At 34.2% G+C, this 52,430-nt stretch overlaps 1 protein-coding gene across 1 annotated transcript; it reads right to left on the minus strand.

The window, feature by feature from the left end:
* Positions 1 to 24,641: 24,641 nt before the first annotated feature.
* On the minus strand, positions 24,642 to 51,922 carry LOC134530855 (uncharacterized). Its single transcript, XM_063366113.1, has 2 exons — positions 51,782 to 51,922; positions 24,642 to 28,712 (listed from the first exon to the last, which is right to left on the minus strand). The coding sequence occupies exons 1-2, from the start codon at positions 51,806 to 51,808 to the stop codon at positions 28,392 to 28,394; spliced, it is 348 nt and encodes a 115-aa protein (XP_063222183.1). The 5' UTR covers positions 51,809 to 51,922; the 3' UTR covers positions 24,642 to 28,391.
* Positions 51,923 to 52,430: the final 508 nt, after the last annotated feature.

Genomic DNA, 52,430 nt, shown 5'->3' on the forward strand with positions numbered 1-52,430 from the left:
CCAAAAATTCTAATTTTTTGGAAAAAAAACATTCCTCCAAAAAAATATAAAAAAAATTAAAAATTTGGTTTTAGAAGGAAAAACTTTGCAAAAAATTCAAAAATGTGAAATTCGAAATGCCTCAAAATACATTTTCTTTTGAAAGAACCAAAACCCCTACAAATGGCTTAAGACTCCTTAAAGCAAGCCAACATAAGACAAAAAAGTTCCTGATCTTGACAAAAAGGATGCCATGGGAACCATTTTGAATTTTTATAAAATCTTTGCAATTTTCGTTATGGCCGCCATCTTGAAAATCCAAATTTTTATGTTATATAATAGGAAACAAAATTAAAATTAATAAAATATTAGTTAATAACATTTCAATAAAAAAACATTCTGATACCTTGGATTATGAAATCACGTCTGCCATATTAAAAAAAAGCGTAATTTTCACGATATAAAATCGGGAAAAATTTAAATATTACTTAAACAATAACTAGATAATAAAATTTTGATAAAAAACATTCCACCATCTTGGATTATGAAGTCCCATCCGCCATTTTAAATTTATTAATTTTCAACCAAAAAATAAAAAAAAATAAAAAAAAAATTAATACAAGTTTTGATAAAATGTTACACCATTTTGAGATTATGACATCACTTCCACCATTGTAAAAATTCCGTAATTTTAACTAGTAATGGGGGGAGGGGAAATTAAATAAAAATTATTTAAATACAATTAGAAAAAAATTTTATTTAAAAAGACTTAATCATGGAGTCTTCGTTTCAAAGCTGGCGAGGTCATTCGATTAAAAAATTGCAACGTATCCATCCTTCACAAACAACCGGCAGACTGACCTGCCACCACTAATGCCAAGGTATATGTATAACCAGCTAGTATGATGTAATGTCCGCCATCATATTTTTGTCTGCTGGAGGCCACCATCTTGGACCCGACATATTGTTTTCGTCAGCCATCATGTTAGTTTTATTTTTACTCTCTAGTGTGCAGTAATTATTTACTGCCAGGACGCCCTGCTCTCTTGAAATTTGTTCGCCATATTGAATATCTGTCAGTGTTTTAACTAGAAATTTGGAAAAAAATTCCAAAATTCGTCAATAATATTATTTGTTAAAATAATAATTGAATCGATCACCTTATTTCGATACTTTATCAGTGCAAAATGTTTATTTTAGTAAAAAATCACATTTAATAAAATATGGTGAAAAATCTGAAAAGAGGTAGAAATTCCTCATTTCCCAAATTACAGTTGATTCTATTTGTTCGATTCTATCCCATGCTTCGGTTTTTTGCCGAATTAAAAAAAAATATTATAAATAACATAAAAAGAGCTTTAAAGAAAATGGCCTCACCCGATTTTTAAACTTTCTATTTTTTTGTGTGAAAATTTTGAAAATGTATCCTCAAAAGGTAAATTGCGAAGAAAAGTGCTATGGGACACTTTAAAGAATTAAGAGCAATTTCTGGGTCAAGATAATCCAATATGGCAGCCATGACGCCGTCAAAGATGGCGACAGCGACGCTACAAATTCAATATGACGGTTGTCACCAAGCATCTCACCCAGAACCCAGGTGCAGACTGTATCAGAAAATGAAATAACTGTAAACCTGTGAAACACAGCTCTGATCCAAACTACTGAGCTTTACTTTATTTAAGAATACATTTTAACTCCAATTAATCAGCTTTATATCTGCGTAATTTTTTAAACAAATATTAGGATACTATAAACTGATTATGAGAATGATTACTTACCATCGGCAAATTAATTACTAGCGTACGTAAAAATAAGATTCTTAAAATTTGTATTAATTAAATTTACTTAATTATTGTAGACATAAGTATGTAAAACTTTATTTAAAAAAAGGACATAATTAGAACATAATATTTTTTTTGCTATTGAATGTGTTAAAAAAAAAAAATAAGAGTCGTTTTTAAGGTTTGGTGCAAGTAGTATGACAATGAGTGACATATCATGCTCTTATATCTCGGTTACAGTACTTCAAATTATAATGACAACACGTGTCATATTACAAATTTGTTTACAATGGTTCATTAAATCAATAAATTATAGTATTTTCATATAATAATAATAATTTAATATAAATATATTTACTATGTATTTTTGTCACATTAACATAGGACATATTGCATGAATTCATAATTGCTGGAATAAAAAAAATATATTTATCTCATTATTTTAGATACAGTGTAAAATTATTATACAGATAGTTAAATATAGAGTATTTAATAAATGCACATTTTTCTGTCATTATTCACACTAAACAGCTTAACTAAAACCAATATAAATACCTATTAACATATATATACAAGTTAATATAGAAAAATCTACAAGTCACGGGTCATCATGTAAAAAAGTGAACGACGAAGTTTAGCCACGCTTTAATGCTGAGGGTCATTCAACAAGTTATGACAGGGTCGATATGTTCGAATCTCATAGGTGTATATTTTAGTTCTTCAAATACCTCACATTTATTATAATCATTAAGGTCTAAGACTATCGATATTCTCGGTAGTGATATGTGAGTAGTTTTTTCCTTAATTTATTCATTCAAAATTGATTTTTTTTAGAATTTCACGGATGTCTACCGTTTACGCTGTCCATGGTGAGCCATTCCTCAGAATCCTGGTGAGCTATAAGTTATAATGCAATATGCACATCATATACATCCAGTTGAGAGAGATTGTGGTCATTAAAATGAAATAAACTAATTCCCTAGTAGCTAATAGAAAACAAATGTAAAGGGAATAATGTTATAACAATATTGTACACTGTGCGCTATCGCTGATACTGTTATTGAATATCTGTTGATTTCTTCAAATGCTCTTAATCTGAACCTAATATATACACTTCGTATCGATTTAAGGATCGGTTGATGGCACACAGACTTAAGAAGTTTCGCTTGTGGCGTAAGTTGTGATTGTTGACATTAACTAGGGATGATATAGATTGATATTAATCTGCTGTGCATTGCTCCATCATTGATTTACTATTTACCAATATAAATATAAAAATCAACTGAAAGCAACAACAACACAAGCAATAGTTTTTATTATTTTTTAAACAGAACCATGCTTCAGCTCAAATCATAAATTTTTTAGTTACAATTTATTCAATATATAAATGTATTATACTTATAAACTTAAAAATATGTCATGCATTAATATTCGGACATACAAAGATAATTCTATTTAATAACCCTTAGATATACCAAAGGCATCTGCAATGAAATTTAGTTTTAAAAGATTTCTTGACAACCAACTTTAAAATTTTGGGACCGCAGTTTTTTCATTGTGAAATTTATGACTGTGCTCCACCCTAATTTTAAATGTAAACTCGATCTCAAGTGCACAGGAGTGTTTAGAACTGCGTTTAAATAGTGTCGATATGGGGTTTGTTAGAGAAAGATTATACTCAAGAATGAGGCTGAGGATAATGCACTATTTTATCTGCAACAAAATAAATATACTTTATATGTGCTAGCAATTAAAGCTGTTGAACGTTACCAATCAAAACCCAAAACAGTGTCTAGACTCTTCACTGACATTTTTCCTACTATTAGTATGAATCTTATTATACCTGAAAACCATAGCTATCCTTTAATTTAAAATTAATACATAAAAATTAATCTTCCAAGAAAAATTCAAGAAATATATTTCTTAAACTCCATCCACAATTCTCAGTTAGAAAGTAATAAAGAGGTGATAGAAATCTTCAATAAATTTATTAGAGCGGTGCCATAACATAGATGAAAAAATTTCTGTTAATTCCTATAACGTAAATAAATTCACTCAGCATACGTACACTTTTTGGTTTACCTTTAGTTGCAAACAAATATAGTTTTCATATCAAATGTTATGTGCAAACAGCCAGAAAATCAAGTGGCCTGTAATAGATTCGTACCACAATAAAATTGCGTTTGTGTAACAACATATTAAATGGAAACTGCAAGAGATTCTAGCACATGAGCTAGCAGGACACGATATGCCCTGTTTATAATCTGCATCGCTTGATTCCATTTTTATTCGTACAGTGAAAATATTTTAGCAGTGTCTTGTGTATCTTCTATTGCAGTGATTTGCGACATGTCGTCAAACTATGCTAGCAATCGTTTGTAAAAAAAAAACACTTGTGACTTCGCAAAGTGTTTGGTTAGGATTACATTAAGCGGTCTGAAACACAAGCATTTAGTCACAGGATCCATAAATAGCGTGTTATTTTGTCGCCATTGCTTTCAGTGTCATTTGGTGCTACCTGCAGGTAAGGAGCTGTCCGCACAAATAACGCGCGGCTGCAGTATAAGAACTCACTGCGACACGTCGAAACCTGTCACAGTCAGATGTGCCTGCTGCTGCGTGTCTTGACCTGTCGCTGAGAGGGGCAGACAGGTCACAGCGGGTCGCGACCCGCCTGGGCGGGCGTGAGCTACCGCCGCCGGATGTTGTTGGATACGTCCGGCGAGGACTCCGCGGGCTCCATCATTTCGTACATGTCCCATACGAAGTTCAAGAAGGAGCAGATCTTGTCCATCATTCGCACGCAGCACTTGATGAACTTATCTGGCGTCATGCACGACATCTTGTTCTGCGACACGGCCTTCCTCAGGCGCGCTAGCATCGTGGTGATACTGGAGCCGTACTTGAGCTTGGACACGAAGATGTCGTCCTGTTGGGTGGCGCTAGCGATCGTGTCCTGGGAACTGGACAGGCTGCTGGCGAAGCAGCAGGCCAGTGAACTCGCCGCCGCCACCTTTGAACACAACGCACCCATGCGTCAAGAGTAGTCGTTCGTAACATCTACATGGCCAAAGGCTGGTTTACAGTGAGGCGAAAGGTGTAAGACGTGTACGTGATAAGACAGAGGTGTGTGCTATGATTCTGATTTCATTTACTTGTAGAGTAAGTGTGGTAGATCGGATCCTCTTTCAGTGTATTGCAAGCCACTGTTGTGTTATATGGAAGTCATTTCGCATGCTTCTAAAAGAGCATCATTCTTATGAGTATGTTTTCATGTGAAAACGTCTATTCGCTCGTTACAGTGATAGACTGTCGATCCTTTTTCGTGTGACAAAATACTGTCAGATTTGAATAGTTGATACCTTCGAGACTAAAAATGCGCCAACAATGGTTGAGCCCACAACAGATAGATCATATCAGTAAGTGTTTGTCACGCAGTATTTGTTTTGCCTGTGACGTCATCGTGACAGTGTGAGAACATGAGTGATTGTAGTTACGATTGGTAATTAAAATACGTATTAATACAAAACACTTGTTTTATCCCAACGGTTTCACGAAAAATCTACGGCACCTATTCTAACTGCGCATTTCTTCATTTTTTTTAATGTTTGGTATTACACGGAGTAGAGCAGATTTTAGTTTCAGTATGTTTATTTTTCAAAACAAAATATCTTAACACCAGTTTAAATATTTTCAGAGATATAATCATAATATCATTAAACCAAACGCACTTTTTTTTCACCCCTTATCGAGTATATATTTACATTGAAAAAGTTTACATTTCATTGTCTATTATGAATGTTATTTTTATCAGTTGCTTAACATCAGATTGATTTCTTTAGGAGACATTAGTTTTTTCACAACACTAACCCAATTCTCATCCCCTGAGTTGCCGAAATTAAAATTTGTTTGCTACTTCCCAGTTGATTTTCTACTGAAGTATAATTTTTTATTATAAAACTAATAAATGTCGATTTTCCACAAGATAACAGTTAAAAATGTGCAAAAATTGAAAAATCGCAATACGTAACTCTTCATGAACATTAAGCCTATTATAGCTTAGTTTACTATCTCCCATAAATATAAACAATTCACATAACCTTCTTGGGACGTGATTCCGTAAAATAATATAAAATAGTTTGGGTTTTATTTTTTATTCACACAAAATATCTTCCTATTCATTAACATCAAGATATCAACATTTTTATTTGAAAACATAAATACCTCTTTTCAACACCTTAGGTGTTAAGTAAGCCAACGACTTTAATAACAATAAAGTTTTCATCCAAATACATTCAGTAGTTTTTGAGTGTTGCCTATGAAAAAAACAGGGGGGAAAAAAAAATACTCTCTTTTTGAGTTTCACATAATGTAAATATTGGCTTCCTAAATTTTTATAAATTAATGCAATTTAGATACGAGTTTTTTTCTTGAAATATTTTCACATTTGTAGAGACAGCGATCGGATGGACACGACAGATGTATCGCCCATGTGTTTGCACGAACCCAATCAATCTGCATATTTAAAATGATTTTTAACCCACAATTTATTCTTATTTTCAGAAATCAATGATATTCTGTTAAAAATTTTATACCTTTGACATTCACTAGCTAGAAATTTAAATTAAAAATTGGCATTATATTAAATTGTTTTGCTGATATTCAAATTTTCCACGGCCTTGTCTCAATTGATATCCTAATTATAATATTTTAATGACATCAGAGATTTTTAATTTTTCAATCAATTAGTTAGGTTAATCTTGAAGTCTATATTGAAATTATTAAAAAATTATATTCTTTTGAGAAGTTATAAAAGATTTTTCAATGTGTATGTTTGCGAAAAATATTTCTGATACAGGTATATTCTTTGTTTTAAATAAGATTCAAGTCACGTGATTGAGTGCAACCTATAGATTTAGTTTTATTTTACTGTGTGGCAGGAATATCCGGGTGATATTTGAGCTTAGGTTGGGTCCATTGTGTACACTTTCCTGCTCTCCCGCTCTTGCAGTCCATTGCCCGCGGGGCGCCGATCTGGGGGATGTCTGCACGTCGTGCCGGTGAGAGATGCTGCGACGATGCTGGAGCATCGACGGAATGAATAGGTGCGCGAAACGGGAGTGCCCCGAGAAAACTCACCCGCTCACGGCGACGTCCGACACGTTTACCAGTTCCGAAAATTCCGGTCATGTCTCCTCCGGTAATCGAACCAGAGTCAACTTGGTGGAAGGCGAGTGATCTCGTGGATCCATAGTCAAGAAGAATACTATACATAAACACAATCGTTATAGATACTGCCGGGGAATTCAAGCAAACTCTCTAGTCATGTGTACGCAGATAAGTTAAGAATATTGGTACGTTTATGGTTAGGCAGTTGAGTTTACGGAACTGACTTTGGCTACAATCCTGAATATCAGTGCACTTTAACTTTGAATCTGACCTTCAACAAGTCCATGTGTACCTAAAAGCAATTTTTTAAATCAAGTTTTAGTTAGTTTTTATTTTTTTTTTAAGCATTTTACACCACATTTGTCAATTTATCTCTCCTCATAACGATAATCAAATCACGGTCGCAGTATTCACGACGTGATTAGTAAAATAAAACTTGTTTATTATTTATACACTAATTCGCCTTTTTAAGGCGAATTTTAAAATTACTTTTTTTTAAATATTCTTCAATCACGGTTTTTTTTGTATTAAAGAGGATAAGGTAATCTCACATTCAGAAGATCATAACGTATGGAAACTTTCACAGGATATAAAATTAAAGCCTGAATTTAATTTTAAATGAGAATGGTAAAACAAGTTATTATTTTATTATAAAAATTTTTCAATGATAAACTAAGTTAATTCAACGCAGTGTAAATACACGCAGTTTTATTTCGATTAATAATTTGTTTCGTATTTCACAGAAAAAAAGGAAAAATATTTTACCACTTATTTCAAGATCAAAAAGGCGCAAGCAGTTTAAATTTTGTGAGAAGGATCTGTCTTAGACTGTATTACCACACTTGTTGGTTTTAAATCATCTCTGAAAAATTGTTTAAACAGAGTTAAGGCCAAAACACTGTAATATTTGGGAAAACTGATTAACATAATATAATAAATACTTTTAGAAGTACGGTTTGACATTATGCTAACCTATTCCTAACGATAATATGGCCACAGGTATAATTAGTCGTATATTTTAATCCAACCATATCAAATTCTAAATTCACTCACTCACTGACTGATCACTGTATATGTAATACAAGGGGCTTAGATCGTAACATAGGACCATAGGTACATCTTAAGTCAGGGCTCTGCACTAAGAAAGGATATTTCGTGACCTTCATGTATAATGAGCAGTGCGAAAGTTTTCTGTATGTAGGCTTTCGTAGCATACACGAAAGCATAAGCTAGTATTAATGATATTTATAGCGTTACATAATTGCCACTGGACAAACATTACATTTTAGAAATTTTCTAAAAGTATGTAAAAATATTTTTTTTGGAAAAAATTCTTGTTCGTTATTGTAATTTCTATTTTCATCGAACCATTTGAAGGGTATTTTATTATGCTTTTTTCAACTCGTATAATGTCTAGTGAAGTCGACGATTTAATTTAATAATTTCTATGTAATTAGTCTGGAGTATCAATGACTCTATGTTTTAAACAGGCTACAAATTTTCGTGTCACTATACTGGTTTAGAAATATTTGAGTAAACATTTTATTCAAAACCAATTACAAAAGGAACATGGGCATATGTTTCGCGGACCGGTTCCAGTGGAGGCCGTAGTATTCGTCATCTGTGCGTGAAAGCAGTCTCTCTGAGGAGAACTGCACGGAAATATCCGGGTATTCTCAGCCCTGAGAAAGAGCAGGGCAGGTTGAGCCTCTATTGTATGGTTTGGCGGAGTCTAGCTTGTGTATATGGTGGGATAAGGACTTTTAATTTTAGGTTGTGGGACCTAACGTGGACATTTTAGGATCCAGCTACAATTTCTTTCCGGTAAATTTGACTGTATAATTTATTGCGATCAAAGTAATCCACAGTTTAATTTCGTCACCACTATAATAAAATCTTTTTTTATGTTAATATAAGTGATTGCAAGTGGCCCATTCAGGCTTGCATGTTTCCTAAACCTTGAAGAAACGTTTTTTTTAGTACATTGTAAGTATATAGCTGTCACTCAGTTAGTTCATTCGTATTTTTTTTATGATTCTCTATACTACATTAAAAACAGAAATTTATGCGGTAGACATCATCACAAACATCACATTTAAAGTATAAAATTATTTAATGTCTCTGTTGAAAAAGGCAAACGTTTTAGTTCTACAAGTATGCGTGAACTTTTATATGAGTGTATATTCGTTTTTTTTTGGTGTACTTTAAAGCGGAAAGAGGTATTCTAGTGAATAGATGCTTTTTTTTTTCTTTGTGGTCGTTTACAATGATTTTGTAGAATGTGTCAGGTTGCTTCTATTCTCCTACTAGAATAACCAACTTTCGTGCCTCTCACTATGTTATAAATTGTTCTCGGGTGCGGTGACATTTCCTGAATAATGCAGATAACATTATTTTCTTAACCATATATGTATACACACACAAAGCTGCTAAAAGGGAAACACAAGAAAATCTTAAACAACATTGAAATTTTTATAAGATAGTTTTTATTTATTTCGTTAAATGTAAGAGTTTTACTTCTCTGTAAGACACTTACTTTTAATCTGTACATTTAGCCTGTCAGGTCACCTGGAGTGTGCATTTGCTGTTCTTGTTGCCCTCTTAACGTCTCTCAATCCTTCGCCACTTTTCATCACAGGCTCAATAGAGAAGCCCACTTCAAAATTTTATCAAAATCTTTATCTCAAGAAACCAACATCTTCAAGTAGCATGTATATAGATAGTGAAGTTAATTTATTAAAACTCACTGTTCTTCAATGATGAAATCTTGTCTTTAAACACAAATAGTTTTTAATTGTCGTGACTTGTAATCGAATGACCGTAGCTTTTCGAAATAAAATATAAACAACGTATGTCCATAAAATAATATCTAAGTTATAATTCTTAACAGTATAAACTATAAGCGTTGTAGAAAGTTAGTTAAAAAGTAACTAAAACAGTTTTAGAAAAGAGCATGCGCAAGTAGGCTACTGCTTTGTTGTTTTCTCGCTTGCAGTACCACCTATGCAAAATGGTGACTTCTGAGCGTAAAGCGTTTTGTGTTCTGCAATTTGCTAAGAGTGAATCTGCAATTTCAGATCAACGTACGTTTCGTTTAAAGTTAAATTGTGATCCTTCATGAGGCAAAAACATCAGCAGACGGTACAGGCAATTCGAAATGACCGGTTGTGTTTGTAAAAGGGAAAGCACGTGTCTGACATAACGCCAAGCGATTTTTTTCTTTTGGGGCTTTATAAAAGATCGTGTCTACGTTCCGTCGCTACCTAATGGTTTGCTGGAGTTGAGACACACAATTGAAGAGGCTATTTCTTCCATTACTCGGGAATTGTTAGTCAAAATATGGGAAGAATTGGACTTTAGGTTGGATGTGTGCCACTTAACTAAAGGTGCACAGAAGTGTAAGAAGTGTAAGAAACACTAGGTTAGTTTGCCTTGATTTTGATGTATATTTTTTTTTGAAAATAGTCTAAATTAAACTCTTACAATATACCATTGAAAATGGGACATTATTTTATGATCATTCTGTAGATAGTTTTGTTCTCGATTAAATAGTATCCCCAATCTCATCCCATTTAACGTCACCGAGTTCTTGTCAGCTATGCCCAGATATGATCCCAGGGGCGGTTCCAGGTTTGACTGCTGGGTAGGGCACTGGTAGTCTGGACCAAGTATAATACATGTTGATTACTCCAGAAGTCGTATTATCCAGTGCATATTTTACCCTTCTGGAGGGGGGGGGACACATGTCCCCAGCCCCCCTCTTAATCCGCCACGGCACTATCCTGAGAACTGACCACTCCAATTATTAACGCCAAACCATCAAAGCATTTCAAAGGATAGTACAAATAAAGCGAAAAGTTTTTATTATTCGCTTTGACTTTACATTTTAGGTCTTTCACAATTTGGTTTACTTTGAAAAAATGCATAAAATATATCCTGTTCGTTTTCGAATCATTATTTGGTGCTAAATGTTAAGGGAAAGGGCTTATAAAAAATATTGTTTAGTTGTAATGAAAATGTAATTTAACTTAATAATAAGAATAAACCTGATTTATTTAATATATTAAATAATTGTAGAAAATATAATTAATGGGCAGACATACTATGTTAGAAAGTATATCGGAGGCATAGAGCCGAAATTGGTAATCACCTTCTCAAGTTAATAAAATCTAAAACAAATTCGCACATTACTTCAATAAATACTGGGTTAAGTAAATGTGCACTTAGTGAGTGATAAGGGAGGGAAGGAAAGTCACGAAAGAGAGAGATGAGCAATATGTTGTGGTACTGGGTAGAATATATTTCTCATTATATATATTTATTTATAACTAGTGCAATACCCGGCGTTGCCCACACTGAACACAGGGTGATATATTGTCCACAAGTTAATAACAAATGGATAGTAACACATGACAGTGTGGTTGATGCGCTGCTGCGCCATCTAGTGGCGAATTATATCAAAATGGATATCGCCAAAACATTCTCCGTGTTCAAATATCTATGTATACCAATTTTCATGGCGATTGGTTGAACGGTTTAGAAGTTGATGCGCTGCAGCGCCATCCAGCGGCGAGTTACCAAAAAAAAAAAAGATAGCATAAAAACCTCTATAAAAAACGTTTCGATGCGCCAACTTTCATCTTCATGGCACTCGGCCAAACCGTGTCGGAGTTTATCGACGTCATACATGCATACGTACGTACCACCAAAATCCTATTATATATATACGTATATGTGTCTAGATAAAAAAAAAAGATTTGAAGCTTACTAAAATCTATTGCCAAGCACACTTTGGCAGGAGTCAGGGTTTTCGCAAGCGACAGAAACAGCCCGAGATAACACGGAGGGCCTGTGTGTGTGTGTGTGTGTGTGTGCAGATACGAGCAGAGGCGGAGCTGTGAGCTCAGCGGAATGCGGCCGTGGTGACACCGCAACTGACGACCTCTCTCAGTGCCTGGCGGCCGCTGCTGACGCGGGCGGCTTCATCACAACAGCGCCGATGTCAGCTGTAACAGGACCCTGTCAGCGGCTCGGTGAGGAAGGTCAGGAGGCTAACACCAGCTTCTCTCTCGGAACGTCCTCTTCGACTTCGGTGAAGCGCAGGAGGTCCCACTTTATTTGCGTTTTTTTTTTTTAAGATTCAAAGTTGGTTATTTCATTTTCTCGTTATTGTTAATGATGGAAGGGACTTTCCTGTACATTTATTCCGATATCTCTCTTCTTTTGTTGTGGGTCACAACATGTTTTAACTGGATACTAAACGTTATACTTCAGCTGTTAAAGGTCACACGATATTGATGAACACTGGCATGAATGTTTATACCTAATACGTGATATCTACACTTAATAAAACTCTAAGACTGACTGACTGACAGAAAACGCACAGCTTAAACCAGTGGGTCTAGAAAAATGACTTTTTGCACAGCAGTTTCTTATATAACGTAGGTTTGCACTATGAAAACATTTTTGAAAATTCATCCCTAAAGGCGGTTAAATAGGGGATGAATTTTGTATGGAAGTTAGAAATATTGAAATTGGTGTTTAGACTTTTGTTTATAAATAAAGGTCAGTTGTGTAAGAGGATACAATTTTTGATCATCGGGTACACTGGTAGTTTTTAATAATTACCTATCTGTTGAAACCATAAAAAACCCTCAATATATATAAATGAAGAAAAAATGTTACAACTTACATGACACGTCAGACCAACCCTTAATTAACAGGAAATCAAAACAAATCAACCAATATATTTGCCATTTTATCTGTGTACATGCATTTTAAATCACATATTTAAACCAGTATCGAGACGTACGGGTTTAATTGTTGACACGATTGACTTAAAATGTTTGTGTACACTTTAATAACGAGAATGGTACGAAGGTACGAACTCAGTAATTATTCAGTACAGGTATCGGCAGACGTCTGTGCATGGCTGAGCGGGGGGCAGCGGGGGTAACAGCATGAGCTGTCAAATATAACAACGTTAGCGAAAGAGCCTTGTATAATATTCATTACGTATGCAGAGAACGGCCAAACAAGCCTCACAAAACCCCAGGAAAAAAAGCATGATATACTGAACAAAACGTTTAAGAAACGCAAAACCATTTTGTATTGAGAAAAAAAAATTGGGTCGATGTCAGTGCACATTTTTTAGATTTTAAAAATTAAAATGCATTAATGTCCAGTGTTTGATGTTGTTACTCAAGAATAAATACTAAATGTTTTTAGGTCCGCGCGTATGCCGCCGGGCCGTACCGTTGTCGCCCGCCCACAGACCGGGCCGTGATGAACTTCAGTCTAGCAAGTAGGAGGGGACTGCCGTACCCAGACGTCTGCCGGTAACAGTAAATGGTACCATGAATGTCTGCCACCCGACTGTTGGCGAAGGGGTATCGAATGGAACTGAATGTTTTTAGTGTAAAGCCTTGTCGACATCAGGGAGCATATGAAGCTGCGAGAGTTGATGAGACACTTATGGAGCAATGAGGGAATGAATAGTGGGCAGGAACCGGAATCCCCCAAGGAACCCAACGGCACAAGACAACGTCAACCACGTTGCTACTGCCGGGAATCGAACCCTGATCGTCTTAGTGGATGGCGAGTGATCTGATCTCTTAACCACAGACGAAAGGGAGTAGGTTTTTAAATAATAAATTATATTTAACTACCCAATTACTTGTCAGCAAAGTAACCGTATTACAAGATAAGTTATTTGATATTCATTTATTTGATAAAGAAAATCATGGATGGAACATGCGGTAATAAGTCAGTTATCACTGTCACTGTATTCAGAGGTGATGTTTTAAAAGATTTTTTTAAAACACTTTAGTCTGTTCGTCCACTGAAGTGGACTGTATGTCAATGATAAATATTTATTAAAAAATCCAGAATGTGTGGGGTTCAGGTGCACATTCATGTCGACATCACACTCTAAGTCTGTAAATGAAATTAATTTTATTATAAGTTTATACAATGTAATAATTCTAGCGTAGTATTATAATCGTAGCCTAAGATTAGTACTTCAATCATTTTACAACAAATAAAAATCAAATCAAATTATATCTTAGGAATTGACACAGTGTAACTTAAAGGGTCACGAAAATTTAGTTATTACATTGTTATATGAAATATTATTAACAACAATTATGACTTAATATAGGTGGTTTGATGAATTACGATCAACACAAACATACATTTCAGATTGAATACGCTGCATCAACGCTTTTACCGGTATTCGAAACTTGCGCCAAATTCATCTGGCGCGATGACAAACTGTTTAATTGAGGCCAACGTTCTGACTCGATTACGAGCAACTAGCTTGCGAAAGAACCTGTAATTGCCAAGGCTATTTCCTAGCCGTAAGGCCAAACTACATCTAGTTTAAGCTTATCTTTACTAAGTTAAATCTGACTAACTTTAAGTCTTACAATCCTAATTAAGTAATTACTGCTAAAAATAATTTGCATATCCACAGAGTATAACATAATTCTGCCAGACCTTTACATATTTTGTGCATTCATTCATAAAATAAATAATTAATCGTATTAGTAAATGTTATGAACCTAACACTATACGTAGAGTAAGATATTTTTGGAGCTGTACGTCCTAGTTTGAAATCATATCATCGCAAGTTTTTACTCAGATTATGGTTCTCAGAAAATATTTTCTCGTAAAATACAAGACAAAAACGAAATTTTAGTTGAAATATGACATGTAATCTCAGTGGTTATAGATTCTCTTTGGTTAACTACTTAAGATCCCAGGTTCGATTCCCAGCCGGGTAAGAGATATTTCACTTGTAGCAAATATACTATAATTATGTTGTGTTGTACCTTCCCTTGCATGTTATGAAAGGCAATGCGAACAACAGCAATAATAATGATATCACTTTTAGTAAGCCCCAATTACCAAATTGAAATGGTTGAGGATACCCAATCAGTCTCCAGGCCTATCAAACTATTATTGTTGCAAGAAAATTAGTATATCATTAAACCTTCAAACACCATCTACAAAGTCATACGAAATTGTGCTGGGTAATAATACAACATCCTACCCCATCAGCTACAATTTGTGAGTTTACCTTATACAGTAAATATATTTAAATAAATCACGATCTAATCACTTTGATTTTAATGTCCAATGTTTTTAAATTAAGATGTATTTTTTTTAATTGACAAAGCTGTTCTCAGTAATTGGCATTCTAAACATAAATTTGGTTTCATTGCCATTTTAAAAGAATATCAGTTAATGTTTTGCTACCTGAAAAAGATTTATATTTTTTAAAAAGTGTATATTGCTTGCGGATGATGTAGAGCTTGTTTTTATTAAAAAGGAAATAAAAATAAATATAATTAAATTGCTTTCCTCCCTGACATTCTTCATTGAAGTAAAAATAAACTATTTTGTGAATACTCTTTGTAGAACATTCTTAATTGAATTTCACAGAATCATTACAAATTAAATTGTATGTGTTTTAACGTAGCTTTGAAAGGGGAGAAGTAATAATTTCTAAATTTATATTTCATTTTATTTTTACTATGGTAATTAGTTCATAACTTTTATCAAATTCTGGTTACATACACATAGCCTAAGTTAACCATCTACACTTCTCCATTAATACTTTATACATTATTATACTTTATACATTATTAATACTTAATACATTAATAGTTATAATATGTTATTTATGATAATTTTAATTCATAGGGAAAAAAAAACGCTGTTTATAATGCCAAGACTTAAAAAATATATATACTTTTGAAATTGTATATGTGTATATATACACACACAAAGGCGTGCCCAGACATTTCCATTAGGGGGGGCCCTGCTAAATTTTTAAATCAGAAGCTGAATTTAGAATGTTAAATAGCCTAAATACATTCACTCATTGCCGTGTTTACATTTTTGTGCAGTATCAACGAGATATGTTTACTAGTTAATATTTATATCCGAATAATTTTAACAATCTTAAAAATATCTTTTTTTTTTCATAGACAATGTTTAAAGGGTACTTACACATTATCCATTAGCTTGGTCCAGATCTACCTTGAAATGAACATATTTTTAGTGAATGAAAAAACAGCAATTCAGACCACAGAACTTTAACAAACCTCTTAAAATATTTTTTTTTGCTTGGCCATCACCTCGTGTTTTAAATAAACTAAGGCGGCAGCATTTCTAGAACGATAAAATGTTTAAAAATATTGTTAATTAGCATGCTGCAACACTGAAAAACAGTCTGAGTGTCACAGTGCCAAGAATATACGAAATTAACGAACGCATGAGAGAAAATGCTGATCTGAGTGATTACATTAGGTGGGGCCATGGCCCACCTGGCCCCCACTGTAGGCACGTCTATGCACACACACAAAGTACGTGGCAAAAAATACCATCACTTACAACAGGGTGACATTGCCCCCCTTCTCCCAAACATAACATACAATCGACTAAAAATCTACGATATTGTCAAGTAAACATATGTTTTGTTTGCCTCTGATATAATACAGAAACTTGGCCATCTTTTACATTGATTCTGCCACGCATGAAGCATAAGCGACACATTATTTTCAAAGGCAATCGCGTTTGTTCATCGGATCTTCCTTCCGCCCACTCCAATACGAACCAGCTGCAAGCTAAGTCTATTAACTTCGGAGGAATTAGTTTCGCGAATGTAACCTGAATTAATGTGTATGTATAACTGACTTCTTGACAAACGACATACACAAAACGTCTAGACACACACAAATAATTACATATACAACTCGAAAATTCTTTTCGACCGCCTGATTTCTGTGAAAGTATGTTGTCTTCACTTTCTTGGAAACATTGAACAACATTAAACATTTTATGACGCCAGAACTTGCACTTTTCTGTACAAATCTACCCAAAAAAAGGGTACATGTCGTAATATGATACTTGCAAGATAACTTAGGTGGGCGAAAATATTTTTGTTTATTAAATATATTACTGTTTAATTAATCATTTTAAGAACTGTTTTAAGAGTAATTTTGAAACGTGGCACTGTGTGTGACACTGGGGAATGATATGACGGGCTTAGTTTCAATAACGACAGTAAAATGCCAAATAATTTTACAGACCATGAATACTTCAAGAAACAGTACGATGACTTCCTAACAAATGACAATGCATTTTGCGTAAGATTTCGTCTTGAAAAAAAATATCAACTCTGCTGACATAATTATTTATACATTCAAGACTACCCACAAAGGCCTCATCAATGGGTTAATTTTATGCTATTTTATTACACGGGAATATATTAAGAAAATCACAAACGATTTTTGAGTTAAAGTTATTCTATTAATATCCAGTGGCGATTATAATCTACGTGTTATCAACGAAGAGGGTAATGGTTTTTTCATGACTGAATAAATATAAAATCTACATAAAAATTACACGGAGTTAAAGAAGAGCAAGTTAAAAAAAACACTAATATTAGTTTTGAAAATGAGAACAGTCTTTGTTATTGTCTCTTTTGAAAGTGAAGCTCAGCTGATTAACTTAATAAAAACAAAATTTATTTATATGTGTAGAGGAAAAAAAACTTTATCTATGTACGAAAAAAAAACAACGTCCATACTTATCGCTGTTACTGTCTGTTTCATGGGCTCAGTCCTGGTCTGTTAGCAAATCAGTAACACAATCGTCTATCTCACTTGTATGTATTTTTTTGTGGTAACACACCACCCGTTGTTTATTATCCATTGTTTTCCACCGAACATAAAATATTCATATTCGACCTACAGTTCTTAGGCACACACCATAAAGAGAATTTTAAATGGACAGTCGTAATTTTTTTTTGTGTTGAGGAAATAACTTTGAAATATTTTTAGTAAAAAAAAATAGCTCACAAAACGTGACCAATTGCCATAGGTTCATAAATTTCCCAGTAAAATATTTCTTTAATACATCGTGATATAAACAACATTTTGAAATTTTTGTTTGAAATCATCAGGTAACCACGTAAACAAGATTTTGAGCGCACATTTCAATACGGTTTTTAATGCTAAACGAAAATATGCACGTTAGATTTTAACTATCCACTCGTCGATATCCAGCACATTATCTCATTGAACAGAAAATTTAGAATCATGCCGTGACTTTCAAAATTAAAACAGACACGCATTATGTAACGGTATTTCGTTGTATTGGGTGAATTAAAAACGTTATATGGCTCACGGTTAGGAAGCATCCCCAACACTCACCTGGAATTCGAACGCAGTTCTTCCAGAATGCAAGTTGAGTGTGTTACCACTGCGCAACCTCGCCAGGTATGGGGGATCTTTTTGGCATAGGGTGATTTGTATTATTCTGTGTTGTTATAAACTTCTGTTTAGAAGTTTTGGGGCAATAATGTTTCGTCTTTAGTTGCCACGTTGTCGAAAGACGTAAAATATACTGTTCGTGTGAACAACCATAAGAATTATGACAGAATACGATAAAATGTGTTTCCTGCAGTCTGTTTAGTACCAAAGCTGTGAGCTGCTAGTTATTTTGGACGATGACTCATTTCTTTATTTAATTTATCATCGTTACTTTGATAACGTTACTTACAACCTGCCAATTAGAGTTTTCTGTAACCTGAAAACAACTGAGTCTTGTTCCACCTGAATTCTGATGGTTATACGCTAGAAGGTGGACTAACCTCCCCACAGAATCCTTTCCAAAATACGTACCATCACAGTCATCCACTTATAAGCAAACAGAAAAATCGGTTGGTGAATAACGTTGGTTTGGAATTGCGGATCCGTTTTACTGAGTGTAGGGTTACTTCGCGCGGGCTATTTATTATGCGCTGGAGCTTGCTGATTTCCAAGTCTTGTTCTAGGGAAAATATTCATATAATGGAATCAGGTGCTCAAAATTCCGCGTTCGTGCATCTTCGGAATTTTTAAAAATTGTTTTTGGTTTTATAAAACTAAAAGTTTGCTCAGTTATTTAAGACCACTTATATAAATAACTTTAAATCGTTAAGTATTAAAATTTACGCAACAATATATTTTTTCAACAGGGTAGTTTTCACAGTTTTAGGTTAGCGACATTTAAATTCCTCCTTAATCGTATAAACGTACAAATTCTCGCAAAATGGTGTTTTTATGAAATGTTATTTTGATCACGAAACTGCTAGAGCAGCGAACTACAGGTATGTTGGGAACCTTTAGGGGAGAATGGATGTGTGTGTCTGAATCCGTGTCAATGAATCCTTGGCTTCCCATTGTTCAGTTGTCAACGTAAACGCGCTCAGTGTTACCAATCCAACCGGTCATTGGTGGAAGGCTGGCGTTTCTAAGGAGCTCACTGCTCGTCCAAGATACGAATGATTTTTCATTTGACATCAACCCTTGTACACGAAACTATCTTGCGTCGGTGAAATTAAATTAACCACTAAATGCAGTTAAGTCTGTTACAAATTCTGAAAGGAAGTATCATGTCTAAACAAATTAAATAAAAATAAAATGATATCTTATGTAAATAAAAATGTAAAATTAATTATTTAGTTTTTTCATTTTGCAGTTATGAGTGATTTTTAGGCAATTGCCATTCAACCTATTCCAATGCTTATCCTGACATCCGCGGAATAACACAAAATGAGCTGAAAATAGATGGTGCTTATGGTTCAGAACACCCATCGTCTAAAGTACACAGCGACGATTTAGCTACTTGGGTGACTGTGTATCAATGGGTGAAAATGGAGGGGGAGATAGTGTTCCGATATCCGATACCAAGACCAGCATCAAGTGATAGTGGTACCGCTCGGTGCTCAGCGCAATAACCTTATTATTACAAATCCCTCCCCTGCCACCCCCACCCAAAAAATTATATATATATTTTCAATTTATTGCTGTCGCGTTTTGGTTTTAGAAAATTTTACTGTCGTATATGTTTCAAGGGTTTTTGTACGAACTTTTCTGTACATTAAACTTGATTAGTAGCTTTCTGTTACTATTGTTTATCTCCCTGGTTTTTAGTCCACTCATGTAATTTACTCAATTGGAAATAAAAGCTTAGTGTAATCATTATACTGAGTAATTTAACTATTTAAAATGCAAATTAATATGCAATTGTAGAAAATGAGCCTCATAAATGTAATCTTAATGGTTTTGTTGCAATTATTGAATATGTTTTAGACCACAAAGATTTTTTTTTCTCACAGAACACTCTGAAGAAAATTTTGGGAAGAGACAATGGCATACGTGTAATTGTTGTGTTAATGAAAGGAGAGCAGTACATTTTCCTCCAATAACACTTGCATTCATCGGAATGTTGGTTTCATTCGAAGGGAAAATCTTGGGCGAACAATCTGTGTGATGTAACTTGTCTCAAATTTGACATTTATTGTCAAAAGTAGAAACTTTAGAATACATATTTTCCAAATACCATTTACAAAGTAACTCATAATATAGGTATGTTGAGCACTGACACTGACATAAAGTTGTTAAAAAACAACAGAAAAACGTCGGCAGAATGTTATTTTGATAATTATTATTAAATTCGACAGCTATTTCGTTTGGGACTTTTGGCACAATAAAGGTTTCACAGTTGTTAACTAAACAGTCGTTATGTTAAAGGCGCATGTCCCTTTCCCGGTCATTATTTTATTTTCACGTTTAACACTGTTAAACTTGTAGAATTTTTGAGTGATCAAACTTCAACAAAAATAAATAAATACATAGTGCATAATTTTCGCAAAATTAGCTGGCGAAATTAAATTTTTAACATTTATTAACATTTTTGTGCAGTTTGGATAAAGAGAATCAGATTTATTAAGTAACGTAACATTTTTCGGTTTAAAGCTTATACCAGGTACTGCGTGGTGTGGTTTAAATTTATTTTACAAAAAAATTAATTTTATTTAGTATTTTAAAACTATACTTTTTCTGATGAAATTAAAAGATCAGGAAAAAAAAAATATTCTGAAAGAAAATAAACCATATAATGTAGCAGCCAGTAAAATTGACTTTAAACCTATAAAGATCCAGTTTTATATTCCATTTAAGACGGCACCAGTTACAAAAACCAGACTCTCAGTCAGCACTCGCCGCTTGCTATTGACGTTACTTCTTGCAGTCCCCGACTGTTCCATCCCTTTTTTTTTCGTCTTCTCTCTCCTCGTGCTATCTACCTCCTTCGAATCCGCGGTGAGCAATGGGAAGCTTATGCAAATGACCGAACAAGCGAGCAGGAAGGCTGTCAGCCGCTGCACCGGCGATGTTGGAAATGTTCACTCGGTTTATTCACGAAACGAAAAGATTATTCCAGCATAAAAACACACATAATTTCAGAAAGACTGTAATGACGATCTTTCCAAACTATTTGACCCACATTCCCAGTTAGCAGGACGCAAAAAAAAAGTTAAATTATATTTATTGATATAAAGATTTTGTGTATCAATCATTGTTTGATTAAATGTATGTATCCAGGATTTCAGAACACAACTTACTTTGCCTACTTTTCAAATAAATTCTATCTGTTTGTGAAAAATATTTTAGTGGTCACTGAATTAGTTATTTTTACTTGGTAAAGAATATATTTACCAAAATTTTGTAATATCAGTGCCAAATTTTGAGTATCTTTATGTACCACATTTGTAGGTACTATTATACTTAAAAAATAAGTATATTTTATCATTTCAGTTTGGTGACTGGAAGGATATGGGTTTATTCTCTACTCGAAAATAGTATTTTCATTACTTACTTATGTTCTGGTTATCTGAACTTGCTAATTCAACTTCCACCAATATTTAGATTGGATCCAAAAAAAAAGTTACATTCAGTTTAGTGAATGAGTTATCATTCAAGACATATTCCACCGGCATTCAAGACTCAGACGTGTGTAATCGCAATAAAATACTTGCAAAATATTTACAAGAACGTGGATTTAGTAAAATATACTGTGATTTTTAAAATGTTCACACAATAGAACATTTTTAAAGGTTATAAAATAAAATACTCAAAGTTCTATGTGCAAAAGATCTTTTAGTTCTTAAAAAAAAAAAACAATTTATATTCTCTATGACACTGCTGTGAACTTTACAAAATGTATGCTGGAATTCCTTATTTATCGTCATTTGGGAGACTTTCTTGATCAAATAAACAAATAGCTTTATAAATTTCTCAAGCATATATTGTGGAGTTCAAGTTCTAATATTTTTAGGTTAAAAAAGGAATTATTTAGAGCAAATTGTTTTCAAAGAAAAATTACAAATCTACAAAACATTTAACAGTGAACTTGGCAAGAACAAGGACGGTGTTATAAGTCAACTTTTTAAAATTACATTAAGGCAAGTCCACGTGAATATTAGCAAAACATTCTCTATACGGCTTCGTGGTCTTTGCTAAATGCAACCTATTATTTTGGAAACGTAACTGTCTACCCATCTGTCCGCCAGAGAAGCTCATGAGTTCACTTGCTAATGGGATGTAATGAAAAGTTAAAATTCACACAGGTAATGGACCTTTTGACCAAAAACTGAACATACTATCTTAAGTGTTATTTTTTTAAATGAGACTATGCATGTAACATATTTTTAGAATAGTTTTCAATAAAGAAATGTGGGGGATTACTTAATACCGCGTGGGGTAAACAAATATTTTTTTTAAACTCAGACTATTAGAAGGTAGATAAAATTTATGTATAGAAAGAAAATGTTTTATATTTGAACAACAAGTACAAATGCTCTGTTTAAAACAGTTGGCAATTATTGAGTAAATATTCGTACATAGAATGTAACTTTATATGTGCGAGTATGATTTGTAGAACTTTCTTGATTTATGTCATTCTTTGTTGTGTTAAAAAAATAATATTTAAGCGTAATATTTGCTTTTGACTTAAAAATTTATCTACATACACCCAATTTAATCCGTTATGAATATTAAAATTATTCATTAGCAACTAAACTTTGAGGTCAGAAAATGACTGAAACGATAATTTAATCCACGGATAAGGAAGGACTGACATTACACAAAGACTTTTCATTCTAAACGCAAGTTAATGTGATAACTTCTGTCCCATTAGAGTCCAAAATGTACTGATACAGGACTGCAAATTTACCAATCTTTATTTTGCTAAACCTTTACCCTATCTTACCTAAATACTTTTTCATTTCGATACTATCATCACGTGCTGGAAAATGTTTTAAACAGTTATGCTGTTTTGTTTCATAAATTGCTTGTTTTTTATTCAATTCATATTTAATCTTTGTCCACGACTTGTCTACATGGATATGCGTGAAAGATTGTATTTCATATTAGCTTAACCCTGCTACTGTGTTTACATGTTACACACACTCATTGTGTTCGGGTCCAAATATACCCAAGATAATTTTTTTTGTTAATTAACCAGAAAATTACTACTTACATCTAAATCTGAATTAGTGAATGTTCACAGATTGTTCAGTGATTCATGAAGCAGTTTCAACTAATTTAATCAGAAAATAGGCCTATTTACAGATTTCAAAAGTGAATTACTTAATATTCACATATTTTCCAGTGGTTTTCACAAATTCACTAGTGAAAAGAGAAGGCCTCAACGATAGGGGAATCCCCATCGAAATGGGAAGGTCTTAACGATAGGGGAAACCCCATATAAAAGGGAAGGTCTCAACGATAGGGGAAACCCCATAAAAATGGGAAGGCCTCAACGATAGGGGAAACCCCATCGAAAAGGGAAGTCCTGCCAATGCCCCTGTGGAAAGAGAATTACCACCGAAAGGGAGAATATTTTTCAAGCCCCTTCGAAAGGAGAATGCCTGTGAATTTCAATGCGGGATAGTCCCAACAAGTAATAAGTATCACTTACTGGAACTTTAGGGCTACCTAGGATATGCTTGTACCTTCATCATTGTTGTTTGTATACGTAGGATATAACAACATTGAAAAATTAGGGTAGTTTGAAAAAATAAAAATGATATATTTTTAAATACATAGATCGATAAAATTTTCGCTTTTCTTCTTTTATAAAAAATAGCATTGATGATAGCGATTCTGCATTTTCGAAATTTTTTTATAGGAATGGTCTAAAAGGACCTGAACATAGTATTTATAAAAAATATTTTCATTCCGAACAACATTTATGTCAAAAAGTTATAATACAAACTTATATGTACAGAAACAAGTAAAATAAACAATGCTACTAAGCTGTAAACGTATATCAACATTCGTTTTAGAGGGGGAGGGGGGAAATAATAATTTTGGTCACAAATGTACCCAAACACAGTAGCAGAAAGTACGAAAATTTACGAAAATCAGAGTAGGTTGAAAAAAAAAAAATTCTTGATGGTTGCATTCAATTAATTATTCTTTCGCTTTTTAGGAAAAATTAGCATCAATGATTCTTCTGATAATTGCATTTTTTTATAATTTTTTACTATAGGGTCCAAAATGACCCGAACACAGTATTTATGAAATTTTTCATTCCTAACCATTTTTTTATAAAAGAAAGGTATAATTACGTGAAATCAATAAAATACAACGAAATAAACAAAGTCACTGAGCTACAGTGTGATCCCATCATTATTTTAAATTTTGTAAAGGAATTAAATTTGTTTTGGTTTTAAATTGACCCGAACACAGTAGTAGGGTTAAGAACCAATCACTTACGAGTTTAATTTTGATTTTGACTCAAATTTGTCACTTTAATACATGAAGATTTATAAACTTATAGTTGAATTAAAGTCTCATAATTGAAACTCAAAAACAATGTTAGTAAAAATTTAATTTTTTTTAAGCAATGCAAGTAATACAATGTTAGAAATAAAATACAATGAAGTGCCTTAAGTCTCACGCTAATGCTTGAAGTAAACAGCGAGCTATATGGTTGGAGTATGGGAAATCTAGGTAGCACATCATCAGTAGCAACGCCGGATACCGCGTCTCTTAGCTTTTCTCATGCGTTTACCCGAGGTTAAAAATTGTTGATTTCATACACACAGTACTGAATTCGGCATAATTTAAAGTTTCCTTAAAATAACGAATAGGAATTATTTTAACACATAATATTTTAATCTGTGTGTTTTTTTTCGGAAGAAACGGTTGTTACAAAAATAGTGTTTAAATAATATAACTGTAACTTGAAAGCGTAACACACTGTCACATATCCCATATATTTCATGAGAGCAGTTAAAATAATTTGAATAGTACCTCACTAATTTACTCAACTATTTTTTAAGCAAAATATGTGATTTTTGACATATCGTAGATCTTAGTGTTGTATGCCACTATAAAGAACGCCAAACTATGGTCAAGTTTATGGTTTAAAGTGCATTTTGCCCAAAAGTGGACATAGTGTGCTATGCCTCCGAGGTACAGATGGAACAACCTGGCTGACGCAAAGATTTTCTTGTGGGTAAGACAGAGTAGTGAAGCTACAAACACTCCAAGGCCTTTGATTACGCAAACAACACTACGTTGCATGGGAGTGGGGTTAAACTGGAAGGGTCGCAGAGACCGTGATAGAGAAGGCGTCACGCTCGTGAGGTGAGGGTCCTGGGATCGATTCCAATACTCCGGAACGACTCGAATTTTAAACGCAGGTTCGACCATCACTTGGCTCGGAGTCATCTATGATTTGTAGGTACCGTCGTCTTAATGTTTCTGTGCGTAACCGGGCGACTTATGGGACTCGACAATTCAGGGGAGTAATTGTGATAGCAAACAGCTGCCAATCTCAAAGCAGAAATTACTCACCAGAAATACTGTATTGCATTCTAGTAAGCGAACCAACTGTCATGAGAAAAATCACTGCCTATATCTTCCTGCCGCACTTGACATGTTGAATAAAATGACGCATGTGGAACACTATGTAACATTTGCACGGTGGACTGAATGTCAAGTTAAGTAGTCATTGTACTTTAAGTGTTGGAAGGAATAATCCATTCGTTTTTAATTATTCTATTATACAATGCTCAATTTATAAAGTCTGTCAGTAACTTTGTCTTCAGCAAAATACAATTCTATTCTTTGGGCTATATTTTGTCTTAATTTATGTGTCATTATAATATCACAGTTTTTAGGTCAGGAACAAATTACTTTCAGAAACATACAAAGTTAAATAAAAGAGGAACAGTAAAGTAAATATACACTTTAAGGCCTGGTTACGAATTTAAGAATATTATGGTGTGTAAGTTTTGTGTCAGTATAGTGATAAGTTTACTATACAATAACAAAACCTTCCAGAACTGTCCCAAACAACTCAAAAATTTGGATACTGCGAAGAAAGTCATGTAAATATTTTTTGCAAGCTTACTTATTTTGTTATTCACATGTCAAGCTCAGAATAAAAGTAAAACTTTGATTTAACATCTAGATAATTTACTTTTCAAACGCTTTATGCAAATCACTGGCTATACATTTTACGTCTAGGAAGTTGTGAAGATGAAAATATATAAATAAATGGGACAGCATTAACTAAAATTAGTGGAAGACCAGCAGAAAAATATAATTGAAATTCTTTTAGCTGCGTCAAGCTTAACACACGATCTCACAAATGCATACCAATGATGACACCGCACAAAATGCAAGTTATTTCACAAAATTTTTTTTTAAAATATTATTCAAAACAATTGTAGTTTTAGAGAATTCACAAGAACTTGTGTGTTTAACTACAATGTTCATTTTTATATCTACCAGAAGTGTTTTATCAAATTTTACAACAGCTATTTTAGCGTTAGAAAATTTCGATTACTATAGACGTAAATGTTTATGATAAGCATAAAAAATTAGACACACAAATGTAGAATATTTGAGTGAGTCAAAGTATTTACATTAAAGCCAAATGGGTGAAGAAGACAACGATAAATCATTAAAAATTACATCACAGTTTCTGAGACTCGATGTTCTCTTAAGATTTTATTAAGTTTAATTCAATAATAATATATTTCTTAATATTTCATAGTAATATAGTTGAAAAAAAAAGTAATTGTTTTCACAGTAAATTGATTTTGTAGACCGTAATTATATAAAATCACTTTCAACACTCCAAACTATAAATTAAAGCATACATACGTGTATTAAATTAAAAATATTATTTATTTGTTTTCAAAGATATAGCATTTAAATAATTTTCTGAAATGCTCTCACGGATGAAAATATTTTTATTATTTTTAGGTTTATATCTAAGTTTATAAGAATGTATTTTTGCATTTAATTTTGCGTTGAAAAACCTTATTTCCACTTCTTTGTAAAAACAAACAACATTTTAGAACAAGCCACTTTAGTAATCTAACTGCTACCAAGATAAATTTTTGATCGTGAAATATGAAGAATGGCATGAATTATGATTTAGTGAGGCGAATTACATTTGCTGTTTTACCTGCTAATCACCCAAACGTTAGAAGTACAAATAATACATTAACTAAAACTTTTAGTAAATTATTGCATGTTTTTTATTTCCAAAAATATTGATACATTGTCCCTGTTAAGACTAAAATACCGACTTTCCCCTCAGACAAACCACTACAATAATTACATTAATATAACCTTTTTACTAGATAAGATTGATAGAAACTCCCTTTTCTTAAAAATAAATAATAATACATTAAAAAAAACTAAAATATGTACATCATTTAGTTGTCAATGGATTTTTCTCACATAATATTATATTGTAAAATATCTCAAAAGAGAATTTATTACAATTCGTTACCGTTTTTTCAAAGTAAATATTAGCGATTATTAAAAGTATATGATAAGTTTAATATGATGTTAAACTTAAAAACAAACTTTAGCGTAAAATGTTTCAAAATTACTCTTCAGTATTAGTGATTAAATTTAGTATGAAAACAAGAAATAAAGGGAGCTACTCCAACAAAACCTTTAAATCAACGATGGTGTCTAAATTAATTGAATCTTAATGATTCTATCATGAAGAAAAAGAAGCTAAGCTGTCTTTAACTGGAAGCTGGACATGAATGCATCCATCAGTCAAGATAGCCTACCCAGGCCATCCCGTCAGGCACAAACACAGTCCAGCGTTTGTTTTGGTAACAACTACAGCGCAGAAATTAATGAAGGTTTTTGTCCTTTATTTGTATACAAAGAATGCTTTTCTGAATAAGTATAAGATTCTCTTGAATTATTATTTCTGTTCATAAACAAAAACTGCTAGAAGCATTTATAAACTTCAACTAAATAGAAAAATAACACAGACAATTTTTTAAATCTTTAATAAGTACGGACTGGAAAAAATTCGCGGTTTCAACGATCTCTAGGATAGACGTCACGATCCTACACGTACTTGGACAAATTTCACCTGCTCATTGGCTACTCACTCATGACACGTGTTAACCGGGATGATTGTGATTCGATATTTCTTTTGGTAAGTATTTTTTTTTTTTTAAATTGGCTCGTGCGAACGAGTTTGGATTCCAGCCCATCGCGAGGTGAATCCGCGAATTTTCCCGGTCTCCGGTCAGAATATTCTCGTCCACTGGGTGCACGGCACGGAAGAAAATCACGACGGCGATCCGCTGGTTCCAAGGCCGATCAGATAAGGTCGAAAGTCGTTGCTCGTCTCGGAGCCGAGGTCGTGCGACACGCCGCCGCTCTTGGATTCGGCCACCCGCTCGCTAACCATCTTCAGCACGCTCTGGATGACGTCGGCCAGCCCGCCGTACATGACCTTGGCGAACATGTTAGTGCCCGTGATGTGCGCCTCCTGGGCCTGTTTCAGATAGTCCGTGTCGTCTGCGGAGGAGGCGGCGGCAAGGGTCCCGGCCGGCGACCCCAGCTCGAGCACGGGGAACCCCCGCGTCGCGGCGCACACCGCCAGCACCTGCGCCACAAGCAGAACAACCACCCTCACTCGCCTCGCTGTCCGCCTGCAGCCTGCAGCCCCCCGTCCCGGACCCACGACCACACTGACTGAACTGCACTATGTGCTTTGCCCGAAATACTGACTATCATCTTCGTGTAGTGTCTTAGGTTTATATTAGCAGATTTAAGGACACATTTTTGTGTTTAATACAAGTTAAAAAACATTACACGTATAACGGGTGGATGCATATGGCCAGGTTCAAATCAGAGTAAATAGTTATCGCGTCACATATTATAATAATTTCCAACTGTTACGATTTGAAGGACAATTGCAATTTGTTTTAAGAATTACATAGCGAACAAAAGAGGTACTAACTACACATAATGAGACATAAGAAGAAAACTTGAATAAACCCTTTAAAATTAAAAGTTTTATAAGGTTAAAATTTTTTTGAATAATCAGGGAATTGCGTCACGAATAAAACCGAAGAGACGTCTGACCTAAATAGATTTTTATAAAATAAACCCTGCTTAAATGAGCTGAAAAGAGTTATATTTGATGAAAATACCTAAAAATTAAAAAAAAAAGAACACTATCAATAATTTTTTAAGAAAAATATTTTTAAGAAGTCTTTGTTTGATAAAAGAATGCATAAAGGCTTTTAAACATCCTAACATAGAAAATCCACAAAAGGAAACTTTTTTAACACAAGGAGCAAATCAAATTTTTGTTTCTATTTTTGAATCTTAGTAATTGGCTTTACTGAACAACTTGGTGCCTGTATCTCTGCTACGAGCATTTGCGTTTGAGGGTATTCTGATTTTAAAAACTTTCTGTAAACGAAAAAAAGGTTGGGGAAAAGGGGGGGGGGGGGGCATGCTTTACTTTTCTTTCCGAAACCTCTCTTAATTCAAACTCTTACCTCTTCCTGCTCAGACTGCTACTCCTCTTATTTTTAATTATCCTACACCATTTCCTCTCCAGATTTTTTTAAAACTTGCTTTGTGACACAGACCACCCGTCTGTGCTGTAGTTTGGGTTGGCGCATGTTTAGTGGCTTGCTGAGTCAGCCTGACTTGGCGTGTTTGCCGGACGTAGGTGAGTACGTCTTGGGCAGCATTCGTCTGCAACCAGCGAGTGGCATTTTTTTTCGGCTTTGGCTTGTTGGTGCCATCCAATACTTATTTCTGCTAAGTTGGCATTTTTTCCCCGCACGAGTAGGCACATAGTCCAGCCTCGCGTGTTTCTTCTGTATTCACGGGCAGTTCGCAGCTTTAGTTCGTGTGGCGCGGTGGTTCTGTGATGCCTCGAATATCGAGTTTGCTATTGAAAGATACTGATCGAAATCGGATTGTTCTTGCCTCTTGCTTTGTTTGGCACAATGCCTGTTTTGGGTTGACGACGTTTCGGTCCCGTAATCATTTGACGGGAAAGATTGTGCAGGCTTAAGTTTTATTATCTTTATTATCACAGTTTAACTTTTGTATTTTGTTTACAAGGCGCGCCGGAGTGTAGTGGGATGGGCCTCACTCTTGTGAATGGATGGCAGAGTCTTTAAGGTTTTGGGCGCGGTTTGTTTATTTAGATTAAGAAAATGTGTTTGTGGTTTCGTGTAAACATAGTTTATATTAAACATAATGTATTATCACCAATTAGATTAGTAGCACAAGTTGTTCGCCTCGATGGTCATGGGTATACGGTGGTAGGTCTTTATTATTAAATTATATGGTTTATCCATTCTGTAATCTGGCATACATCGAGCCGTTCGTGTTGAGATTTTTTTTGGTGTATTCTGACTGTTGAACTTGATTGTCAGTACGTATTTTTGCACTGATGGCATTTTTAGTTCGCTTAGAGTTCGCTATTGTCGGTTTTCATTTCAATTCAGTGTTTCCATGTTTCCTAGCGGGTTGCATTTTACATCTCCACATTTGGTGTTCCCGTTGAAACTATATAACTTACGAGAATTCAGCAATCGCTCATCTGTAGGGACCTGGACAATCCGCGGATTTATTTCGTGATGAGCAAGGATCCAAATACAACTGCATTTTTGCTGCTTCAGTGATTGGGCCACAGTTTCTGAAAGACTCTGGGCTAATGAAGAACTTTCAACAAAGGAAGTATCGAATCATGAGCATCCCAGTTAGCAAGTGTCACGAGTCAGTAGCCAATGAGCAGATATAATTTGCCCGAGTGAATAAAGGATCATGAAATCTATCCTGTAGGTCACTGAAATGGCGAATTTTTCCGGTCTCAACTTATCTGGCATGGCAGCTGTACGCAACGTGCTGAATATAGGCCATTAGTTTCTTCACGTTAAGAGACTGCATGATATTTACGTATGCTTAAAGCAGTGGTTCCCAAATATTTTCAGCTGGCGACCCACCTGTTCTTATAGGAATACCTCCACGGTCTATCGGTCCATGGTGGAGTAAAAAACCTTATTTGTATCGTATGACTTCCTTATAAATATACCTGTATAATTTACCATCAAATATTGCATATAAACATGCTTTTTTAAGATACCGATTGATTATTGATAAACAATTTGTGTTCTTATTAGAAAATGGTTGACAAAATATAAGCACTTAGTAGCAAAACAGTTATTTATTAAACAATAGATATGTGTTTGCACAAAATTCGATTTGTTTCGATTTTTCTTATCTTTTCTGATGGTTTATTAGATTGTTTCTGATAGTTTTATGGATCGAGTCGCGACCCACCTGTAACCCTTTCGCGACCCACTAGTGGGTCGCGACCCACCGTTTGGGAACCGCTGGCTTAAAGGATTCCTTATGAATTAAGTTCAGACTTTATCTGACAATATGTGCACAGCACTTATTCTAAAGATTCTTTTCCTTGTTAGAATTCTGTATTCTCTAGGACACAGATTAATAAGCTGAGGTTATATATTATTATTTGGTATATTGGTCATTTGGCTTCCCCTATTCGCATGTTCTGCATTCAAATGTAAAGAAAGATATAATTATGCATGCGAATTGCGAAAGAATTTTGCGACAGTCGTTTACAGGCTGGTGTTAGAAGGTAAGCATGTTTAATGAATCAAAATATATGTTTGAAGCCTGATGTTACCGTGTATCCTCATTATCTTCAATATTATAATGAAATACTGTAACAAGTTATCATTTGGTTGTTCTGGATTTACTAATTATAGTACTCATTTCTTGGTTTGGAATCAGGAGAAACATAGACAATATTCGAGCTTACCCATGTAAATACTTTCGTTTCGTCACATCTTTAAGGAGCTATGAATTTATGTGAAGTAAAGTTTTTCAGTTTATAACAGTTTTTTCGACATTAATGTTTACATTTTATATTAAGTAGTAGACCTACCTTGCATCCATACTTAAATGTTTTAGCTGACTGCTCTTTCAAGTTTGTGCACGTTCAAGGTGAAATTAGTATCAAGCGCTTTCTACTTTTAAATCTAAAAAAAAAAAAAAAAAACTATCTGAGGATAAAACCAAACAATGTTACTATTTAAAACGACAGTATTTTAATTTTAAAATTTCCACATATTTCAAGTTCACAATACTAAATTGTTTGGTTTCGGAATGTATTTATTGTCCGCTATGAATTGGTACAGTAAAAGCCTGCCGAGAAAACGCAATGGAAACCGGCATTAAAATAATTTATGCCCATCTCAATAATTGGAAACATTAGATACCTATGTTTCTTTGTAACTATTTTTCAACTTTATTAATTTCCGTGTTACAAAAAGAATTAAATATTTTCATAAAATTATTTCAATGATTAATTCTGTTACAAAACGTCACATTTTAACTACTAATTCTAATAATTACGTATAACTAAAAAAAAGTTACCTTATTGCAATCACGTTAAAAAAATAAAGAGCTCTAAAACTGTTACACTGATTAGCAACTTAACACATTGTAGCAACAGGGGAAATAAAACTAAGCAGATTTTTGTATTCCTTTTATTTCTTAACCAGCCTATCTTACATAAGTGAACGAGATATATTTCAATAATTTTCTTTTGCAATTGCATAATAGGATGTTTTAAAGCCTGCCGAGAAAACGCAATGGAAACCGGCATTAAAATAAATTATGCCCATCTCAATAATTGGAAACAGAAACCTATGTTTCTTTGTAACCATTTTTCAACTTTTATAAATTTCCGTGTTACAAAAAGAATTAAATGTTTTCATAAAATTATTTCAATGATTAATTCTGTTACAAAACGTCACATTTTAAATGCTAATTCTAATAATTACGTATAACTAAAAAAAGTTACCTATTGCAATCACGTTAAAAAAAATAAAGAGCTCTAAAACTGTTACACTGATTAGCAACTTAACACATTGTAGCAACAGGGGAAATAAAACTAAGCAGATTTTTGTATTAACGAGATATATTTCAATAATTTTCTTTTGCAATTGCATAATAGGATGTTTTAATAAGTTAAAACAGCTTGAAAATGCAATATATTTTTCTTTCTAAGATTTGATTGCTATAGAGGTTTTCATAAGTGATTTTAATTATTTTATAGCCAAACGTTGTTAATTAATTTTATTTATTGGTCCAGGCCCTCATGTCATGTATTGATTATTTCTGTGCTTTCAGGTCTTCGTAATGAACAGATCTAGCCGACAAAATAAACCCCATCAAATTCTGTCAAAATCGTTCAGATTATATTATTGTTTTTATATTTATATTCATGCACTGCAACCTTTACAAACCTCTTAATATAATTAATTATTAAAAACCAATAGCCATGCTACAAAAAACAAATTAAAGCCTACAATCATTAAAATACCCTGAAATATTTTTAGAAAAATATTACACATTTAAGAGCACAAATAAATGTTTTTAAATGCTTTGCCCAGCACTTGTGGTAAAAAACAAGGCTAGTAGTATCCATATATATTAGCAGCATTTGTTCATTATTACATATATTACATGCTAAATTATGAATAAAGAAAAACTATTTTTAGAGGTTATGTTAAGAATCATCTAAACAAAAAAGCTTTTTGGTTTTTAGAGACTTATTTATGTGACACTTTACCATAAATTTTTACTTAATTTTAAGTACTCATTACAAATACTTTTGTACTTTCTCTTCGTCGTTTAAAATTTTAATTTTTTGGGTGCATCCCTCAACTGTACACCTGGAACCTTTATTTATTCATGTTATTTTACATGAAAATCCTGCTTTGATACTTTCATAGCAACTGACTTTAAACTAATAATTTTAAATAACGCAATCGTTTGCTACGTAAGGTTTCATTTACTAGGTAAATGCTGATTAGTAGATATAAAAAATATAGTCTGCAGCCAGTCACGACGTGAAACGCCACTGTAGTATTGCGACATTTGTTTTAATGATTAGAGGTTGTGTTTAACTTTATCAAGAGTTAAGAAAACTCAGGTATAAATTGCACATTGTGAAACCTGTCCTAAGTCTTGTGACATATTTATGTTATTAATTTAACGTGGCTTAATGTGTATTGTGTTAATCTAAAACTAGCACCAGAACTAAACTAAAAGCTGAAGTGGTCTGTGTAGCAACAGAATGGTGCCACACCGTGAAATTCATCAGCTGCCAAGTATCTGAGATCTTTGTCACGATACATGGTGATGAGATACTAGAGCTGCTTCTACTTCTGTCATAAGACTAACAATATATTCAAGTCTTAATTTATGTATTTGAATTACACTTAGGGAAAATCCACAATTGTGAAACATTTAAATGATTACTCTTCACATTAATCCTATTTACAAAGATTCGTACTAGTTGAAACATCAAGAATAGCAATATATTCCTTATACACTTAAGAGATAAGGAAATTTCGTTGCTTGCTGCAATTCCAAAGAGAGTTAATAGTTCATGAAAACCGTACTATGCTAAGAAGAAGCTAATATATCAACATGGCAAGGAAACATAAGTCTCTCAAATATTCACATACTTTGGTAGCAGTACATATAGTTCTATAAGATGAAGGCAACAGTCCTTTGAATACAGAGTTTAGACACTGGGATATTTCTCTTCGACAAAAATTCTTGATCTTAGTGGACGCTACTTGAGCTGATACTTGAAAAGATCACAGGGTACTTCATACTTATCCTCTTGAAAATACAATAATTTTAAAATTAAGATGATACAGTAGATTTGTAATTTATGGATAGCACAGGGCACAGGTTGAAGTGAAGAATTCTTAACTATTAAAAAAGAATATTTTCCCTACAAGCGTGGAGGAGAATATTGAGTACTGTGTACAATGTCAAATGAAAAGTAGGTGAATTCTTCGTGTTCGACTCAGCTAGAAACTAAAAGTCAAGCAATTTCGAAAAATGGTCGAAAAATCCTGCAATATTTTTTTAAGTAGATAACTATCTTTTTTCTTTTCTCCTAATTTTTAAACTGTATGTATTTCATGTCAAACTAAAGGGAATAAACTGGAGCCTGATACATTAATGACTTTATTTTCTCAGAACACCAACAGTGGCTTGTTTTCTTTTCATCCTTAAGTATCATTATCCACCAGATGGCTGAGTATTGAAAATTGTTTCTTGAAATTTTTATTGTGTCAGTATGTTACATTTTAAAACTTGAAATATCAATCTCCGCCGGGGAAGAAAAACTCTCATATAAGCAGCAAGTTGAGTGAAATGAATACTTCCTTTTTCTGAGGGATAGCTTATGTACATTCTTGTTTCAGTGACAATGACTTTGCTATCACAAAAATTCATAGGTTTTCTTATTCAAATGACGGTAAACACGCCAAAGATTCTGCTTGGCCAATCAAGATTGGTGAGTGGCTGATAACGATAAAATACTATTAAATAAGTAAAATTGTTGATATTATAACCGAGAAGTGTCACATATTTTGTTGAAAATGTTAAAGCTTTTATTAAACCCTATTTTAATACAATTTTTTTTAACAATCATTGAGAAAGTTAGGGTACAATCGTATTTGTTTGGCTCCTTACACATATAGTTGCATTATCACGGAGCAGAGAACAAAAATGTTCTAGCTCACCTTCTTAAATATTTTATCTTAATAGTGTACTAAATTTATCGTTTCAGCTATCATAAATTCGTCTAGGCTTTGTATTTATTTTATACGCTTTATTCTAGTATAGACATACTGAAAAATTAAAAAAATAATATTTGAGAGTTAAGGGCTTACATTTACTAAAGGAACACATACTCATAAAAATTGAACATACACTGGGATAACTGATAACAAACCAAATCAAATATGCACGACAGTAGACTACTTCAGATAGGCACAAAACTATGACAAAATTAAATAAAACTTCAGTTTAACTGGCTTTTTCAAACAGGGAAATATTTGTTGTAAAATGTAAATATAAATGTTTATGATAATTTAACAGCTTTAACCTGAATTACACACACATACAAATATCTAAATCCGAGGCTACGTTGAATGTGCCGTCTGCTTTGGCGGATACTGAAAGTTGATTTTAACCCTTTCGGTAATTTCGTTCACTAAAATGGACACTTTAGAAATCAATGAAAAAATTAAGTTTATATGAATATTTTAAATCTATGAAATAACTAAATTTTAATAGAAATATTGTACGTAATATAAATTATTATATAAGAATATTATGGATGTTTAGCATCTCACGTCTTGGTACACGGTATTTGGTTGGAGCAATATCGAGAATGGATAAGAAAACTCATGGAACGGAAATGTGTAACCACGGTGCTGCCATCTGTGGCGGATGGCGTGAACCAAAGTTCACAGAACCAAAAGGAAACTTTATAGTATTAACTATTTAATGAAATTAAACAAAATGAGCAGTATTTTAATAAAATTCCTTATCAGAAATCAGATCTAAAGGCGGGGTTACTATTTTTTCCAAGCCTTACTTTTATTGGAGCCGTTTCATTATATAGTTAAAAATTTCGCTCTGCAAACAAGATGATACGATAGTCGACGTAACTGTTCCAGAAACGAATTCCGTAGCAGCGGGTGCAGAAACTACGTATGAAATGCGTTACAAATGTAGTTAAAAACACAATTTGCATATGTATTTATTACTCTCGGCATTATTTTGCGTCCGAATTTCTTGTTATAAGTGTATCTGCAACATGAAAACAAATGAATTTGCTCGTTGCCAAGTTTAGATTTTACACATCTATGATCTTAAATACTCGTTTATGTGTTCTTTATAATTATAGTTTTTTTTTTAATTTTGAACTCACTATTGTTTTATTGGACATAGGGGGTCTCAATAAGTACTATAAGTTATACAAGTACTACGGGAATCATCTAGCAAAACAACGCATGTCTACATCGAGCACACGATGCTGGAACCACAATGGCAGGTGAGTTTTTTCCCTCGAGGCAAATAAAAGTTAACAATTACACACACACACATATATATACATAGGCCTATATATACAGCCATCAATTTTCAGAGCTTTCAGAGATTTTTAATATGTTTCAGAGATATCACGGGAAAATAATCACTTTTTCAAAATAAAAAGTTCGCAGGAAAATTTAGTAATAAACGGATAGGTATGTAGTAATATTACCAACGCACCAACAAAACCATCGTTCGCAAAAAAAAAATTTCCGACGCGCGTTTCAGTAAGGTCGCGCCCGCGACAAGATGGCATGGGAAAATATCTTCAGTTAGCTATCTCGTCGCGCCGGCGCGGCGTCCAAGCGGAGTCGAATGTGGTTGGCTGGGAAACTGTTTTATTCGCGTTGCGCCCTTTGCGCTGCTGCGATCCCAGCGCGACTCGGAAGTCGCAAAGAGGATCCGCATCCTTGCTGAATGCTAGGAAAGCCTTGAGCGTTACTTGGGGTTCCACGTCCGCACACGGCGATGCGAGTTTCAGAACCCCTGTTTTCGACTTTTGTAGTCACAACTATGTGAAAGATTTAGTTAATATAATCGCAACTAGACTACACAGGTTAGGATTCACGTATAGCTAAAAGTTCGACAGTCGTGTTTTCAGAGACTTCGAGAGCGGTTACGGCACAGCCTCTTTACTATAAAAAAAGTACTAGGCCTACGTTATTGCGCCAGGAATAAAGTACGTTATAAAAATCTCCGAGGGTAAAAATCATAGGAAGCTTTACTCGTAGATGCATGGCGTTGATAACATGAGTTGTGTGTGTGCTTTGAATGAATAATTGAGAAATCCCGTGTTAGGCATGGATGTACCCAATGATTTATAAAGAAAGAAAAAGTAAACGGTTGCAATACATCACTTACATTCGGTTTGGTTTTAATCGCACGTTTATGAACATCAAGACAAAAAGTAACGAGACTTAACTTTGTCGTGAGCTTCAAAACACTTACGCACTGGCTTTTTATTTCTTGGCTTCACTCGTACAATCATTGCGTGCCGCCAATCCATAAGGATTTATTTTACAATCATTCGCAATATTTAATATGTTTATTTATAAATATATTATATTATATATTTAATTAATATGCCTGTATTTACTGTATATTGTACTTATATAATATATTTATTTAAATAATAATTTTCACGGATAAGGCTGTGAATTAGAATATTTAGTTTAAAAAAAGATTTTAAATGAAGTTAGGAGTAATGAACTGTCTACTACTGGTGAAACTCACATTTTGTTAACTAAAACATATTTATACTTCTATTATATTGTCGTTTATTGTGGTTTTAAGGTAAGCTTTATTCGATTTCTATTTTTTTTGCTCTTTATGAGTAGTAAGATTTGGGGGCAAAAATACTTGAGCCAGAAGTTTAGTCACTCTCAAATAACTCGAAATGAACTCGAATTTTTTTTTAAAAAGTGAAACTCTTTAACAACCGGTAGGGTAAGACAAAACCGATGACATGTCTGTTTTTGCTTATTTTCATACGCAAACTTGCACACTTGCGTACCTGTTTCCTCGCTTACTCGTTCACTCGAACACTAGCTCACTCGCATACTTGTTCACTTGCAAACTTGCATACATTAATTATTCTACATTCTTATATCTCTAACTTGTGACGATCACGTAGCGGCCACGCACCAGGGATTTTTATTTTATTTTAAAACACACTAAAAAACAGACTTAACTGCTTTGGATATCACATATAAAGCTCGGTGACATTTGCATTACAGCTTGTTTTGCACTATTAAACAAGCACCGATGATTCACTTGAGACTAAATTTCTATTACGGACGAAGTTCGAAAAGTACTTCAAGCAAACATTTTCGCTGCTAAAATACTATTTTCCTTCAAAACGTTATTGTCGTTTAAGTTCAAATTTTTTTTATTTTCCTCGTTAAATTCAATCCTTCCGGTGGTCATGAACGTGAACAACTTGGAATAAATATTATTGTGGGTGAAAGTAATTTTCTAAAGAGTTAGATTGCTTTAGTGATGCCTAACATCATGCCCGACTCTAGGCTCGTTTCGTACATGAGGAGTACCACCTCCGCAAACACACAGGAAAAAAAGTATGTACTTTTACAAAAGATTACTTTGGAAACCAGTTGCCAAGATATAGTTTGTAACACTACAAAAAAGTTATTGTACAATACATGGCTATGGTTAATTTGTATTTATAAAACACGTCTTTTTCGAGATAAAACTGAGCATTTCTTAAGAAAATTGGCACATGATTTTATATTTTAATTTTTGTTTCACTCAAGCTTAATTTTTTTTAAACCATTTAAAAGATAATCAAAATTCAATACTTTTACTTAATTTCGTTTTAGATGCTTATTAATGTGCGCAGTTAGTACCGGAATGCTATTCAGGGAACGTTTCACAAAAAAGATTTAACTATTGAAAGTGCTGGCACAACACAAATCATGAATTCCCGGGTAGGAATCCAAAGCCATTATTACTGTGGACGATATTTTGATGTGATGCAGTTGTTTTCGTGTAAACTTACAAAGCATCTGTGGTTCTACGTGGATATTTCTGCTCCAATGACAACAACAAAAGAGGTGAGAATGCAGTGTTCCCGAGCGCTCGCAGCGACCTTGGAGGCGGACACACTTGACACCCGGCCGCCGGCGGGCGTGAGGCCGCGTGCAAACCGCGGCGGCCGCGGCGGGGATGTTTGTTGTCGCCCGTCGCACGTGTCGCGCTTGTTGTGCGGCGGAGCGCCGGGCGTTGTCTTACCGCGGCTCGTGGCGCGGGGGACTGCCACTGTCGGATACGGGTTTTTGACGTGAACACGTCTTGAAAATTGCTTCCATAGTGAGAGGCAATGAAAAAAAAAAAAAAAAAAAAAAAAAAAAACGAATAATAACAAAATCGGGGGATACAGTTTGGTGTTGCAGCTACATGTTTATCATCTCTATCCAAAATTTTAATTACAACACTGTATAGCTAAAGAATTCGTTACTCTAAGTGAGAACTGTGACGCATCGCGCGCGGTGGAGGGGGAAGCGCCGCCATTTTGAGGTCATTTTGCTGCGTTTCGAGATTTCCATTTAGTATAACTTTTGACTCGAAGAAGCTACGACGTTCGTTTGAGTTTCAATCGTCAGATCTCCTCAAATTCTATACATTGGTGTTAAATAGTTACAGTGAATATATGGTGTTAAAATAAAAAAAAATAGCGTATTTCATATTTTGTATAGAAAATATTACCTGTTACGTACACGTATTCACATACAACACACGGCCGTGCCCATTACACCCCAAGTTTAACATGGAAAACTTTTAATATTTTATTTTATTTCACTGTTGGTTAGGGATTAATTTCGAAACTAACGAACAAATGACAGCTTGCTGTAGTCAACGGAGATTTGCAAAAGTCCAGCCCATGCGTGCCTCTCTCTTTTATTCCCCCCACCCCTCGTCGATTACAATAATATTGTATGCAATGTCGCACGGACAATACAACGTTACAGAAAAGAAAAAAATGACTCAATTCTGAAAGTCATTGAAACACTGTGTGATGCACGAGATGTAGTTATGCTGTCGGTTTATAATTTTGCAATTTTGTAAATAGTGTTTTAATCAATGTAATCCCACATAAGTAAAGGCAGGTGAGAATAATCTGATACTTAAAAATTATGCTCGAAATTATATTAACTATAATTTTATGTAGATAAATTTATGTTGACTCTGAACTACATTACCGAATAAAATTATGGTTTAACATTATCAATGCACATGGGAATATATATTTTATATATTTTGTGGCTTTAGCTTGGAATGATATAAGAGCATGAATAAAAATCGTCTGTGAGTTTAAAATTCTTGACTATTATCAAACGTAATCGTAAGGAAACAACAGACTTTAAATTTCTAATCACTGATATTACTAATATGTGCTACATTTACGATAAGCTGTACAGATTACACAGGCGAAGTAAAAGTAGCAAAAAAAATATTATTTTTTTTTTACAATCTATAATGTATTTATTTCCAACAACACAGATCTGCATAACAACTAAGTATACAGAAACGGAACATATCACTCAGAATGTAAACATATCAGAACGTAGCGTATAATAATTTAAATATACGGGTTAGAACGATGATATGAGTAATCCTTATGTACGTCCTCTATACATACGGCTCAGAAAGACGGTTCAAGAGGCCCATATAGATGACCTCTAACAATACGGCCCAAGACAGCTTGAGTGGTTGGTATAAGAAACCTTTAAATATAACACCCAGCCAGATAGCTTGAATGGGCCGTAGCTATAGATAACCTCTAAAAACACGACCCAGCTAGATAGCTTGAGTGATTCTTATAGATGACCTTTTAGATATTGAACACAGCAAGTTGACTTGAGTGGTCCGTATGGACGGCCCGTAAACACACTGAGTAGCAATATGGTAAGAAACCATCTTGTATTTTCATATAACAGCTGTTTAGTTCCTATAAATTGGTTTATACATCAATGATTTATACTCACTATTGTTTTATTAAACGTGTCTCAATAAGATTGTTTATATTTGTTTGAGTTATTTTCTTCAGATTATCTATTACTTTTATAAGTAAACAATTTTTTGGTCTGTGTAGGCAACCTCTACAAATACGGCCCAGCAAGATGGGATAAGTGATCTGTGTAGGTGACCTCTAATTAAATGGCACAGAAATATGGAGTAAGTGGTCTGTGTAGGCAACCACTACAAATACGGTCCAGCAAGATGGGTTGAGTGGTCTGTGTAAAGAACTTCTAGAAATACGGCTCAGCAAGATGGGATGAGAGTCCTTTGTAGGCGACCTCTAAAATAAGGCCGAAAAAGATTTGGTGAGTTGTCTGCGAAGGCGACCTCTAAAGTTCACGCAGAGTTTTCCAACCAACAACGTTTTGAATAACATTAATTAAACCCCCTTATATCTTCATATTATGATTGAATTTTTTTAAATGCAACAATTAGTTTCCCATGCTTAAACAAAACTGCATTTTGGAAGCATAAGAAAAGTGTGAAATGTAGTGTTTCATAAATGGTATTAATCAGGTGCAAACGATAAAAGATTATTGCAGATGTTTGATTGATGTGGCATGTTAAGGTCTGGGATTTTGAGTCTTAAGAAATATTAAGTGCATGTGATAAGCCAGAGGGTGTTGACTTTTTATGCCTCACCCAAAGTACCTGCTCCCTGGATAGGTCTGAAACTTTAATAAAAAAAGTGTTTTAATACAAATGTGGATTCTGACTGAAGGCGCGAAAAGTCTCAGGGTTGGGTATGTTCTCCCAGCAGAACTTCGGCTAACATACAACCGTTTGATACATGGCGTTGTTGTGGCAACTGTAACGTGCGTCCTAGATGTATAGAATAAAAGAAAACACAAACAAAGCCTTTTACGCGGGAGGCACGAATTCACTTTCAGAACCAAGCTTGTCAATCTTTTCCTCTTTTTTTTTTCTATAGATACACATCTGGTCTGGGAATTCACTTGCCCAGAAAACGTGCCTACGATAGGGGCGATTTCGCCTATCATATCGAGCGAGATGGAAGATATCGACGTCTTTGTTTTTCAACTTCGCGTCAAGCTCGATACGAATGATAAGACGAATAGATAATTACGAAAACAACATACTCTAACACTGACATGGTTATCATCACACGCTACTTGCTCAAAGAGTTCCCATGGTTCCGAACCAGGCAAACAGCAGGCAATTGTGAAGGAGGAGAAGAGGAGGACGGGGGTACTTGGCCAGGCCCCCTTCTCCTTCAAGCTTTGATGGCGAGATGTTCATGTTTCGTTCCTCCAAACATTGGGACATTCATTCGTTGGCCGTAGTCAAGTTCTTCAACAAAGACGTAATAGACACATGGAAAGGAAAATTTGATAAATTTGTGTAGATGCGCATGTAAAATACCCGCCCTCCTCACCGTTACAAGTGGCTGGATCAATTCAAGCCAGTCGGTGAAAGTTCGAACCAAAAAAAAAGGGGTCCTCCCCCTCTTCGAAAATATTTGGTTAGATTATCGCCAGTCGGTTCGGAAATACTATCCCTCAATCATAAACATAAAACTCAAAAGACAACATTTTACTTCTTCTGTTGAAAATAAACAGTTCTGTCAAATTGAATGCGACGCCACTATGCTACATCTAACATATAAATAAATAAATACCTGGTATAAATATAAAAGCACGTGTAGTAAAAATTTCTGTTTTGAACAATGCAAGATTGGTAAAAAATCGCCAAAATGTGATAAAGCCACAAGTAATTTTTTTTAACAAGAGATTCGTTAAAACACTGTTATCTATTGTTAACTATTGGTTTTTGATAATGGAAATGACATAGCTATTTTCTAGTAAATCACGAAATTTGTAATAAACAACTGCGTCACTCGATAGAGAGCGGGATGAGATTCACTTGCCAATCAGAGCCAGAAGGAAAAAAAAAGTTACAACATTCCAGTCAATCTAAACGCATCGGCAGTTGCTTTCTCGTGATTGGCAGTCGTCTGTACGATGAGATATTAACTGTCTTATTTGGCCATGCCATCCGGGTCACGCTTTCTTGAGCAATAATGTGCTGTGATTAGTGAGCTGATAGTAGACATGTACCAGAAATAAACTCAGATGATGATGCAGTATTTTAACCTGCAGCTTGTAACGAAATCTTTTTATAAAAAAAAAACACATGAAACTAAATATCACAATACATTATATTTATCGGTGTCGATGAAAAGACTACAAAATATCACATCTAAGTTTACCTTTCGTGATTGGACCAAAAATTCTTTGCAACATTCTGAACAATTCTTAAAACATTATGAACAGAAAAATGCAAATAAAAAATGACAAAATCTTGTGCAATCAATTCAAAATTATGCTGGATTTTCAAGAAGTAAATAACCAATATTAAAACAGCATCATTTAGGATGTGAAGATGATTTTGCAGGTAAGTTAGTAGGTAATTAATTGAACGCGTGAATATTTGCAGTTCATAGCTAGGTATATGGGTTATGCTTTAGTTGTTAGAACATTAGATCAGAAGAGCCTGTGTCATTAAACTTGCCTCAAATTTGATAGTTCTTAAAAGTAGTATATGTAGTACAACTGTCACAAATCAACACATGTCCGTTTGCAAAAACTGACAACTACATTGAGCTGTTTACAAACACTTTTGACTGAACAACAGTGGCATAAGAATGCGCAGACCATTCGTATGTCTTTTGAGACCTGTTTAATTTTCAGATGAGCTACATGACACAGACTATAGAAAACGGTTGGCCTCTGAATGGTAAAAACAATTATATGGCGCCGGCCAAAAGCCGATGAAACAATTACCTTTTCTTTTTCCAACGTAGGCCCCACAGCACACACTAAAGTTTTACTAGCATTCTTTCCGGATGATTTTCTTTTAAAAAGTCATTAAAAATTATGCACGATTTCGTTAAGTTTTTGAGTAACAAGTTGTCTGAAACATTCAAGCACTTTAAATCTTCCTGTACAATTTCCGAGCTCTTTTATTGAGAGCATATCACATACATATTTATTTATTTACACGTAGTTTATTTTTAACCCACCTACTCGCCGCTCATGCTTCCTTATTTCACTTGAGCCTTGTTTATTTCACTAAACAATTTAAAACTGTTTGAATGAATTTTATTTCGGTATAACATTACATATTTTAATTTACGAAGTGGAGTGTGAACTATTAAATACGAGGTTTATTCTAAAAAAAAGAACGTTTTGATCTGACGAGCCGCGTATTTCTCAGACATCCACCCCCCTTTCCGGAATTTCATGTACTTGTCTATTCTTTCGACAATCTGACTCTAACAGAGAGCCGCAATAGTCATATATTGTTTATAGCGTGACTTTGAAATGAGTGACAAAACTAAAGATCACGCCATGTGTGAGGTTCGTAGTGAAATACGCTTTTTGAATACAAAAAAAAGTCAGCCCGAACGAAATTTAATTGATGGTCTCCAATTCACCAAAAGTCCTCAAGATTAACGGTGAACCAATTGCAGAATCAATACCAAAATATAGTTATTTGCATTTAAGCATATCACGGAATGAATCCGCGAATTTTTCCAGTCTCTACTTATTAACCTTAATCATGCGTTGCCAACAAAATCTCCGCTTTGTTTCCCTGTTGCTAAATGACCTTGGTGAAGTAAAAATATGAAGTCAACTACGTCACAGCATGCCTTCTGCCAACGTCTCTTATCTTCTTACCTGGAGCACCATATTTAAATGTGGAATTTTTTTAATGATAACATAAAATAATTATATCTTATCCTAGCGAGTTAAATACAAAATTTATTACATATCAAATATAATACTCTACCACAATAAAAGTTGTTTTCCCGGGTATTGACATAGTGTAGACTACAGAATTTACATGTTCTAAAGAAATTGCAATAAATTAATTTTTACAAACAACTTTGAGAGAAAAAGTTGTATCACGGAACTTACTTCGGTACATGTTTCTTATCTGAATCAGTTTTACTCAGTTTTCAACTAGCTAGGTTTTAATTGTTCCAGTTTACTTTTATATTTTCACTGATGCATCACCGTTTTTTTAACGTTTAATTGTTTCTAGTTTAGCAACAGCCTGGATATTCCACGATTTAATAATATGCAACATAGATTGAAGATAAATATAGACTAAACATGTTTTAAGTGGCAGCTAATTAAGGTACATTCCTGCTGAACACAGAGCTTTATAAAACACGTGCTATTCCAAAACTAATAAAGTTGTTTTTAGTGTCATTTATTTATAAAAGCTTTATAAAAAATATTTGTGTTAGAATATTTGAACTGTATGTTCTCACATTAATTCTCTTAACATGGAATTTTGGGGCGTGAAAGCTAAGCAGGTATGTCCAACATATTTTGTAGTTTATGAAATATCTGTTACGAATACTGAGAGTACTGTAGGAACAAACATTTCATATTAATTTTTTTTCAAAGCCATAAAATACTACAGTATATACTCTCTAGTACCCGTTGCTGCTCACTGTACAACGGGCGCCCTAACACAAGACCTCTATGTGTTTAAATTAAAAATTTTATGAAATAATTTTTAATATACCACATATGTGAATTAAAATAGCCTATTACATAATATAAAAACGCGATAATAACAATTTTTATTTATTTTGTAAAAAAACGTTTTATCACCTAATACGTGACTGGAATATTTATCGTGCATTTGGCATCATTTAATTGTTTGTTTGATTTAAATTACTTGTGCTGTACAAAAATTATTCTTAGGCACCCAATGTGGACTGAAAATTTATTTGATATGCCACTATACATTTCTATTGTTTAAACTATTTTATCACAAAATTTTTGTCGCATTGAAACAAATATTTAACTTTTTGATTCGTGATTAACTTAGGAAAAGACAATTTTATCTTATTTTAGAGAAAATGTTTGATAAGAAGTTGCTTTTTTGTATTGTTTATTAAAGCACTATAAAGAAGGATTTTTTCAGTTTGTATGCTACAGTAATTTTGTTCATGTTTATGTAGGCATTTATTAGTAACATCCACTCTAAAGCTTATTGACGTATTTTTACATAAAACATTTAGGGTTGGTTTACAAACAATGAAATATATCGATATCATGTACGTGTTTCAAGGAATTTAATTGGTGTGCATCAGACACGTGATCGCCTACAGCACGTAAAGTGCTGCTCTGCAGTTGGCAAGCATGCCTACACGAATAAAGATTTTGGTCAGAGCTCTACACTACTATACTTTTTAACGCACTAGAGATAAGCATCGATGGCACAGGTCATTAAGCCTATACATAGACTACCTAAAAGTATGTATAGACTACAGAATGAGTCAGAATTCAAGCCACAAATTCGGCTACGGATTCCTCACGAAAAAAATGTTGAAAAACACAATACGGCGTACGGTCTAAAGTGCTTCCCAAGGTTGTTATAAGTCTTGAATTTTGAGGTGTATAAATGCTCTATTGAAAGTAATTGAGAAAGTATTTAAGATGAGTGTTGTGATTATGTTTAATGCAACAAAGGTTCACGGCAAAACATTTTGCCGTCGTAAACAATAAAAATATATCTAGGGGTAGAAACATGTAAAAATAAAGATGGAAAATGTGTTCTTACCACCAACTATTCGAATGTAATTCTGAGTTAATAAATTATCGTGCTACTTTACATGACTGAGTTTCAATGCATAAAGTTTGTGTTAATTCAATATTAATACATTTTAATAAGTTTTGGGTCCAATAACTACTTGACAGGTTTGAAGAATTGTTGTTGCTGACTGCTAATTTTCTTGCCTGTCGGTGGATGCTGGAATGCTAACTAACGAATTGCAATGTTAGTAAAAGTTAGACAAAAATAACTAAATCTTTGAAGTAATTGCGAAAGGTACAGATTGGCTCACTATTTATGTGACGGACCCACTACTTTCGTTTCGTCCATCTCTTCATTCGTATCAAAAAATTCACAGCGAACAAAATAAGGCCCCTTTGTCTACGTTCATGATAAACATTCTTGAAAGCGACGCACGCGTATCTTCTCACTGATGCGCTTTTTTATTCGCGCGACGTGCGTGGAAAGCCCGTGTGTGCTCATGAAATTCCCACGTGTCCCTACAATAACTGATCATTTCCTTTATTGGTGCTATTGTTTACTGCAGTCTTTTGTTTTTTTTTACAATATTACTTTTTAAACAATTTGTTTGTAAAGTCATTTTATTTATTAAAAATAATTGTCCTATTATCTTCTAATTATTCTCAATCTAAAATCACGTATATATTATTTTTGAGTAAATAAAATGAACTATGTTAATACATGGTGATATACTTAGCAAGTACAAGGCAAAGTCGCGCTAGTTAAATGCGACATGGGCGACAGCTTGGAAACACCACGTGCCGTTGGAACTACCATTTTGCACGATGCATATTTAAAAATTTCAATCAAAAATTTTGTTTCACCCCCTTTTCCCTCTTAGTGTGTCCATTTGGTTGATGGTCAGCTGCAATACTAGAGGAGGTACAGCTGTAACCAGTAAATGGTGCCTGAAATTTTGTTTACGGAAAAATTAAATAAAAAATTAAATTACTTTAATTAAACTCATGCAGTTGACAAGATATCTCTAAGCCCACGCACTATGCCACATTTACTAACGAAGCGGTCTGGCTGCAGCTTCCGTGTGAGTTGCTAAACGCGGAACCGATTTTTCGTGTGCCGTTCAGCCCCAGAGTCACGTTCAAAACTTTCAAACACCCCGCTTTCCTGATAAGCCAAGCGTTAAGATTACAAAACTCTAGACAGCGCCGCCATCACCCATATTTGGTTTCCTACTCAAAGGAATATCTGTCTTGGGACACGATTTATGAAAATAGGTCTCATTGGAGGAACCATATTAAAAATAATGTATTATAATTAAGATAATAACTGTTCTACATTCTAATAAAAGAATCAAAAATTAATTTAAAATACGAGATAATTTTAGATAGTAAAAATATGCAAGAAAAAAAGTATTGTAATTCTCTCCCTGCCTCATTCAATTCACTGATAGCAACCCCAATGAACTTCAATAAATTCTTATATTTTGTTGTAAATAAAGAACTAAAACTATCTTTTGTTTTTAAAGTGTCAATACAATTTTTGTTTATAATGTGGGTAAATAATTTACATTTTTTAAAAAATATAAAATTTTGATAAATGTATATACATGTGTGTGTATAGCTGCATGCTTTTTTAAAGGCAAAATGAAATCATGTTAAAATAACATTAGCAAAAAAATTATTAACCCCATGGTAATTGTGAATTGATTGAAATTAATGCTTTCAATGTTATCCAACGTTTTGTTCTTTTAATTCCACTGAAGCTATCAGGTATTGGAATGAGAAGGACGTCTTTCAATTCCTCTCCATTGAAGTATTATTTTCCAGATTAGGTGGGTTTACATTAATTGAAAACCTTTTTGGTCGTCCTGTCACGTGGTGCATCACAAAGGCAGAGCAAACAATCTGTTTCACTTCAGAAGCTGTAACTGGAAGAGGGGATAGTATGGTTACTTTATCATTGAAAGGTTTTATTATTCAACGGTATTGCTAAGTTGTGAACGCCTTTTAGAATTTCAATGTGTACATTTATAAAAAAAATATTTTGACGCTTATGTGTGTCCCGTTGCTTCATTAGTGTGCGATAGTTTACTGTAAAAAACATGGTCCATATTATTTCGCGTGTTAGTTAACTAGTAGGATTACATTAAAAAGCTTCTGCGTTGATTCTACTGCAAAGGTTGGAACATTCTTAATTTATTACGCTAAACAGATTATGATCAGCTCGTAAACAATAATACTCGACAAGCAATTTTTGTGGCCATGTCGTAGGGTGAAAAAAATAACTATCACAAAGCAAACTAAACAATTAGTGAATAATTTTGAATGCGTTAGATTAATTTTTTGTGAGAGAATATTACTTTCAGATTCTGCTAAACAACTTAATGTGGGTTGGTTTGTTAACTTACTATTCCCTAAGCAAACACATGCCATGGAGAGACTTGGTAACTTATCAAGTGATTGCAGTCTAGTGTACATACAAGCCAGTGAAGTGTGAAGTAAATTTTTATCATCTATTTCAATGAAGCATAAGAAAGAAGATAAAAGGAACTGTCATTCAGCCTGCTAACTTAAAAATAAATGTAACCTTGGACCAATTTAAATAATATAATATACAAGTGTAATCTAAGCATGACATATTTCCATCCATGAGTTATGAGGCTGTTAATACCTATACAGCTCTCAAAAAAACTTAATACTTTTAGAATATTTAAGTTAAATATGCTTTGGTTCTAAGCGTCTGTAAAAAATTACTTCCTGAATTTCACGATCTGAAGCATTATTGCGCGTGTAGTTCATCTAATACATCAAAAGGTTTTCCAGGATAACATTTTCACGGTTATTGAATGCTTAGAAAAACTATTCATAAAAATACAAAAGCATAGCAATATTTCTTGGAAATGATATTTTTTTACACAAACTTCTATTAACTACAATGTTTAAAAAAAACTATTGCATTCTTGATGAAAATAATTTTTAGTGCAGGTTTGTTGAACTACATAAAAATTATGCTCTCAATTGTTTAAAAAACCTTCACAAAATATCAATTTTATAGCAGTGAACGGTTTCTAAAAACTCTATTTTTTCTTGTAAATAGCATACATTCCTATTAAAGAAAATATTAATAAGTAATTTCAACCTTAAAGTTTAGAAACAAGACATTATTGTCAGGAATTAACTAATGGTCTTAAACCGTGGAGGGACCTGAAAGCAGGATCTACTGTCTAAGTTTAGTGAAGGGCCTTAACGTGGGGAAATTAAGCTCAGAAAAGTTAACTGCCTCGAGACATGCGATATTATTACTCAGTCCAGAGAACTGATACCGAAACCCCCACCCATGCTACGACCACACCATAGGCAAACCATGAGATGGCAGACGTGCGCCGGCTGTACATTTAAAAAATGCTTTCGTTGCAACATTAAATAACCTACTTATAAATGAAAACTACCATTGCTGGCACATCCCGCATTACATGTTTAGTGCATTGAAAGTTGTACTGCACTTGATTTCAGTATTATTCATTTAGCAATAAATTTACACAAGTGTGCTTGTCTGCTGACGTGTAATTTGTAAGTAAAAAACATGCCAATGTTTAAATAAGCTAATTTTTTACTTTTAACTAGCGAATAGTGAGTCAAAGATGACTCACTGAAAGAACACACGAATCGGTATGTAATACTCAATCACCGTTAGACTATAACCCAGGCCTCTTGTAACTGCGCGCCAGATATCTATCTGCAAGCATGAGAGCTACAAGAGGATAATTTTTTACCATCAACAATATTTCATTAATTTTTTCGTATAATAGCAGAACATAAAACACCTGGCTATGCCAGTTGTAGTCGGGAAATCGACAGTTTCACGTCACTCTGTCGAAGCGCCCAGACTAGCAGGCATCTGGCGCGTAGTATAGATAATATGATTTAAGATGTATTTTTTGGACGTACGCCATTTCTTGTTACACTGTATGTCATAAGATACCTCAATAACGAACAAAAATTATAATGAAAACTCATAAAAAAATGAGCCAAAATTCAATCGATGTCAAAAGACAGCACAGAAAATTCCGCGGAAGTATTTATTCAGAAAAAAAAAGTTACAGCAAGGACGAACACAGTGGATTGGCAACGACGAGACAGTTGAAACAAGAACAGTAGATAAAGACAAAAAACGATCTTGGACAAACAATAATACTAAACAGATAATTTGGACCGCAACAAATAACAACACATAAACGCATAGGCGAACCCAGTAATGTGACGAATCAGATATTCTGAAGATCACAACGATGACAGCACACACACGAACACAGAACGGCTTCTTAAAGAAAAAAAAAAAGAACAGTTGCAACGTTTCGGGAACTGAGATTCTGTTCCCGTCCTCGGGCACAGTCTAGTAAAATTATTATTACTATTATTATTTTATTGGTCTGTTATTAAAGTTTCTTATGACACACATTGTAACCAAGCAACGGCACATGTAAAAAAAAAAATCTTAAATGAATATTTCCCGTTGCAAGGTTCGTTCAAAGAACGTGTAGGTAATGTGGTGGTTCAGAGCCGTGAGGCTGGCAACACTGAAGGCAGAGAGGTTTACCTGCAAGAAGATCCTGATCAAGGCCATGTCTGCGTGCACCCTCGCGTGGTCCTGTGGTCGGCGTGGGACGAGTAACGACGCGGCGCATCGCGGGCGAAGTATATATGCATGGCGCTGGTCCCTCGCCGCTATCTGGCGCGGCATCTGCAGCGCGCGCCCGCTGAGGGGGGAGGCTTTATCGCGGGACCTCCCTGGAGCCCGCGCTCGCTCCAGCCAGTGGCCGCGCGACTCCCCTCCCCTGCGCCATCTGACGAGGGATAGCCGGCAGTTCACAGGGATGGAAGCTACAACCACAATCCGAATAGTTCCGAAGTTTCCCAAAATTAGGATAGGTACGGTCGGTGTAATAATCAATCGGTTAGCTTATCGTAAATAAAATGAAATGTTGGTTAGGTTGAGTTAGCGTTATTTAAAATAGGTACTCTTTGACCGTAATATATATAAATCCTTTCAATATGGTAGTTTTTTCACGAGCGATCGGCTAACTTTGGAGATCTTTGGAACCGTTCGGGTGTGGCTCTCATCCCTGTGAACTGTAGGCTTCCCTCTGGCTCATCCTCGCTGGTGACCGGGTGGGTGGTGAGTGTAGCCACTCACCACCAGGGGCGCTTGCGTTCCTGGTTATCAAAAGCCAGTCCGGAACGAAACA

The sequence above is a fragment of the Bacillus rossius genome, chromosome 3 (assembly GCF_032445375.1).
Source record: "Bacillus rossius redtenbacheri isolate Brsri chromosome 3, Brsri_v3, whole genome shotgun sequence".
Classification (NCBI taxonomy): Eukaryota; Metazoa; Arthropoda; class Insecta; order Phasmatodea; family Bacillidae; genus Bacillus; species Bacillus rossius.

Excerpts from the sequence above, each read along its gene's own strand:
- LOC134530855 (XM_063366113.1), bottom strand. The coding sequence starts at position 51,808 with ATGGCCTTGATCAGGATCTTCTTGCAG. Across the intron at positions 28,713-51,781 it reads TGATCAGGATCTTCTTGCAG|GTGCTGGCGGTGTGCGCCGC; the intron begins GTAAACCTCTCT and ends CTTGTGGCGCAG.